This window comes from Lontra canadensis, unplaced genomic scaffold (assembly GCF_010015895.1).
Source record: "Lontra canadensis isolate GAN:19392208 unplaced genomic scaffold, GSC_riverotter_1.0 scaffold101, whole genome shotgun sequence".
Classification (NCBI taxonomy): domain Eukaryota; kingdom Metazoa; phylum Chordata; class Mammalia; order Carnivora; family Mustelidae; genus Lontra; species Lontra canadensis.
Window position 1 is genome coordinate 1,108,844 of NW_022631095.1, and position 62,132 is coordinate 1,170,975.

General features: G+C 44.8%; 1 protein-coding gene across 2 annotated transcripts; it reads right to left on the reverse strand.

Moving 5' to 3' along the window:
• Positions 1-1,716: 1,716 nt before the first annotated feature.
• On the reverse strand, positions 1,717-30,402 carry RAB11FIP1 (RAB11 family interacting protein 1). Of its 2 annotated transcripts, XM_032838098.1 has the most exons (6): positions 30,018-30,402; positions 15,811-16,253; positions 13,781-14,585; positions 10,957-12,816; positions 10,076-10,184; positions 1,717-2,660 (listed from the first exon to the last, which is right to left on the reverse strand). In XM_032838098.1, exons 1-6 carry the CDS (start codon positions 30,392-30,394, stop codon positions 2,442-2,444), a joined length of 3,813 nt encoding a protein of 1,270 aa, XP_032693989.1. In that variant the 5' UTR covers positions 30,395-30,402; the 3' UTR covers positions 1,717-2,441. The 2 variants fall into 2 exon arrangements, with proteins under 2 accessions (XP_032693989.1, XP_032693990.1); XM_032838099.1 differs by lacking the exon at positions 10,957-12,816.
• Positions 30,403-62,132: the final 31,730 nt, after the last annotated feature.

Below are 62,132 nucleotides of genomic sequence, written 5' to 3' on the forward strand. Positions count from 1 at the left end.
ATTTGCACACACCTCCCACTCAGGGTCAACGGCTCTTCCGCATGGTCAAGGGCAGGCTTTCTTGTTCCTCCATTCTGATGTGCTAACACACAGGAATAAAACAGAGAGCAGGAAACCTGTCAGAGTCCAAGGAATGAGATGATAGGAAATAGGCAAAGGATTGACAATGTTTTCAGGAGGCTGACCTCCAGCTGAAGTTCACTACGAGATGTTTGGTATTTAACCTGGTGCTTCCCTAAAGAACCGACCGCTCTTTCTGGAGGAAGCTAGGTGAGGCCAGGAAAAGAGCTGCTCCCGCTTCTCCAGAACACAGCCTCCTCCCAGCGTGCTTCCATCAGGCTGGCATTTACAGCAGCTGGAGCCAAGCCCCAACACTCCTCACGTAGGTGGGTACACGCCCTCCGACGCTCCAATTCACCAACCCCTGCTAATGGGTCAGGGAGACATAAACCCTCCCCTAGAATAGAGCCCTCACGGACAGTCATTACCTCATGCCCTCCAGGTTAGCTACTTTGAGAGGTACAGGACTGCTATGAATTGGATTTCTTTTACCCCAGCACTGGTAGAAGCCAGACACCCTTGAAGTAAATTATCCTTCATTCTCCAGAGTCCCCAAGTGGCATTTCAGAACACAGGAATTCACTCTTCTACCCAGACATCCCTCTCAAATACTGACCAAGTTACACACCCGAGGTCCGAGCAGCAGGTAGTATGTCCAGACCAAGCTCCTTTCGTGAACAGTGCAGGTCTCCACACCAGTTCCTCTAAGGAGAAATCCTTCGGAGCACCCCTGCCCCCAGTGCCCTTGGGTTATCACAGTCAAAATACATTTCTAAGTAAAACAAAACAAAACAAAACAAAAACAACCCATTGTGGAACGAATATATACACGTACGTTTTCAGAGTGGAGGCGAATATACAATTGTCTTTCCAGGCACGTAAATAACTCTCATAGCACTACAAAAATACAAGTCATCTGGGAAGTTTACAGCTTCCACACTACTGTAAGAGCATTAAATAAAGCAGCTATAGATAATCAAAAGCTGATTCATCAAGTTACAGTATCACCCTTCAGAGCGAAGTGCTCTGATGTAACTAACATTGCCGCTAACATAAGATCCCGAAAAGGGCTCTGCTGCCAACTGTCTTGCCTCTTGCCTCCATAGAACAAGAACAGACAGAGAAGAGAGCCCCGAGCTAATAACTGTTGTTGCCTCAAACCCTGCCCTCTGCACTGGCCTGTGATCTCCCGCCCCAGAGATAGGTCAAGGTTAGGTAAGATTCTGTCACAACCAGGAGGAAAAAAAATGAGCAACACAGAAACATTCTAATTCCAGTATTAGCTTCTGAACAATGAAACGACCTGAGGAGTCTGACTGGGGCTATCATTTCAGAAACATCCTAGCTTCAGAAAAATAGGTGTGCTCTTCTAGCTTTAAAAATACAGCCAACCAAACTAAGTGTTACCTTCTTGCTCTTCATAACTTTATATCAAGGGTTGGGGGTGGAGTAGGGGATCGCCAGGAAGTGTTGTGAGATCAGGGAGCCAAGCAAAGGCACTGGGGCAACAGGCCACAGGAGTCCTACTGAGATCATTCCCTACCTGGTGGAATCAAGTTAGTCAATGCTTTGGCCACCTGATCCCTTCTCAAGGCACTGATGAGGCCACTCCAGCCAGCAGGAGCCCGGCTACGGTGAGACTTTGACCAACCCCCGTTAAACGAGTGTGAAGTGACAAACTCCCTGTTCTGCCTCTCCCGTCTTCACAGGTGGGCCCTATGCACTGATCAGGAGCATACCGTAAGGCTGAAGAGTTGTGGCATTTAGAAAAGGCAGCTTGCTCCAAAATCTAGCAAGGCACACTCACAAGGCTTTCGTTCACCTCCCCCGCTTCGGTCAAATCAGTAAGACCAAGTCCAAGAAGCCCGGGAGGTTTACACGGTATCAAAACTTAGCACCTCCAGCCAAACGCCACCCTGAGCTACTCTCAAAAGCCAAGCAAGCACGTGCCTGGTCCTTCTCATTTCACCCCACACTTCACTGACGGGGCAAGGTGGCAGCGGGGGGTATGTATTTTTAAATGTCAATATCGAAGAGAGAAAATCCCAGTGTTAGATGCATGAATCACCCAGCGCCACCCGAAGCTCTGGGCCAGGAGCAGATCTTAGGACCACGTCTCCGGTCACAGCATAAAATATTTACAAGATAGTTAAAGGCACAGTGGCATTTAAAAATAAAACCCTGGGAATGTACAGTAGAAGATTCATTGTAATAATTAACCTGGCTTCAGTTGCTGGAACTGACTCTTGCCAGATAACAGGCAAGGGAGGCGGCTGGTGACTTCGAGCCTGTGTGCTGGTTATCAGGCCTACGGGGTCCTTGACCTCAGGAGCCGGTGGAAACGAACTCACAGAACAGTCTGGGTCTCCTAGGCTGACGAGTCACATCTTTCCTGCCTTTTTGCCAACCTGAGCCGGGACGCGGAGGATGTTGGGGGTTTCCTCCATGACCCTGACGAGCAGGTTGTCAATGTAGTCTTCCAGCTCTCGGACCTGAAACTCCTTCTTGCTTATCGTCTCCTTCTGCTTGAGGACCAACTGGATCAGCTCATCATGGGTCAGCTGTGCGTACGCAAAGGCGGGGTCCGAGGGGTTGTATTTCTTCAGAAGGGGAGAGAATGGGGAGAAAAAGTGGTAAAGTCAGCAAAGAAGACAAATATCGACAAGAAATCTAAAAGAGGAACATGTTATTAGCAATCAGAGTCTCCCGGGAATGTGTTTTCAGTTCAGGTGGGAAACCGGGTCATTGACAAAGTTTTCTGTAAAGGACCAGAGAGTAAATATTTGAGGCTCTGCCGGCCACATACGGCCCATGTCGACCATTCTTCTGTTGTTTCATTTGTTATTTCTGTTTTATGACTTTATAAAAATGTACAAACCGCACTTGGCTCCTAGGCTACAAACCCCTGGGTTAGACTCTGGATTTGAGGTTTCAGGAAATGTAACAACTGGAGGTCTCTGAACACTCTGAGCGGGCACAGCGAATTATGACGGGCTGAGAGACCCAAGCTAAGCTGGCCCATGAGAAAACCCTAGTGACAGAAGGTGCGGGAGATGACGCTACCCATCCCCTCCCCAGGCAGCCGCTCATCCCGGACGGCCTGCTGCTTCCTCCGTGACACTCAGGAGGAGTCCAAGGAACGCTGAGGCACTGGCCACTCAGAGACCCCACCTGAAGTCACATCATCCTCAAGACATACGCAGAATCAGAGCTAAGACCCACGACAGCGCATGGTGCAGTCAGCATACTCAGACATCAGGGCTCACCCTCGGGCACTCGGTGGCCACAGCCAGGGCTTAGCAGCCGCGCTCTTGCCAACAGCAGGAGCCCTAAGGAATGACTCCATCAGCATTTATAATCCGGGGTGACTGGAGTCCAGCTGCAAAGTGACCAGGCCCAAACCGTGAGGAAACCAAGATAAGGATTAAATGGAAAAGTACCATGTTGTACGAGCCTCCAGCTGGAGAAGCTAAGTCGAGAGCGGAATCATCACTCACTCTTTTGACAACATGATAGAAGGCCCTGCTTAGTATAGTGGCGCATCGGCTGCCTACACCCTAGCCAGATATCAGAGAGAAACCCCATCGCTCTTATCCTGGCTCGGAAGGAAAGCACAGTGCTCACAGCCCCGGTTTAGAAGCACACACCGACATCTCCATGCACACAGCAGGTGTGCACCTAACCCAGACTGCACAGAAACAGGCGAGAGGTTGGACTACTTTTTTGGGAAACCACTTCTCCCTTAATCTTTTTATTGTTTTAGTTTCTTAACTTGTTGAAGGTACACATTCCTCTGGACCTCAATCATCCCATTAGTAATTCTAAAACCATCTTCAACCAGAAAGTTGAGCGTCTGGAAAAGGACGCTAGGGACAGGTTGTACAGGGTGAATGCACTTAACATTACTGATCTGTACACTTAAAAATGCTTACGGTTCCTCGTGTACTGTTGCTGGGAAGGCGAGCTGGTGCAGCCACTGTGGAAAGCAGTATGGAGGTTCCTCAAAAAAATTAAAAACAGAATTGAGGGCGCCTGGGTGACTCAGTCAGTTAAGCATCTGCCTTCAGCTCAGGTCATGATCAGGGTCCTGGGATCCAGTCCCACATCGGGCTCTCTGCTCAGCAGGGAGTCTTCTTCTCCCTCAGCCCCTCACCCTGCTCATGCTCTCTCACTCTCTCTCTTTCAAATAAAAAAATAAAAATAAAAAAAATTTAAAAAAAACAGAATTGATCCAGTAATCCTGCTACTAGGTATTTACCCAAAGAATACAAAGAAACTAATTCAAAAAGACACATGCACCCCCTATGTTTGTTGTAGTATTATTTACAAGAGCCAAACTATGGAAGCAGCCCAGGTGTCCCTTGACTGATGAATGGATAAAGAAGTGGTAAACACACACACACACACACACACACACACACACACACACACACAGGAATATTACTCAGCCATTAAAAAAAAAAAAAGACATCTCGCTGTTTGCAACGATGTGGATGGAGCCAGAGAGTATGATGCTGAGCCAAATAAGTCAGTCAAAGACAAGTACCATATGCTTTTACTCATATGTGGAATTTAAGAAACAAACCAAATAAACAAAGAAAAAAGACAAACCAAGAAACAGACTCTTAACTGTAGGAAACACACAGATGGTTACCACAGGGGAGGTGGGTGGGGGATGCATGGAATAGGTGAAGGGGCAAAGAACATACTTATGATGAACAGAGTAACGTATATAAAATTGCTGAATCACTAAATCGTACACCTGAAACATATTAACACTATATGTTGTCTATGCTTGAATTGAAAAACTTTTTTTTAAATTTTGGAATGCTGCAGATGATAAAAGTTTTATGTGATGTTTATTTGACCCCAATTTTTTAAAAAGGAGGTGCATGTCTGTTGATGGAGTCTATCAAGGAAAAAGTACTCTTCGGGAACAATAGCCCAAGAATAATGTCCTCGAGCGTTTTTAGATTGTATCTCTATCATACAAGGATTTTATTTACTGAAAATTGAAATTGAAATTGAAATTGAAAATTGTGGAGCACATAAGGTACGGTGCAAGGCAGTTTGTGAGATCGAGAGATGAAGAAGCTGTCGGCTGGAGACAGGAGCAGCAGGGGCTCCTCGAGAGTGGAGACCAGGTCCTTACAGCGCCTCACACACAAGACTCCCCCTCTTAGGGGCGTGGGAGTCCAGAGAGCTGGACAGCCAGGAGCCCTCTGCTACACAGGGGACTGGGACAGACTGCAAAGATGGGCAGTGATACCACAACTAGACTTTGAAGACGAGTTAAAATTAATTTTCCCCCGCGGCGCCTGGGTGGCTTAGTTGGTGAGGCATCTGCCTTTGGCTCAGGTAATGATCCTGGGGTCCTGGGACTGAGGCCCATGTCGGGCTCTCTGCTCAGTGGGGAGTCTGCTTCTCCCTCTCCCTCTGTGCTCTCTCGCTCTCTCTCAAGCAAATAAATAAAATCTTTAAAAAATTAATTTTCCCCCAAAATAACAGAATTGTTTTCACTATAAGGGGAATAGTTCCTCATAATGGAAAATCTCAAATGCAGAAGAGGGAAAAAAATTATTACCTAGAGCTCCAACACATAACATTTGGGTCTCTTTCTTCTTTCTTTCTCTTTCTTTCTTTCTTTCTTTCTTTCTTTTTTTAAGATTTTATTTATTTATTTGACAGAGAACACAAGTAGGCAGAGAGGCAGGTGGGGCAGGGGGGGAAGCAGGCTCCTTGCTGAGCAGAGAGCCTGACGTGGGACTCGATTCCAGGACCCTGGGATCATGACCTGAGCTGAAAGCAGAGGTTTTAACCCACTGAGCCACCCAGGTGCCCCGGGTCTCTTATTTCTTCCTTGGTTTCTTTATGGTATGTTTTACAACTTCAAGCATCATGCAGAATATGGTTTTCAAGCATTTTAAAATTATTACTTTCTGAGCATTTCCCCATCACTAAATTTTAACAAAAATCTTTTTTTTTAAGACTATTTACTTATTTCACAGAAAGAGGGAACACAAGCAGGGAGAGTGGGAGAGGGAGAAGCAGGCTTCCTGTCGAGCAGGGAGTCTGATGCAGGGCTCAATCCCAGGAACCTGGGATCATGACCTGAGCCGAAGGCAGACACTTAATGGCTGAGCCACCCAGACACCGCCTATTTGTTTTTTGGTTGGTTTTTGTTTGTTTTTTTAGCAGAAATCATTTTTAATGGATGCTTGAAATTTCATTATATTTTACCCATCTCCTTTGTTAGATATTTAGGTTTTTTCAGTTTTCACAATTATATATAACATTTTTATTAAGATGCATGAGCATAAATCTTGGATCACATCTCTAAAATAGTTCCTTAGGATAAATGCGTGGGGTTGAAAAGGGATGTACCCTTCATACCTTGCAAACTATGAAACAGCTATTCAATTTGGATTTCATAATCCAAAGAGGAAAGTATGTGAGGCTTTGAAATCATTAGGCAATCCTACACATGTGATGACTTAAAAATTATAAAACAATCCAGCATTACAGAAAGTGAACAACAGCCATGGCGAGGAAGAGGTACAAGGAAAATAACCATTAATTCAAGAAAAAACAGTGCCCATTGTCACATATTTCCTTCCAGGATTTTCATATTGGATGTTCCCACCATAGTTGCAATAATAATGACGTATATTCAAATCCGTGTCTCACTGTTTCCGTATTAACAGGACAGATGATTTTTGGATCCAGTTGGCTGTATTATTTTTAAATGGAAGTATTAAAGCCACCTGGGTAAATAATACACTCCCTTAAGTTTCAAATAATCTAAAAGCAATGGAGGCCCTGAAACAGCAACCAAAAAACAAACAAACAAAAAAACAATAAAAAAAAAACCCCCACCCAAACAAAAACCAAAACCCATTATGGTAATGATTCAGCTAGCTTTTCATAACTTCAGCCAGGCAGTCTCTTTCCCTAACCTCTCTCGCACTCTGCCACATTCCAAAGAGTAGTTACTTTTGTAAATATTATTTACGGCTTAGTACAAGGCACCTGTTATATGGGGGGCCAACAAGAGTCTCTAAGAAACTCTCCCTCTTTGCTCAAGAGTATTTATTAGGTATGGTCCATGGCCAAGTGCTTTGTAGCAGGCAGCCAGAGGGGGCAGTGGCCGGGCTTACAAATTATGAGCAAAATAACCAGCAGTTGCCTTTGTTTTAAGGCAAGTTATTCCCTCAGTCAGGGCCAGGAGATAAGCCCCTGATTAAATGAGCTTTGAAGAATAAATAAAATGGGAGCCAAGGGTCTTGCTCACTTCCCGAGAGCTGGCTGTTTGTTTCTCTTTGGAGCCCAGCTGCATTCCACAGTACAAGGAAGAGGGGATGGGAGGCTGCTCCATGACCCTAGCTTTCATTACTGTCCCTTTTATGCTGTTCTTTTGCCTGGTTTCCTGATAAATATCGTTAAACCCCAGGAAGGTATGTGCTGCCTCTTCCCCACACCCTCAGAGGCCCACCAAGCTGAGCTGGGCAAGTTATGGAACATTTCTAGGTAAGGGCTAATTAAGACACAGCAGGCACATCTGAAAATGATGCTCACTTACCACTGGCCCCAGCACCACACAGTACAAGGGAAGAGAAGGCAAAGCGGCTAGTAGATGCGAACTTGTTCGCAGTAACCATCTGTGGCCACTGCTCAGCCTCTTTCCCTGAACCTCAGGTCCAGCTTTCAGGAAACCTTTTGCCCAGCTCCTGATGGCAGAGATGCAATGGAGCCCAGGTGATAACAAACAAACCAGTACTTTAAAAACCCTTGCAGGGAAGGTGCCTGGGTGGCTCAGTAGGTTAAGCGTCTGCCTTGAGCTCGGGTCATGATCCTGGGATCCGGTCCCTCACTGGGCTCCCTGATGAGCAGGAAGTCTGCTTCTCCCCCTCCTCCCTGCTCATGCTCTCTCTCCCACTCTCTCTCTCTCTCTCTCTCAAATAAATAAATAAATACTATCTTAAAATAAAATAAAATAAAAATGCCTACAGGAGTAAAAGAGAAGTGAGCAAGAAATTTTTATTCTAAAACCACAAAGACTACTTGATGTCTTATAGTGCACTGGACTGTAAAATGTCTCATTGAATGAAGCATCTAGATGCCCTGGACTAAAATAGAAATAAAGTTTATTTCTACTGACAGTGGTCCCCAGTAGTCAGTCAGGAAATTCCTCTCTACATATTTGAAACTCAACACAGCCTTGCCTACCAGTCCCTCTGTAAATCATTCTCCCTAGCCCACGTGATAATGAGTCAAAGACCAGAGGTTTGCCAGGAGGCAGTGTTCTAGATTCTCCTGATTTTAGAACCAGAAAGGGCAGGATGGAGATGCTCCAAAGCAGAGATCATTTGAGGGGCTGGTTTGGTTTGGCTGGTGGGCAGGAGTTTTGTTTTGTTTTCTTTTCTTTTCTTTTTAAGTTAGCCTAAGCTTTTGAAGAGAAGAGATCCTCTAATCAAGAAATACTCTTCCTGGAAATTTAGCTTAGGAAGGGGAAAAGTTCTATGCAAGAAATTGTTGACTGTAGCATTACTCATATTGAAAAACAGAAAATAACCCAAATATCCAATAATAAGGAAATGGTTAAGTAAATATGAGTATAACCATGTCAAAGAATAATTACATAGCAACAAGCAAAAAATGCTTATGATCTACTAATAAATGAAAAACAGACTGGAACAGTGTTTCCAATGAGGGCGATGGAGCTGGAAAACTACCATTTCGCCACTGCCATATTCACTGATGGATACGAAAGACTAGGAACAAAAGGGCGGTGAGGAACAGAATGCTTACATGGCCTGACATTAACTCCCCACAAACTGTATTGTATTGTAAAGGGGGAAACAGCATTGATTGTAAAGGGGGAAACAGGAATTTTATACTACAGAACCTCATGGGCACCGCCTGAAGTCAGTCATCAGAGTTAATGCTCCCACTACCGTGACAAGAGGATATAATGTGCCTCCTTCTACTATGCACCGAGAAGGACGCATGATTTGCACGGTTAATTCCTGCCAGGAATGCATGACCTCAACCAAACCAGGAGGAGAGAGCAGACAAATCCAAACAGAGGAAAATTTCTACAAAACAACTGATCTAAAGTCTTCGAGAATGTCAAGGTCTTGAGAGACGTCAAGAAGGCTGGGGAACGATTCCAGGATAAAGGAGCCTAGGGAGACATGGCAACAAAACAGCGGGAGATTCCAGATTGGATCCTGGAATGGAAAGAGAAACAGGAAAACTCACAAGACAACGGGTGAAGCTCAAGCATGGGCTACAGATGAGAAAAGAGGAGTACAAAGGACTTCAAATGTCTTGATCTTGATTAAATGTCCTTATTCTTGGGAATTACATGCTGAAGTATTTAGTGGTAAATGGGGCATGAGGTGGGCAACTTACCCTCCAATGGCTCAGACAAAAAAAAAAAAAAAAGAAGTATGTCTATACAAAGAGAGAACAGACAGGGACGGGGAGAGAGAGGGTGAAAACGATAAAGCAAATGTGGTAAAATGTCAACGACTGATGAACTGGGATGAAAGGTTAATAGCAGTCCTTTGTACTATACTCACAACTTTTTTTTAAAGTTTGCAATGATTAACAGAATAAAGTTTCAAAAAAGTGTATCTAGGCAATGATGACAAGCACAAGAATTTTACATTTTTGCCAAAAGATAAAAAAGGATACATGGGCAAATGAAAACATCTGATTAGAATGGACCAGCCAGAAAATGGACATTTTATTCTCACTAAAAAGTGGCCCCAGTGTCAGTCTTGTTGCTGGAGACCCAAGCAATTCGACAATGACTAACTCTAAGGGGAGCAGTAATAGTCCCCTGGGAAGTGTAGGGGCTTCCAAAGATTATACGAAGACATAGACGTACGTACGGTTAAGTCGTTCCTGGCCCTACCTGCTGCCCAGGAGGGTCTACATAATGGTGACTCTTGAAACGGGTTTTTTATAGACCCCTAACTAGCACACCTACTTCTTGGAGGAGACATACCTTCATCGCAGTTTCACTGATCAAGTTCTCGCTGATGATGGTGGCGGTGCCCAAGCTGGAGCCGGCAATCTTGGTGGCTGTTGTGTTCATTGGCTTCACAGGGTGAAGTCTAAAGAGAAGGGGAAAGGATCCTTAGACCTTCGGTAGTGACAAAACCGAGACACCGTCCACCTCACGGACGGCAGCCGGTGAGACAGACAAGAGGGCAGAGTGGTGATGCGCTCTCCGTACGTCCAGTCCGGCATATGCCGGAGTCCCTGCGGAAATGAGGGCGGTCAGCACGAGGCAGCCACGTGCAGGCCCACCATGCACACTGGAAAGTCAGGTGTCCTGACGTTCTCACCATACCCTTGGTCTCATTATCAACGTCAGAAGAACACTAAAGCCAGCCTCTTATTCTTGAGGCGGCTAAAGCCTAGGACCCACACCAGTGCGAGGGGTCCTACAGAGCCTCCTGTTCCTCAACAGTAAAGAAAGTGCCAGGAACAAACATGCCAGCTTCACCTCAAAGCAAGCTCTCAACACTGCTCCGTTCTACCACTCCACCTCAGCTGGTTTCTGATGCTGGGAAGATATGGGAAGACGCAGTTTCAGAGCCCCAGATCTGTGCAGAACAATTCCTAAACCATCTGTGAAGACTGTCCCAGTGTTCTCCCTACAAATGCAGGGGTGTCCTGAGGAGGAATTCCCACCCTGGGAGTTGGGGTTGGTGGGGGGGGGGAGACCCTTTGCAAACAGGCCCTACCAGCAAACTGCGTGGCATATGCCATAGGATTAGCCGTGCACTTAGAAAGCCATCCACCTCAGCAGGCAAAAGGCAAAGGGTCGGGTTATGGGTGGGCCTCACTCCCGTGGACAAAACGACCTTCCCCGACTCTCACCTGTGCTTGGCTGACCCCGTTCCCGAGCTCGGCTGAGCTGAGATAGGAAGTGTCTCTGAGGGTGAGACCCAGGCCTGAAGAAGCGGCTTCCTCTTGCCAGAACTTTCCACTTTACCAGAGGGACCCTCTGCTGTGGCCTTTTTTTGAGATTCTGCTGTACTGGTGTGGTGAGTGTCAGCGTGTGGGTAGCCAGGGAAAGAGCGTGTAACAGGAAAGTTCTCAGAAAAGGAGGGACTGGCTACAGGAGAATCCAGGGCTGGATCAGGAGGCGGGCTTGGCCTCCCATTTCCCATCAGCTTTTCCCTCTCGCCGCCGCCAGGACGTGGCAGCTGTTCATCCGACCATGAGCTCTTGCCAAGATCTGGCTTATGAATTCCTGAAGCGGCCATTGGCTCTGGAGAGGCTGCCGCGGATGTTTTGGGTGCTTTTGACCCGGGGTCATGTGGACCCTCTGCAGGCGCCGCCCAGCCATCTGCCTCGCCCCTCGGCCCCTTTTCCATCTCAGGACGGGCAGGGGACAGGCTCAAGGAGGAAGGTCCTCCTTCTGGGGCTGCCACCTGGGCTGTCTCTCCATTGTCTTCAACCTGATCCACTCTCTCATCATCTGATGCCACTTCAGGAATGGAAGGAAGGGTTAAGCCCAGATCAGCCACGACTGGAGAGTTAACCCCTGGGGTAGAGTGAAGGCCACTCAGGGGCTCGGACAATAAACCTTCGTGATCACTGGCTTTGCTCTGATTTGGGGCCATGAGTGTATCTTCTGGCTCAATCCTCAAGAGCGGAATGTCTTTCTCTGAGCCTGCTTCACTCATGGGGGCTTCTGAGCCCTTCTCCTCGCAAGATGGGCCGGGAAGGGGGCCTGCCATGGAAGCTGCCGCACCACACTGCGCTGCTGGGGACACAGCTTCCCTCTCTGCGGCCTCAGCAGACTCCCCGTCTGACGCATTTCCAGCGGCGGCTCCCTCGTGTGTCAGCTCCTGGGGATGCCTTCTGTCCTCTTCCACTGACCGGGCGGCCTGCTCTACCTCCTCTTGTGTAAAGAGCTGCTCAGAAAATGACACGTGCTTCCTGATTTTCTTTCGGCTCTCACCCACATTCTCTTCGTGTCTCCGCATCACGGACCCCAGAGGGGGAGCAGATTCTCCCATCTGAAAAGGGGGCACCGCTTCCGTCATTGCAGAAGTCATGCTGTCTTCCTGAAGGCTGGTCTCCCCAAAGGACACAGACGGACTCTCTGAGTCTGTGCTTGCCCTCATCAGATGCTTCCCCACTGGGGTTTCAATCTGGCCACTTTGGAGTGAAAGGCTGAATGTTACTTCTTGGGCCTTTTGGGATGAAGGGACAGAGTCTCGTTCTGAGGCAGGAAACCCCAGAATTTCTTCCTGGTGCCCCATTTCAGACTGCTTCACAAGAGACTTTTCTGAGTCGTTACCAACAGTGCTGTCTGGGCCTATCTCACTGGTCTTCCTCATGGGAGAATCTTCCGTCCCTTTACATGCTGGAGTGGGTAGCTTTCTGGAAAGTGACCCCGAGACACCAGAAATGGTCTTTGGAACTTGTATTAAACTCTCCCTTGGCAATTCTGCCTTAAGGGGCAAAGATGGTTCTTCCGGACTGGCCTGGCCCTTGTCTGTGGAAGGCCAGTTCTCAACCGGCGTGGATGTGGAAATGGGAGCCACTATGGGAGATGAGAAAGAGAAGACAGAGGGAGATTCAGAGGACGGTGTCTCTGCACCATGCCCCAATTTAGAAGGGACAGGTGTCTGGCCAGAACTGGAAAGAAGAGCAGAAAAGAAGACAGGAGAGTCAGGGGAAGAAGAAAGCCTGGTTGTGGGTTGAGCCTCTGGAGACACGTCCAGTCTGCAAAAAGGACAAAATAAAATCTGCATGTCAGTTGCAGATGCATCGTGAGAGGCAAGAAACACAAATAAAGTTGTTCCAAAGGGGCAAACACTTTTATGGGGGGGGGGGCAGTATCTTAAGAAGTTAAAGAAGAAACATCAATTACTTAAGGTAGGAAAGGGACACTTTTATCACCACACATCTGCCAGACAAACGGCTTGTTGCAACAGAAACAGAAAGCCCCAGGTAAAGCAACAGTCCACAGCTGCTTTTGGTGATAAACAAAAAGCATCTACAAAGTTCGAAGCAGTAAAAGATGCCCCTCGGGGCAATGGGCACCAATTCTGAAGAGGAACAGTCTGCGTGCGTGTGTGTGTGTGTGTGTGTGTGTGTGAAATCAGAGTACATAGAATCTCAAAAAAAGTCTCTCCCACCCAAGACCACAGAAATATTGTTAGTGTGACTGTGAGTCAGGCTGAAAGCAGAAAGCCCCCAGTGTTCACTCAGGCTCTCACAACAAGATGTACAATGGCCACGCAGAGAACCAGCACGCTCGGGAGCGGACCAAGGGGCCCCCGTGCCAGCACACCAATGCCAAATTGCAAGGAGGAAAGATATCTGCCTCGAAGGGAAATCCGTGATGAGGACTCTAGAAAATCACATGTTCTGCACACACCACAACCAGAATCTGGTATGCCCTGCTTGGAATGCTCGGGAGTTTGCTACAAACCAGGGCGTTCCATGGGGGCTGATCATCCTACCGACAGGGGGCAGACTGTACCTGTTGGCAGCGGGGTGGGACAGGGGCCCATCGCTGCGATCTGTGCAGGGCGGGCCAGCCAACGGGCTGGTAGAAATAACTCAGACCATTGAATGCTTGTCATACACAGGTACCACCCTGGATCCCCAGGCAAGGGCTGCTCCAGCAGCAGACCTTTCTGATCGCCACGCACAGCCCCGCATGAGGAGGGCTGAGACTCACCGAGGCTTGACGGCTTTGGTCTGCGGAGCCCGTGCAGAGCCCACGGGTGGTGCAGCTTCCGACTTGGGCTCTCGGTCGGCTTCCGGTTCTGTGACCTGCACTTCCTCAAAGGGATTCAGGGATTTACCCCGTCCAGAGACGACAGCCAGAGTGTCCTTCTCAGTTCTCTTCGGTAAGCCTTCGACAGGCCCCGGCCGGTCATCCCTTGGTCGGACCTCCGGCAGCGGCGCGCCTTCCTTCTCCTTCCCCAGGACAGTAGGCGGACTTCCGCCCTCACTGCCCTTTGCCACGTCCTTCTTTCCGGTCACCAGAGAAAGCAACGAGGACTTCTTGTTCTCCTGCTTCTTGCTCTCTTTGGTTTCTTTTGTGGCTTCTAAGCTCACGGGAGCCGCGCTCTCCCGAATATCCCCACTGCCCTGCGGCCGGTAGGACGGCAGAGACATGGTTTTCAGAGAGTCCTTGGTGGAAGACTCAGAGAACCACCGGTCGGAAGACACCGCCCCTCCATCCCCAGGCTCCTTCCAAGACCGAGGAGCCAGGTTCTCAGTGGAGGAGAACAAATGCTTCTTCCTGAAGCCCTGGGGGGACGGGGAGGAGGAGGGGGTGCTGTCCTTGGTCTCGCTCTTGGCTTCCGGCTGCTCCATGTAAACATGGTTCCCGTTGATACAGACATTAGAACGAGAAAGGATGTCATTCTTAGACCGAAGGCCGCCGAGAAAGGAGAGTCCTTCCTTCTTGGGAAGGCTGAAATTGATCTGGTTCAGCTGCTTAGCATCCGCACTGCCTGTTCTCTTGTGAGACATGACTGTGGGAAGAAAAACAAAGATTAAAAGGAAACAAGAAGTTAAACGACTGGTTCACAATCACAAGGGGGTGCCCATCTCTCGTGTCTGAATGCATTTCTGGTTCTCAGCATGGGAATGTGTTCCTGGCATCTAACAGGGGGAGGCCAGGTATAGTGCTAGAGATCCTATGAGGCATGGGGCAGCCCCTACAAATGAGGAATTATCTGGCCCCAGCTACCAACAGTGCAGAGCGGAGGTTGAGAAACCCTGCATTAAACCAATGAGAAGGGCAGGATCTGGCCAACAGTAAGGTTTGGTCATTGAAACTGAAGTTCAAATCCACAGTTAATTCACAGATAAAGGAACTAGATTCCTCAGCTTTCACTAAGGATAATTCCCATGAGGGTTTAACACATTAATAGGATCTCAATAAATACCTGATGAGTTAATAAAATGTCAGAATTACTCTAAGGTTCTATGATTTTACCCTTAATTTAAAAAAAGAAAAGAAAGAAAAGAAAAGGCCTGGATACATTCATTCTGTTAACTCCAAAAGCTTTTTAAATCTACATCAGTTACAGAGATAAAACATTCTCTTTTTGGGGCGCCTGGGTGGCTCAGTGGGTTAAAGCCTCTGCCTTTAGCTCGGGTCATGATCTCAGGGTCCTGGGGTCGAGCCCTGCATCAGGCTCTCTGCTCAGCAGGGAGCCTGCTTCCCCTCTGCTCTCTCTCTGCCTGCCTCTCTGCCTACCTGTGATATGTCTGTCAAATAAATAAATAAAATCTTTAAAAAAAATTCTTTTTTTAGTCTTTTTTTTAAAATTTTACTTATTTATTTGAGAGAGAGGGAGAGCACAAGCATGGGGAGCGGCAGAGGGAGAAGGAGAAGCAGACTCCCCAATGAGCAGGGAACCCGAGGTGGGTCCCAGGATCCTGGCATCATGACCTGAGCCAAAGGCAGAGGCTTAACCGACTGAGCCACCCAGGAGCCTGAGCCAGGCATTTTAGAAAAGGAATTTGTACATTCTTAAGAACCAGAGGGCTTAAAAAGAGAAGCCTTTCTGACCAGGACTAACCACCATCATGGCTGTCATCACCACCATCATGACCATCATGACCACCATCATCATTTCAGTAATCGAGGAACTGAATTAAAATCCTTCTTTTAAGATTTGCTTCTTCTCTCTGAGTGCAAAGAGGCTGAGAGAGAGAGAGAGCCCAAGTAAGAAGGAGGAGCAAACTTACCATCCGAGGCAGAGGGGGAGTCATCCTCATTGTCCTCATCCTCCCACCGGGACTCAAAGTCTCCAGGACGAAGCAGCACTCGGTCTGACTTTGACGTAGGCAGGACGGACATGGACTGGGAAAGTGGCGTTTTCTGCAAATTCGACTTGGAAAACAGGGTCTTGATCTTCGATTTCTTTTTCTTGTCTTTGGAAGGAGACTCATCATCACTGTCAGCGGAGGGTGTCACACTGGGAATGATGGCTGAGGCGGTATCCGACGCGCTATCCTTATGCTTCCCCTTGATCTTGTCCTTCAGTTTCCCAAATGGATTCCGAGACTTGTCTTTCATGGAGAGGTCAAACATGCTAGCTGTCATGTTGTTTCTCATAAACTGGATGTCAACCTCAATTGCTCCTCGCTCTTTATCCTTCTTTCCGGGTTTGGATTTCAAGGTATACCACCTACAAGGAGAAAGGCTGAGAGGTTATCTTTAAATCGAAGAGCCTAAAACAACATTCAGCATCTCCATTAACCAGCTTTTCTTCTCTGTTACCACCAACCTCTCACATATACACATTCTTGGGCTTTCTTCTTTGGAATAGAGAGGGTGGGGTAGGGGAATGGGGGCAGAACTTGCAGTTTCGTTTTTGAGAAGACACCCACTAGGGAGAGACAAAATCTGATTCTGTACTTAATGTACAGTCACTTAAAATCTTGATTTAATAGCTATTTCTAACAATAAAATAAGTCAAACAAATATTCCATCCAGTCATTTCCTGTGACTGGTATTTTCCGCCAGCAGGGTAAAAATGCAAAGATCACACACAAACAGTTAAGAAGGCAGAATGCAAATTTACACATACATCTCAGGAAAAAAAAAAAAAAAAGCAAGCATTTATAGAACAGTCCCTGCTGGGGAATAATAGAAAATATAAGACAGAGAAAATTTTTTTTTCCAAAACAATGAACTACGCCAGTCACAAAATGACAAACATTGTGGGACACCTGTGTGGCTCTGTCAATTAAGCAGCTGCCTTCAGCTCAGGTCATGATCCCAGGGTCCTGGGATCGAGTTCTACATCAGACTCCCCGTCCAGTGGGGAGTCTGCTTCTCCCTCTGCCTGCTGCTTCCCCTGCCTGTGCTCTCTCTCTGACAAATAAATAAATAAAATCTTTAAAAACAAATGTCATTGTATGATTCTACTTATATGAGGTATCTACAGTAGTCTGATTCATAGAGTGGGAATGGTGGTTGACAGGGGCTGGGGGTAGCAGTGAATGGAGAATTAGTATTTAATGGGTATAGTTTCAGCTGGGGAGATGAAAAAGTTCTGGCCAGGGATGGTGGTGAGGGGTGGCATAACAATGTGAATGTACTTAATACCATAGAACTATACACTAAAAAAATGATGAAAATGGTAAATTTTGTGATGTATATTTTACCACCCTAAAAAAAATTAGAAACTGAAAGGAAGCATTCTTTCCTACCTTACTAATCCAAAAAAAGAATATTTCAAACATTATCAAGTATTTCAACTGGTTGTTTGCAAACTGCTTAAAGATATGGCCAATATTCTATCAGCCCAACTCTCCTGAAAGATGATGTCAGAAAAAGGAAATCTCCCCTGGGCATTTTCCATCTGGGGAACTGCAAGAACATGAGGCTGATGAGTAGCACGACCCCTACAGAACAGAAAAGTCTGAGTGCGTGCCCAATGAGAGCCATCCCTAGGATTACCGTCAGACCGAGAAACCACATTTGGATGTTCTGTGTCGTGACCTACTTAAGAGCTGAGGGCCAGGGACGTTAAGGAAATGATAGGTTTCCTCAAACAAGCAGTTTCCTCTTTCACCCTCAGCCAGTCTGCTCGCAGGGCGGATCGCTGCCCCACTAGCTCAGCTGATTACACACTGAAAGCAAAGGGGCAGAGCGAAGCAGACACCTAACACTTAAACAGCGCCTACAGCATACCCAGCGCTGTGCACGCTTAGGGACACCCTCATCCAAGTCTCACAAGACACTGAGGCTCACAAGTGCAGTGATTTGTCCAAGGTCTTGCAGCTGGTAAAGGGCATGGGCAGATTGAGTCAGTTCTGCCTTCTTCCAAAGCCCCTACTCTTACACCAAAATTCCTGCTTTGCACTCTCTTGACTCACCTCCCCTTTGCAACATACGAGAGGAGGGTTGAAACTTAAATTCTTTTTGAGGCAAGTTTAAGCTTCTCATTTAAGAGTCCTATCAGAAGAAAAAAAGAAGTGTTCTCGGAAGAAAGGGGGAAACCCGTCATGGTTGGCCACCCATCATAAATCATAAGATTACACAGAAAGTCCAGTGTGCAAAGTCATCAAGAAGAACTTAGACTGGATTTTTAAAAAACACAGCCAACATCGGAGAAGATGAGGTGAGCTATGATTCTGGACCTTTAGGGGGAAATCTTTTATGGTTTTTAAAACCACAGGCCACAGCTGGAGGTGGGGGACAGATGCAAGGTCTTTCTACACAGCGTCACCCCCCGCCAGTCTGGTGTCTTTCCAATCTATTTTCTAAGACTTAGCCTGGAAGCGATTGCATGTTTGTCATTTAGACACCAGAGAATCATTTGTATTTTCCTCTTCGGACAGTCACGTGGCTCAGTGGTCGCCCTGGTGATGAAGAGTGGCTAGCTTTTGTAAATTCGCATTGCAGGCACCTGGAAAGGGGAAGTTGCCGAAAGCTGACTGCAGAGCTCTGATGACCACACTAGCCGCAGGCAGTTTCACCTCTCCACCCTGGGGAAACAGTGGGTCAGGCCGCCTCCCCAAGCTCTTCCCTGCAACTCAGTCCCTTAGCCTCCCAGGGGATGCAGAGACAACCTTCAGAGCAGGCAGTCGTCAGCTCCTGGGACCAGCCTGCCTCTCCAAAAGTATCAGCGCCAGTCTGTTTGTTTTGAGTGACGCCACAACCAATTCTAGAATCCTCCCTGGGGGGCCTATTATTACCTGATGCATAGGTTCAGTCCTGGGCACTAAAGTGGGATTTATTTGGGGAACCTCTAAAACCACTAGGCGGTGAGAACAGATGCTTCATCAACTGTTCCTAAAATTTATTTTTACAGGCAAACCTAAAACCAAATACCAGGTAGCCAGGAAGGGGCACAGGCCTATTGAAGGATGTGAAAAGCAGACTGAAGCACAGGTAAGCATCCCATGCAAATGTTCAGAATTTTTCAAAAATCCGTGCCGGATTTATTAAAGCTGGAAAAGAAGACAGAAATTGTTTCTTCTAATAGTATTACCCTCGTCATTAAAAATTCAAACTGTTTAAGCAAGGGTTCTTTCGGCACATGCATAATTCAATGATAAATGAAAGCCATGATTCATGAATGGCTCACCCTAAGGAATCCCAAACCAGACACCTTTATGGGTTTTGACCTTCAAGCATCAATTTGATTCTAAGTGTTTCTATCCATTTGGTTTGTTGTCGTTGTTTTTGAGTTTTAATTTGCTTTTTTATTTTAGCTCACTTAATTCTACCACCTCATAGAAGTAGTTCATAAATAATGAAGTCCCAGCATAGCCACACAGCCTGTGATGGCAGAGTGGGTGTGTTCCAGCATTATCATTCATGAAGGCCCAGAAAGCTGGAATTATCTCAGAAATCAGGGCTGGGTTCATTTTCCTAGTCCAAAGGGCAGAGTACAGGAAGAAAACCATCATCCCAAGGTAGTGAGTTTGTTTTTAAGCCCATATTCTGGAAAAAGTCCTGCAACCAATCAAGAAAATCAAGCGGTCCCTTCTATAATCAAATAATTATTTTAACTTATAATTAAAAACCCAGTTCTTCAAAAATCAAAAGGATCTCTGAATACACAGAAAGTGACAGAAGACTTATATATAAACTATATTTTAAAATAATAATAAGCATGAAGTAAAAATTCAAATTATGCAAAACAGTACAGAATGAAAACTTCAATCTTCCTACCCCTCCACACCCCTCACTCAAGTGATGGTCCTGGGCATATATAGGCAAAAATGCCTATTATCCAAATAGGTTGCCCTGCTGTTTTAGAGTTTTTTGGGTTTAGGGTTGTTTTGGGGGTTTTGAGCTTTTTGGGGGGGCGTCAAACACAAGACAAGGCAATAGCTCAAAATATAGAAAAATTCAATTATGTCTTCTATCGCCTGGATCTGCATTGTCCAATCTCCTGGGCTTTTAGGCTTTTAAACAGTCATTTTGAGAAGAGCTAAAATTATCCAACTACGGCCAATCGACTCAGCCAGTCGGCTTCAGAGCGCACCGTTTCTCACTGTAGGGCTCAAATACAAGGAAAGCTGATCACAGGGGGCCTTCCATCGGAATGTGGCAGGGTGAAGGCAGCGCAGTTTTTGCTCTTGGGAAATGGAAAGTCTCACAGCAGTGCAGACTTTCGGGATTATACTCATAAGGGACTGGCTGGTATGTGTCAAAAATAATCTTTCTGCAGTTGAAGCAAACATGTTTTTCTTTTAAAACATTCCAGAGGGCAGACACGAACAGGGAAACGATGGCTTCAAAGATACAGTTCAAACATTTTTACATAGCAGGCACTGGAAATACAAAAGGGCCAGATTCTGCCCTAAAAAGCATACCATACCCTCAAGTGGGAGCAAGAGCTCAGGCTCACCAAACATCACAAGTGTTACACTGGAACCATTGCTGCCTTTTCTGACTTTGAAACCTGAGAAAATAATTAGACATGTGAAGATATGCCTGCTAAAGGGTAAAATTTCATCCCAAATAAGGACTCGCACACAATCAGGGTTCTCCGCAAAATTAAATCCTTTGTGAACCACCTACTTAGGGGCTCCAGTAAAATGAATACTGTATTACTGTATTAGACACAGGGGGCTCCGGAAAGGGAGGGGAAGAAAGACCACTAGCTCTACAAGTGACTTCAACATTTCATGTGTGTAAATTTCAAGGGCTCCTTGTCTGTGGGTCCAGTCAGGACCCCAGGGTCAGAGGTGGGCTACCCATTTCCCTCCCCGTGCATAATCTCTACCTGACTTGTAGCGTGAGTCACCTACGTGGTAACCAAGCATTGTGACACGGGATTATGGCCTCGGTGAGGGAAGAAGCAGGAAGAACAGAACAGCACCTGCTGTGGTGTTTGACACAAAGGACACTCAACCGTTCTCAGGTGAAGAATTTTTTCAAAGCAATTCATTAGTTGGCTCCACCAGGGAATCAAAATAAGGCTGAAAATCACGTGGGGTTAGCAGCTGAGAACATCTAAAAGGTGTTCTGGAAAGGGGTGAGTCCAGATGGGTGAAATGTCTTGAAACTTTGCTTGGTAAGCCTAGAAGCAATGCAGAGCAAACAGGGACGGAAACGTTTATGACCTATAAAACATGTGTGGTGTGTACCCTACAGAGGCTAAGTAGTTTAACAAGTTTTGTGATTGCCCCTCAGTAGCTGGTCATCATTGCCTAACTCAGAATACCTAATGACTGATGGGCCAACCTTGCCTCCCCAGGTGGCCCTCTCTGCCCATTGTCAACAACTTGGAAGAATTTGGGGTCAGTCATGAGAGAGGCAAATGGCTAATTTTTTTTTACCCCAATCCCTGAAACAGTCATTCGGGCAGTGCTGAAAGGCTATCTGTAGCCACCAAACTGAATCCTAAAAGCTGGTAAGTGCCAGGCTCCAGGACAGAGAGCAGAAAAAAGCAGGTTGCAAATGCTTCGGGTCCTTTCCATATTATTTGCTCTATGGAAATTCTCTTAGAAAGTGAGCACAACAGGTTACAGAAAATTTTTTGTGAGGGCTCCTAGGTTAAGCATTTGACCCTTGATCTCAGCTCAGGTTTTGATCTCAGGGTTGTGAGATCTAGCCCCATGTTGGGCATGCTGGGCAGGGAGCCAACTTCAAAAAATAAAAGAGAAAGAAAAAGAAAAATTGTTGTTAATTTTTTAAATGAACTCACTTTCATACTAATCTGATCTTTATAACCTTTTTATGTATCATCTTGAAGCCTTTTTTCCTATACATTTTAACAATCACTAGCTGAGACACTTTAGGCAAGTTACTTAACCTCTCTGTGGCTCAGGCACCTCCTCTGAAGCAGGGCTAAAACCCCTACCTCATCCGGATATTATGAAGATAAAACCACCTAATGTATGTCAAGCGCTGAGAACAGTGCCCAGCACTTAGTAAGCATTCGCTAAGTGTTAGCTATAACCCTTACTCAGGGGTAACCAGAGCAGACGTGCAATTTTATTCATAGTGTGTTGTACATTATTGCCCCCCAGTCTTCATACCTGCCACTTCTAAGGGCTGCAAGACCTTCTTTGAAAGGCATGCACACCGTGGTTTACCCATTCAGAGAGTTCTCAGAAGGGAATTTAAGATACTAACATTTCTGACTTGCTGTACTCCTTGTTATCCGACCTTATCCATCAAATCCGAACAACAATGGTATGCATGTGTAGGGAGGAGGAAAACACTCAGTTACAGAATCAGTCTGTATGACATCATTTCTAAAATTAAGAAGTATGTAAGAGTTTAAAAAACACCAGGATCGGTATATATTTTCTGTAACTTACAGAGAGATTTACCGACCCTCAGATACAACTCTTCAGCGTGGACAAGAAATAGAGGGCTTCCAAACCTCTGTGGAGAGAGGACAGGACGGTATGACTCACTGAAGTCTCAGGATCAAGACCTGTGTTTTGTTTTATTTTATTTTATAAGCATTATTTTTTAAGAATTTAAAAAATTTTTTTAATTTATTTTTGCACGCAGGAGAGTGCACGCCCCTTTTGCACGTGCTCCCTCGTGCTCTCTCTCTCAAACAGAATCTTAAAAAGAAAAGGAAAAAAATCAAATAAACAGAATCTCTAAAAAAATTTAATAATTTAAATTTTAATTAATAAAATGATTTTTAAATTAGAAAAAATCAACATCTTTTAAACATGGACAAGTACCCCTCCCATAATCATTTCCTTGTCAATTTGTTTTTTTACTTGATCATATCTCAAAAAGCCACAAATATTAATATTCTACCATCAGATCCCATATCTCACCTCTTGCTCAATGGGTCAAAGACAATCTCCTGGCAACCACAGGGTCCTTTATCACCCGCACAAAGCGACTTTAAGAATGGGACAAAAATGAAGTGGCCTGGTTCCCCATCTCTTGACGAGGACAAGAGGAAACAAACACATCCTAGCATAAGGGACCTACCAGTCCACTCCCCCAGCACAGACAGATTGGTACTCCTTCAGTGAGATTTCCTGGCAAGGAAGCAGAGTACCAATGATTTATCTTGTAATCAAGCTAAGACCCAAGAAGGAAAGGTGAAAAAAACCCACATTTTTAAATCCTGTTTTAACAACCAAGGCTTAGTAAAAATGAAAAGGGCCACTGACATACCAGGAAAACCCCACAATAGCAGTGTTAGAGGGGGCAACACCCCAAAGAAGTATCCAGGGGCCTGGCCTGCGCTGGGGCCCTTTGCACAGGACACCCATTCTTCATGATCACAAGAGGCCCTTTCAGACCAGGCCTTCTGGAAGCCTTAATTGTTCTACCTAGCTTAGCCACCTCCTTTCTCATAAAAGAGTATTTAAAAAGTGAAGTGCATAGCAGCCACACCTCTAGAAAAATTTTTCTGGGATTCCTTATAAATGCCTCCCCTCTACTCCATACAAAGGCCAGCCTTCAGGAAAGGACACTTAATTACCACTGCCTTTTTTTCTCTCCACAGCCACATTCCTAAATGTGTCCCTTGGGGACACCCTGGAGACTAAAATCCTTGATTTTTCTCTAACAGATTATCTACAGACTTCTCCCTGCATGAAAGGAATTTCTCATCTCATTAGTAGTTAAAAGCAGCTCCTTTGCCAAAGGCATGGTTAGCAGAAGGTAACCTGCTTCTTCAGTGTTAAGAAAAGGACTGACAAACAAGCCACAGCCAAAACTAAGAACTGTTAAGAAGCAGAACTCTTGCCTTCATACCTCAGTTGCCCCTGGTCTTTAATCCACTGGGCTGAACCTAAGATTAAACCTTTCTCCACACCTTTCCAGCAAACCGCCACCAGCCCTGTGCGAACAGGGACCTCAACCAATCATCACTCACTACCCCGCTCACTCACACAGATGTTTTGAGCTCCTGCCCTGGGTCACACGGCACAGCACAAGACCAAAGTGGTCCCCGCCCAGCCAAGGGAAAAGCAGGCAAAGCCAGGCTTGGTCTCCTGAGCCTGCATGCTTTTGTGGATCGGGCCACAAGATCCGAATCAGGACACCTTCGGGGGAGCAGTTCTTGCTGCCAAGTCTCTTCCAAAACATATGATCTTGGCAGGGGACTGATTTTCTTCAAAGACCAATACAAGGATCTGGGTGTTGATGTTGTTGAATTCAAAGGCCCTGAGGCTTAGAGATCTGCAAAAAAACGCACAATCAAAGGCCACCTAAGGGGACTGCTCAGGGAGGAAGATAAGGCCTGAAATGACCTCTTATCACTTTCTCCAGTAAGCAAGGGCTTCTTAATCCCTCTGGAGCTAAGCCAGAGCTAGAGTCTCCAAGATTATAGAGCACGGACCACAGTTCTCTAGGATGTATGGCAACTAAAATTGTAGTATTTTAATCGATATCTGAGATTACTGTTAAGGGGGAAAAGAGTAAGGTCAACAAATCCGTGTTGGGGTAGGTGACATTTTAATAAGCACATGTATTGCTTTTAAAGTAATTAGAACATTTTTAAGTTAATCACTACAATTAAATGACATATCAGATACTATTTCTAAAACCTCCCTCTGATGGTAGTTACAGAAACAGAGTCTTTGTAATCAAAGGGAAGTTTAAGCAAAGTGAAAAAGACACAAGACTCCTTTGTACACTTACCTTCCCTAATGTGCAAAACATGTACATGGGTGACTTACTTGCCTCCAGAGTTTTATTTTTCACTTATGGGTTTGTTTTCCCTACTGTTATATATGAGTTTTTCCTTTGCTTAGTTCTGTATTCCTTGAAGCAGTGACTTTGTCGGCTATGTTAGAGCACACCAGGGAGATTTCATTAGCTATGTACGCTATTACAAAACAAAGACTTGGCCTGTATTAAAACTGTAAATACTTGGAGACACACACACACACCCTGGTTTCAGTGGTGCTTCCTACAGAAGACTGGAGTCACAGGTGTCACGGCCCAAAGCAGTCTTTGTAATGGTGACCTCACTCCAGTATCACGGAGGCTGCTGGGGAAAGAAATCGCCAGCACTTCCTGGTTCATCTTCAGTAGCAAACTCTCCCTACTTTATTAGTTCATTTTTATCACTTCCTCTCTCTCACCCCCACCCACACGCAACCCATCACAGATCAGGCCAACTGAACCTCCAAAATATTTCTGAAATCTACCACTTGTCTACCTCCATGGCCATCACCCTAGTGCAACCCACCACCATTGGTGGCCTCGATTAGTGCGACTGCCTCCCATTTGGCTGTCTGATTCCAGCTGAGGACCGCTTCAGATCCATTGTCCACCCAGTGGCCAGTGACTTTTTTAAAAATGTGGATCACAACACCCCTCTGCTTTTAATACTCAAGGACTTCCCACTGCTCTTAAATAAAGCCCTGCCCTCCTCTTCAGCCTCAATCTACACAATCTCTCCAACTTCTCAGGAGTTCCTGCCTCAGGGCCTTTGCATAGGCATCTCCCTCTCCCCCAGGTCCCCTTCCTCTCCTTTTCACCAGAAAAATCTCTTTGTACTTAAGGTTATAAATAGCCTCAGAGAAGCTATTTGCCATCTCCTTCTTTAAGTCATGTCTTTCCCCCTCCATTCTCTTATGACACCCTGTTCTCTTCCTCCGCAGTGCTTATCATAATACATTATTATTTATTTATGTATTCATTTGTTTAATGTCTATCTTCCCCACAAGGCTCTGAGCTTCCGAAAGTAAAGATCATGCCTGTTTGGGTCACTGTTTATACCCCAGTGCCTGGCACATAGAGGTATTAAAAAATATTTACCAAAAACATAAAAATGAGATCTTGCCATTTTCAACAACATGGATGGGCTTAGAGGGTATAGCGCTAAGTGTAGTAAAACAGAGAAAGACAAATACTGTATGATTTCATCTATATGTGGAATCTAAAAACCAAAACAAATAGCAGAAACAGACTCATCAATACAGAGAACAAAGTGGGTGGTTGCCTGGGGAGGAGGAAGTGGGGGATGAGCACAATGGGTAAAAGGCAGTGGGAGGTACAGGCTTCCAGTTATGGAATGAACAAGTCATGGGGATGAAAGGCACAGCACAAGGAACAGGCGGTAGTAATGTAATAGCATCGTACGTGACAGATGGCAGCTACACTTGTGAGTGCCGCATAAAATCACTATGTTGTGCCCCTGAAACTAATATAATATTGTGTGGCAACTCTACTTCAATTAAAACAATGTACTAAAAACATAGATTTTGGAGACCAAAAAAAAAAAAAAAAAAAAGGCAGTTGAAACTTTCCCGAAGCTAACTGAACGTCTTAGAGATGAAATCATAATCAAATAATACTATGGGGGAACTTCTTGCCTATTATCAGAACAATGACTCTCGAGTCCCCTCCCTCCTCTTAGTCACTTCACTTCATGGCTACAAGCAAGTTAGGGTTACTTCTCCCAGAGCCTGACAGAGTCTCAGTCCCCGGGCATCTCCAGTTTGGAGCTCTCAGGTTCCTACACAGGAGTGGGAGGGGACTGGGGCCCCTGAGCTGAGGAATGGTTTCCAGTAGGGCCCAATGTTATCTTTAAGGGGAATCCCAAGAAAGGATAAACTTAATCAGTATCACTGCTCCAATTTGCCAACTTGTTACAAAAAATCCTAAATGCTCTGAGGAGGCTTGACAGTACAGGCACAAACACTGACTGCTTATTATCTATCTCTCTGCTCATCTAAATCATTTGTCTGCATCCGACCCATCCAGAAAAACAACTATTGAGCCCTTATTTCTTTTTAATAACCTGGATTTCCTTTGACAACTTACTATACTTATACTTACTATATTTACAGTTTTTCAAAATCTCTAACCTTTATTAATATTCAAATCCTTTCATATGCAACCAAATTCCCTCTTGAATCTTCAAGAGGTGTAAGAAAACGACTCTCCATCACTCACTCTGTCTTCCTGGCTGAAAGACTAGGGCAGTATTAAGTTTCATGATATTAGTTACAGAGTGGCCAGCCTGAATGGCTGTTTTTTAATCTGCCCCAAACAGATTATTTCCCCACATCTTGTTGCTTTTAGTACCCCGAAAAGTTTTTTTTTAATCCCCTTAGATCAGTCTAGGATCCCAAACTACCTGGGACTAGAGAGCTGAGCAGAGAATCCCACATGTTGGTTACCTGTTTCTGCCTCACAGATTCATATCTGTTTTATGATCATGAGACTTAACTGGTTCCCATTTAACCTAGGCCCAACTTTGACCCTGGGTCTTTAACAGGTAAGGATAAGTGCAAAATCAATGCATTTCAACTGCCTCTTAAAGACAGGCGCTATAAACTCCTCCCTATCGAAAGTATCCAACCTATGCCTACCTATACCATAGGTCATTCACTGCGTGGCATTTTAAAAGATGTGTGTCATCACGCTAAATTTGAGGTCCGCAAAATCTGAGCCCCGAAAAGCATATTCTTTTGCCTCCAAATGTATGACAGATGAGGGCTTATCAAAAGAACCAAGGCAAATTCTAGCACAGTTAGCTCTTGACGTCTTGAGTTTCTGGACCCATGACAAGAGTCATACTCTACAGCAGCAACTCTTCTTTGCTCGAGATTAACACACATACCTGCACGCACGCGCGCGCGCACACACACACGCACACACAAACCCGGAGACCAAAATTTGAGCTTCTGTTTTGTTGCTGGTTTTTTATATCTAAGGTGGAGTCAAACCTTTAATAACTAGTTCAAATGACTTTTCTAACCCAACCAGTTTCTTTCTGGTAAACTTCCGCTTCTTGTTTTATATCTCACTCTCCAAATCTCAGCTATCTCAAGCGCCCAAGGAACGTACTGGGGCAGCTGAGAGGCTTGGTTTAACTAGGTTCCCCTTGGAAAGTCCCAGGAAGCGGCAGGTGGAAAGTTTACAATTTCACCTACTGCTGAGGTGGCAAAGAAGACTTCGTTTGCAATTATTGGTGGGGGGGAACCCAACACATCAACTAAGCATCACTTTCCTACAGGTTGATACTGTGCCTAAGTGGTAATCAGCCCATACCGTAGAGATGGGAGTAACCATCTAGGTTCAGGGTTACATTGGAGAGGAGGACAGAAATGAAGTTGCAGACCTCTGAACCCTTCCTAAAATAGGGAACTTAAGATTTTTGTTTCTCACAAAGCAGTAACAGAACCTTTTGAGTCTACACACAGGCCCCAGTAATCCAGGAGCCCAGAAACATCTTATAAATATCAATTAAGCCTGGCAACAAGCTCCATGTGTAAATAGGGAAATCTGGGTGTTTAGAGACGGAGCAGCCCAAAGCCTAACAGTGAGTCAGGACCACAGTGGGCACCAGACCCAGGAATCTGGAATCCTCCTCTCTGGCAGGGACACACGGTCTTTCAAGGGAATAAAATGTTCACCCGAGAAACAGACGGCAGACAGATGATAATATCCGCGCATCTTGGGACAGAACAAGACAACGGATGACCAAATGGCGCCCAGTTGAAGCTGGAAAGGAAGCCAATCCAAGGCCCCAAATGTCAGTCAAATGGAAAATCAGCATTGCTTCGGTGCCTCCTCAGCAAAGGCGCTGCTCACCTTATGGCTTGTAAGTTAATGCCAAGAGATACCCTATCCATCCTCACCTCAAGGCTCTCTGTTTTTATCTGATTTGAATTCAGAAATGCCTATTCATCTTGGGCCACATAAGTGAATCAGGTATTGCATTTGCAAGCATGCAAGCTGAAACTGGACCCAGGATGCAGAAAAGGGAGTCTGGTAACTTCAAACCCTCTGGCTTTTTCCATCCCCTCCACCAGGGACAGTTAAAATACCATTTATATCTAAAACACCCAATGTGAATTCATGTGCTTCACAAGCTGTAGGAGTTGTGGTAATATGACTGATTTGCATATGTAAGTCCAGCAAAGTAACCAATTAAGCCAAGGAGGCCAGTTTTTGGTACAGTACGTGAGCATAATCAAATGTTCCATAATCAAACACCCCATGGCAAACACCTGTGAAAGAGAACAAATAAATGGGTGACACCTTGAAGTGAACTGGGTGGTGCCCAGCTTTTCCCTGTGGGAGTGAGATACCCTAGCACACAACTCTAGACTGAGAAGCTACAGGTGAGCAGCCATCCTTTCAGAATAGGACCAGAGAGAACCCGACAAAGGCGGAGAAGAAACCATGTCTACCTCCCACTGTAGCTGGGCCAAGGGCAGACATAGGCTCTGACCAGCACTGGGAAATCCTTACTAACTTGGGGCTCAGGGGAAACAGTGTTAAAAATTTTCAGTGTGAAAGTGAACACCAAGCTGTTCTAGCAGGCTTTGGGGCCCAGGGGGGTGGGGAGAAAAAAGGGGAAGAGGGAGAGGCAGATTCTCTTCACTAACCACTAGGCAGTAGTTGAGGTGGGGGTGAAGATTCTACATCTCTGGGTGGCCTCCACCCCGCATTGTAATGCCCCAGCTCTGTCCCTGGGTGAGCCTCGAAGGCCACAGAGTGTCAGTGGGGTTCACCCTCCACCTTGATCCTCCCTGCTCCCGGACTCAGCCATCCCAGCTCAGTGTCTAGGACAGTGAAATACCCAGGAGGCTTTCCACATAAGCCAATGAGTGTTTCAAACATCCACACTACCCACATTAGGAAGAAGAATTCGTCAGCCCACATGTATTTCCAATTCATCGAAAATTCATAAAGTGCTTACTAAGTTCCGGGCGCTGAACGACGTCCCTACAGATTCAAAAACACCCCAGGTACTCCCCCACCTCCACCCCCAGCGCCGGCTTCAAAGAGCCCACGCGCTGGGAGAGCTGGGGCGGGACAACCCAAGGAGAAGTTGAACCTCGGTGAGACTATGATTATCGTCCACGGGGATCCCTGACCAAAGGCCTCTCTCCGTCCGTCCCCTTGGGACACAGCGGCGCGGTGACTGCCGCGCTCGCTCTAAAAGAATCTCAGCGACTAGCCTCACGTTCCCCGCCCCTCACTGCCCCGCTCCCCGGCCCGCCGCCCCCTGTCCTCTCCCCCGGCCCGCACTCACTGGGTTTTCCTGCGTCCCTGGTCCCGGTGCAGCTCCCGCAGGTCCACCTCGGCCCGGCCCAGGAACTTGTCGAGGCCGAGCAGCGCGCGGTGCAACACGGTGAGCTGCAAGGTGGCGGCGGCCGCGGGCGCGGCCCCGGCGGACAGCAGCGGCGGCAGTTCGAAGGTGGCCTCCTCCCGCCACACTGGCGCGCCCAGGCTGCGCTCCGACACCGAGGTGGCGTACTTCTCCTTGCCCACCTGGATCACCGCGTACGCGTCGCTCGTGCCCCCGGGGCCCTTGGCCCGCAGGCCCCGCGCCTGCAGCACCGTCACCTGCACATGCGTTGGGGACCACACGGACCCCGACCCCCCGCCCGCCGAGGCCGCCAGGGACATGGTTACGGCGCTGCCGGCGGCTTCAAAACGAGAACTCCACCGCCGCGATCGCCGGCCTCTGCGGCCCGCCCCTCGGCCCCAGCCTCTTTAAGGCTTCCGGCCACGCCCCCGCCAGGGCCCGCCTCTCCCCACCCGCGCCGCCGCGCCGGCCCCGCCCACCCCACCTGCCAGCGCCGCGCTGGCCTCTGCGGCTCAGTCTGGCGAGCACAGGGGAGCCGGAGGCAGGCGCGGCCGGAGCGGGGCGGGGCTTGGAGAATTCCGGTACGAGGGGTGTTGGTTAAGGGATGGGGTCCCCAACTGCCAAAGGTCGTACGGCCCAACCGGAACTGACCGGGGCACTGCCTGGGGAGTCAGACCTCATTCCCAGTCTGGCACCGCCAACTGGCAGGTGTGTGAGCTGGCACAGATTACTTAACATCTTTTGGTCTCGGTTCCTTCACCCATAAAATGAGATAACAATCTCCTCCTAGTGTTGCTGTAAAAACGATAATGTAGCCCGGCACACGGTGAGCTATCAGGGGTAGCTGTGAGGGCGATAATGAACGCGATCCCAAATTCACTGCTCTTTTGATTTTAGCCAGGCGGTAGTTTACTCTGGAGGTCGGAGCGTTCTGGGACGGCGCCAGGTGGGTGGGGAGGGAGGAGGACCATTTGAGGGCCTGAAAAGGGGAACGTAAGCGGGTGGGGGGCGGTCAGGAGGTGATGTGGGAGTGTCCTACTATTTTGCCCTGCCCTCGCCAAATAAGGTGAGGCTAAGAGGCTAAATTGGGGAAGGGGAATAAAGGAGGAACTGAAAATAGGATTGCCAAACCAGACTTCAGGAGAACCGAGTGCCACCCCCTCTCCATTTAGTCCCCCAGCTATCCGGAGCTGGATCCTCTTCAGTCTCTCCCTGCTCCTTAATTCTGGGCTTCCAGTCGTTCACTTCCTTATTCCAGATGTCCATGGGATTGGCAGATTCCTTTCATTCCCAAATCCTGGTGAGTTATTCACATTTACCCCATGGGTAAGCTTCCAGGAGTCCCTGTCAGGGCAGGGACCAGGTGGTGACTTATTTAACTTGTTACTTCCGTAACCCCTGGCAGAAACCTGGGTACACCGTAGGTCCCCAGGGACTGCTATGGAATTGAAAAGTGTGCAGGTTGCATCCGCCAACCATGAGCACATAGTGTATCCTTTTCCCATGGAGGAAGTTAGAAGAGGCATGATGCCTGAGGTTTGCAACTGAGGGTAGCTCCTGTGTGGGAAAGACCTGATACTCAGTATGTTATAAATATGTAATGGTGATAGAAAAGGGAAAGAAAGGAGGCATCAGACAGGTAAGTGACGGCAAGCCCTAAAAGAACTGTGCTGTTCTGGGGCCACTTCTGCTTCTTGACCATCTATTGGTGTCATTCAACCTCATGGGTCCATTCATTACCATAAAGATTTACTGAGAACTTACTTGGTGCCCATGCTAAGAGCTACGGAAAGCACAAAGCCCTCTGAACAAGATCCAGTTCCAAGGCACACCATGACAAATGCTATAAAGGAAATCCCAGGGGCACCTGGGTGGCTCAGTTAAGTGTCTGGCGTGGGCTCAGGTCACGATCCTGGGGTCCTGGGATGGAATCCCGCATGGGGCTCCCTGCTCAGTGGAGAGTCTGCTTCTCCCTCTGCCTCCTGCTCCCCTTACTTGTGCACTCTCTCTTCTTCTCTGACAAAGTCTTCAAAAAAAAAGAAAAAGAAAAAAGAGGAAGTTCTATACCAATAAAGTGCTTTGGGGATTTTGAGGTTGGAGTTATTTCTCTAAGCAGGTGGATTTTTTTGAAGGAAATGACATTGTGCTGGGCTCTGAAGCATATACCAGATTTGACAGGCAGAGAGGGGGACACGAGGTGGGGGGGAGCATTTCAGGAAGAGAGAACAGAACAGCCTAAGCAATAGTATGGGGGCCAGAAAGTAAGTTCATGGCACGTTTAGGGGTTATGAGTACCCCCTTGGGGTTGGAATGTGGACTATTTTAGGAGAGCACTGGGGTGGATGGTAGAGATAAGACAGCCCAGGTAGGTGGGCCCAGATCCCGTAGATCACGAACACCAGACTAAGGTTATACCACAGCGTTAGAATGGGGTGAGCCAGCCTTCCGAGGGTTTTGAGCAGTGGTGTGAGGAGGCTGTGTTTCACGTCGTAAGGCAGGTATGAGCAGAAGTCACCCAGCGGCCAGTATCATGGCAGGTCACAGCCAGATGCCTTCATGTTCACCTGGGGCCTGTCTACCTCTGGCCCCACTCCAGCGTGCCCCTTATCCGTACTTGCTGTCTATTTCTAGCTGGTTCTGTATTCAATAAGGCGTTGACTTCCCTCCTGGTTTTCCTACCTGTGCACTGCTCCATTACATCCCAGCTGGACAAAGTCAGAGATCTGAGGTCCAACGTGACCCCGGGAGTAAAGATTTTCAGCTCTGCTCTCTCTACTGCTCCCACACTCACATGGTTAGGGCTGCCCCACAATAAAGATAGCAAGGAATGAAACCTAGCCGGACAGACTCACAGGCTGAGAAGGACACCAAGCATCCTTCTATTCATGGAAAGGATTAGAGGACGGGGCGGGGGGGCGAAGGGGAAGGAAAAATTATGAGTACCTTGTGACCTCATGTGTTTGGGTTTCTGTCAGACACACACAGGCTTTGTGGTTAAAGCAGAGATGGTGGGTTGGGGGAGGGTAAGGCTGTCCCCCCAACCACCAGGAAAGCAAGATCAAGATCTCTCCAGACACTGGACGCTGGCAGGGGTTAACTCAGAGGTGTGGGGGCTCACTAGAGGCTGGAATTAGAAATAACCTCAGGAGCTAGAGCGAAGCCAGGAGGCAGATCCCCAGATGTACCTGGTGCTAGAGTGCCTTGGTGGCTGTTTTTTCCCCTCCTCCAGCCCGAGCACATTGTCCCTCCAACCTCACTTGCTGACCGCCCGGAAGTAAGTCTGTCTTCCCCCTAATTTTAGAGCCCCACAGTCCAGGCTGGGGGGTGTGCAGGTGCAAAGACAAGGAGCACAAGAGGGCTGGCTCTCCATGAGGTCCTGTTCCCTACCTGCCCTCAGAAGAACACACCTGGGCATCCCTCCCACCCTCTCCCACAGGCCAGGCGGTCCTGGGGCAGCTGACCCCTCACAGCTGACCCCTCACTGCATTCCGGGAGTGTTTATAGACACCTCCCACAACCAGGGTGCGGCAAGTTGACTTCTGGTTCCTCTCACCGGCCCTCCTCTAGCACTGACTGAAAGAGGAAAAGAGTTTCTGTTGGCTCTGAGCACGTGGACAAGGTGCCTGGCAGGTTGGACTGGCCAGGTTAGCCTCCTGTCCTCCTCCCAGAGCAGCAGAGCACAGCGTGCCGGGACTCCCAGACACCAGCTGTGTGGTTAGAAGACCAGCGCAGATTTGCTTTGGGAAGCAACCAGGAACAATCCTGCAGGATAAGACATTGTGTAGAGCCACGCTGGGGGTAGGAGGAAGAGCCGGCAGAAGGAGAGATGTTTACCACCCTGCCACTGCCAATCACTCCTGCCCACAGCTCCTCAGTACACCCCCAACTGCAAGAGAACTCACTCAAAAACCGCCTGGAGGGAGGGACCTGGGGGGCTCAGTCAGTTAAGCTTCTGACTCTTGGTTTCAGCTTGAGTCATGATGTCAGGGGCATGAGAGTAAGCCCTGCATCAGGCTCTGCACTCAGCACGAGTCTGCAGGTCCCTCTCCTCTGCTCCTCCCCATCCTCAAAATAAACAAACAATAAAGTAAATAAATAAACCACCTCTGGGTGCTCTGAACAGGCTAATGTACTGTCCCAAGGGAGGAGCAGAAAGAGGCTGGTAATGGTTGCTTGTCTTTCTCCTTTACCTCGGACTCTGGGGTGTGGTGACAAATGTCCACACACATGACTCATTCGCTGGAGCGCTTGTAAATAGCCTTCTGGCTTCTCCAGGTCCAGCTGCCTCAGACTCTTGCCCACTCTGCTGACCAAGGAGATCACTTTCTGGGTGCTGGCTCTGGGAGCAAGGGGCTCCTACCTCAGGGGTCAGTGAGCCAGGGGAACAAGTCCCCAACATCTGGGTCTCTTTCCATTGCTCCAGTGGATGTGGCAATGTGGAAGTTAAAACTATGGCCACACTGGAGGGCCTGGGGGGTTCCGCTGGTTATGCGTCCGACTCTTGGTTTCTGCTCAGGTCATGATCTCATGGGTTGTGGAGTCTAGCCCTGTGTAGGGCTCCATGCTCAGCAGAAAGTCTGCTGGAGATCTCTCCTCCTGCCTCTCCCCCAATGTGCATGCACATTCTCCTCTGTCTTTCCCTCAAATAAATCTAAAAACACAAAAAACAAAAACAGCTATAGCCACACTGGACAGAGGATGGTCTCAAGAGGCCAATGGCTAACATTTCCCCCTTTCCCCCTATTACTCTGTTTAACAAGACTTGCGTCATAGATAACACAAAGATATTATCTTTCCAATTTGCCGAGTCTCTCCAGAGAAAGAGCTTACTACTACAGACTGTAGAGGGAGAATATGGACCCCTATTTTCCTCCCCTTTCTCCACTAAGCCTTCCGCTGTGCCCCTCCCATTCAGAATGGCTTCTGGTTTCCTAGCTTCTTTCTTAGACTCTGATTCAGCACTTACTCCCCAGTAAGCATCTCGAAGGCAGGAAATGTGGTCCTCACCATTTCCAGCTCTCCCAGGGCCTTGCAAACAGAAGGCAGGTCAGGTTAAGTGGGAGAGACATAGACAACTCTGAAGCCTTTTAGCACCACCTGATATAAGCACCTTTCAAAACTTTATTTTTTTCTGATTATAAAAGAAAGATGTGTTCCTCATCGATCCTAGCTGTCCTTCACCTTTCCAGAACCAGTTTCATGACGTATGAGAGGAGAGCAGAAGCTCTGAGCGTTTATTCCTCCTTGAATCGTCCCATTGGAAACCACTCCTCAGGATCTTGTTCTCCTTCTGGCCTCTTCCATGTATGCCACAAGCCTCCCCTTCTCAACTGCAGGGACCTCTGAACACAGAGCCACAGAGCTGGCCAAGAGGTGGTATGAGCAGCCCCAACCCCCCTTTCTTCTCTTCCCTTTTGACACCACAGTGCACAGCATGAGGCTGATGGGTATGTTGACTTTTGACCCTAAGGAATTATAATATAAGCCTGGAAGCCTCAAGGCAAGCCCAGTGTTTGACATTTCACCAATTCTAAGGCTGAGGTGGGGTTAGGTGGGCACAACCAGAATCAGACTCCTTACGGAGAGGTCCCCTCTAAGAGGCAACCCAGGTCCAACCGGTTTCCTTAAGTACCCTCTTCTTACCTGCCCTTATAGTTCCTCTGAAAAAATCAATGCCTGACTTCAGGAAACACTATCCCTTACCTATCCTAGAATGCATAATGCTTTTCCTAGGTCTAAGCCCTTATCCTAAGCCTAATCATTCACCCTGGAGTAACATTTCCCATTGCCATCCCAACCGCCAGCCCTCCCAAGTTTGGGGGACACCTTCAGCCAGGAAAGTCAGTGACACTAAGGGCTTATAGAGGGGTCTGAGAAGGAATTACGGAACAGCACAGTCTCTGGCACCATTGGGCCCCCCCATTCAAGTTTCCATCAAAACCCGTTACACTAATATGTGTGTGTATGTGTGTGTGTGTGTGTGTGTGTGTGTGTGTGTATCCCCCAAAGAGACAGTCCTGAGAGATGGTATAGTCCCTAAACCCATAATGAGAAAGAAAATAGTGTTAATCATTCACAATTTTTAAGAAACATAGGTATTGAAATCTAATATATACAGGAAGTAAAAGAAAATGTGAAGAAGGTGAAGAGGAAAATGTGCTATAAACATCATCTGTAGAAATGTGCATAGAAATGTTTGGCGTGGTGAGTCCTCACCACCCATATCAGGAAAGAGGGCAGTATTGGCATGTGCAGAAACCATGCTTGCGTCCCTCTCGGTCACTAGGCCCCCCTTCTTTCCATTGGGTAGCAACAACCATCCCAGCTTCTGTCCCCTAGGTTAGTCTTGCTATTTTTGAACATTATCTAAATGAATTGTACACTAGGTATTTATTTGGGGTCTGGCTCCTTTCACTCAGTGTTATGAGAGTCAACAGTGGTGTCCATGTAGCAGTGATGTGTTCATCTTTACTGTTTTAGAGTCATCTATCACAATTTATTTTTCATTCTACAGCTGATAGACATTTAGGTTGCTTCTAGTTTGGGGCTAGTAGGGGGCTGAATGCTTCCCCCACAAATATATGCATGTCCTCATCCCGGGAACCTGTGAATGCTACTTGTTTAGAAATCAAGTTTATGCAGGGGCACTGGGTGGCTCAGTCAGTTAAGGGTCCGATTCCTGGTTTCGGCTCAGGTTTCTCACCAGTCATGAGATAGAACCCCATGTTGGGCTCTGTGCTCAGTGGGGAGGCTGCTTAAAGATTCTTTCCCTCTACCATGCCCTCCAGTCTCTCTCTCTCTCTCTCCCTCTCAAATGAGTATGTCTTGAAAGAAAGAGAGAGAGAGAGAGAGAGAGAGAGAAAGGAAGGAAGGAAGGAAGGAAGTTAGTTTTTGCAGATCTAATTAAAGATGTTGAGATGAGGAGCTCATCCTGGATTGTCCAAGCGGCCCTAGATCCAATGACAGGCATCCTTAAAGGGATGAGTCAGAGGTTTCACAGAAGGGGACAAGACCAAGAGAAGGAGGCAAAGGTTGGAATAATGGATCCACATGCCAATGAAAGCCCATAGCCAGCAGAAGCTGGAAGAGACAAGGAACTGAATTTCCCCCAGAGGCTCTGGAATGAGTCTAGCCCTGACACCTTGATTTCAGACTTCTGACCTCCAGAACTGACAGTGAGAGAATAAATTACTCTATTAAACCACTGAATTTGTGGTAGTTTGCTATGGCAGACACAGGAATCTAACACAGACGTATTAAGAATAACTTGCTGCACATTCTCGAATGTCTTTTTGTACGTATCCACATACATAAACACACACACCCCCTAAGAATGGGATTACTGGATCGGGTTGGGTATATGTTTAGTGCTAATAGATATTGCCAAATAATTTTTCAAAACATTTATACCAATTTATACTCCCACTTGTGATGTTTGAGAAATCCAGCTTCTCCACATTTTTGTCAACCTCGGCATTGTCAATTTTGTATTTTGCCCTTCTGGTAGATGCGTAGCAATTTTAATTTGTATTTCCCTGATGACTAGTGAGGCTGGGCACTTGTTTATTGGCCATTGGGATATTTGGTCTTTTGTGATGTGCTATGCAGGTCTTTTGTCTGTTTTTCTTTTCTATTGTCTATGTTCTTACTGATTTGTAATATTTATAGATTTGTATTACATATAATATATAATTTCTATATTTCTATTATATATATATAACATATATTTATATACATATTAAATACCTTTGTCCAAAAATGCATTGCAAATACCTTCTCCCACCCTATGGCTTGCCTTTTCACTCTCCGTGGCTTTCCTGGGTGAAAAGTACTTCAATTTAATGAAATTTAAGTTATTTGTCTTTTCTTTTGTGGTTAGTGTTTTTTGTGTCCTGTTTAAGAAAACTTTGCTGCCCCAAAGTCACAAATATACCCTCCTTTGTCATCTTCTAGAAGCTTTATTGCTTTACCTTTCACATTTAGGTTAGCAATCCATTTGGAATTAATTTGTATGAATTGTTAAAAGATAGGGGTGCCTAGGTGGCTCAGTGGGTTAAAGCCTCTGCCTTCAGCTCAGGTCATGATCCCAGGGTCCTGGGATTGAGTCCCACATCGGGCTCTCTGCTCAGCGGAGAGCCTGCTTCCCCCTCTCTCTCTGCCTGCCTCTCTACCTACTTGTGATCTTTGTCTGTCAAATAAATAAAATCTTTAAAAATTAAAAATTTTAGTTTTAAAGATTTTATTTATTTGACAGAGAGAGACACAGTGATAGAGGGAACACAAATAGTGGGAGTGGGAGAAGCAGGTTTCCCACTGAGTATATTTTTTTAAGATTTTATTTTATTTATTTGACAGAGAGAGAGATCACAAGTAGACAGAGCAGCAGAAAAGAAAATCATGACTCTCATGCGGATATAAAAATGAACAAGTTAAAAATTTATTTAACTTATTAAGAAAAACTGGCAAGGTGTTTCAACCTGTTCAAAAGTGAGTCCAAAGAACAGACACATTCATAGGTCAGGAATATTGAAATGAATATGCAAATTGAGGCAAAATAAGTCTTTCCATGAGGGTGGGAGGGATGGTGTCCCTCCACCAGACAGAATTTATTTTCATGAATTTTGCTATCAGCTATCTACAATTTACAGAGTTATAAAATAGTTGCCATAAAATCACCATCAGATAACCCAGAGGTTGTGCTGCAAAAATGCAGTTTTCCATGGAAGCATAAATTTTCCCAACATATAGTATCAGATAGGAATCAGGATTCTTTCGGTTTTTCACAAACATATCCCATAGACCCAGCACCATTTATTGAAAAACACAATTTCCCCCTACTAGCTCTTCATCATCACGGTATGTGTGGGTTTGTTTCTGATCTCTATTCTGGTCCATTTCTCTGCTGGTCTGTACTTGAGCCAATGTCACGTTGACTTATTATTTTAGCTTTCTAATACTTCTCAATATCTACTAATGTAAAGACTTTAGCTTTGTCCTTCATCCATCCAGATTTCTTGGCTATTCTTGGCCCTTTGCGTTCATTTTTTAAAGATATTTTATTTATTTGAGAGAGAGAAAGCACAAGTGGGGGGAGGGGCGGAGGCAGAGGGAGAAGCAGACTCCCCACAGAGCAAGAAGCCTAATGTAGGATTCGATCCCAGGAGCCTGAGATCATGACCCGAACCAAAGGCAGATGCTTGACTGTGACTGAGCCACCCAGGCACCCTCAACTTGTTCATTTCTAAGATACAACAAGACAAAACAAAACAACAAAAATGTGCTCAAATTTTGATTGAGATTGCATTGAATTTATAGATCAATTTGGGGGAAACTTCACTTCTTTATAATAGAATCTTTCAAACAATGAACAGGATAGATCCTTTTTAAATTTATTTTCTCTCAATATTTGTAGCTTTCTATGTAGGTCTTATATATCTTTTGTTAGATTTATTCCTAGGCATTTGAAGTTTTGGTGCTATTGTAAACAGTATCATTTCACATTTTCTTTTTTTTTTTTAAGATTTTATTTGTCAGAAAAAAAGAGTGAGCACAAGCAGGGGGAGTAGCAGGCAGAGAGAGAAGTAGGTTCCCTGCTGAGCAGGAAACCTGATGTGGGACTCGATCCCAGGGCTCTGGGATCATGACCTGAGCTGAAGGCAGACACTTAACTGACTGAGCCACCTAGGTGTCCATACATTTTCATTTTTAATAGCCAGTAATAATTTGTAAGACCTCTCTGATCCTGGGTGCCTGGCTGGCTCAGTTGGTAGAGTGTGCAACTCTTTATCTCAGGGTTGTAAGGACAAGCCTCATGTTGGATGTAGAGATTATTCAAAAATAAAATCAATGTTCAGTTCTTCTCCTTCATTTTCCCTCTCTTCTCTGACATATACGCCAGCCAGTGAGGTCCTTGGGGCCGACTAGGAAAAAGAGGGCTCCCTTGAGAATGCAAAGAGATGACCCTTTGAAAACGGACCATATTAAATTCCTAACCTAAAACCTTCATTCGCTTCAGTTTTTTTTTTTTAATACCAAGCCTGCCTTTATTTATTTATTTATTTATTTATTTATTTATTTATTTATTTTAATTTATTTATTTGACAGACAGAGATCACAAGTAGGCAGAGAGGAGGAAGCAGGCTCCCTGCTGAGCAGAGAGCCCAATGTGGGGCTCGATCCCAGGACCCTGGGATCATGACCTGAGCCAAAGGCAGAGGCTTAACCCAATGAGCCACCCAGGCGCCCCCCTTTATTTATGTATTTATTTGATATATTATTATTCATATAACATGAAATTCACCACTTAAGTGTGCTGTGCAGGGTTTTTTAGGATTGTCACTATATGGTGCAACGATCACCACCTTTTAGTTCCAGAATATTCCATCACCCAAGAAAGAAACCCCATGCCTCTGAGCTTTCAGTCCCAGCTCCTCCTCCCCAGCCGCTGGTGACCACTAACCTGCTTTCTGTCTCTATGGACTTGCCTTTTCTGGACATTTCCTATAAGTGGGATCATACAGTCTGTGGCCTTTTGGGTCTGGCTTCTTTCACTTACCCTCAGGTTTTCAAGGTTCATCTAAGTCAAGCGTGTGTCAGTACTTGATCCGTTTTTATGGCATTGTCTCTGTGCTCACATGGGAAAGGAGCAAGGATTGGTTCCTAGGAAATCTGGAAAGCAAAGACAAGTAGAAAAACATAAAACAAACAAAAAAAATTATATTCTGTCTTGGAAAAATAGGAACAGAAAAGCATGTTTCTTTGTTTTTTACAGAAGTTTTTAGTTTCTTTTTTTTTGGTTTTTTTTTTTGTTTTTTTTAGATTTCATTTATTTGAGAGAGAGGGCATAAGTAGGGGGAAGAGGGAGGGGGAGAAGCAGACTCCCCATTGAGCAAGAAGCCTGATGGGGGGGCTCAATCCTGGGACTTCAGGACCATACCCTGAGCCTAAGGCAGACACCTAACTGACTGCGCCACCCAGGCACCCCCCTGCCAAAAAAAAAATGTTTTTATAGACATACTTGTCTTTACACGCAGTTGAGATTATACTGTACACACACTTTTGTATCCTATTTTTCTCACGTTTTCTCATTTTATTGGAAAATTTCATATACTTAATTTCTAACTGTTATTCAATTTCATCATGTGAATGTATACTAGTTTTTTAACGATCTCCTTTTATTAAACATTATGCTGTAATACTTCTCATGAAAGTGTGCATAAAACACTGCCCATACTTAGATTTATTTCCTTAACATATTTGCTGATGATATATTCTGGGAAATAGGTCAAAAGCTGTGTATATTTTTAATATTCATTATTCATAATGACAAATATCACTCCCCCTCCCCCAGCAATGTATTGGAAAAGTGATTTCCCCCATCCCTCTCCAATACTGAGTATTATACACTTTTTATTTCTGTTAATTTGATAGATTAAAAGAGTGATTTTTGCATTATGCAATTATAAAATGTGTAATTTGCATTTCTTTGATATCTAGCAAGACTGAATTTTTTCATGTGTCAATCTTTATATTTTACATATGAAGTGTCTGTTCGTATCCTTTGTTCAATTTCTTCACTGGGGTCTTAGCACTTATTTACTAGATTATAAACATCCTAAGGTAATACAGACATTGACCTTTTGTATGGTTTCTGATAATCTATTTTTCCTCCATTTTATTGTTTACCTTTTAACTTGGTCATTAATTTTCCATTTTTATGTGGTCAAACATTTTCTTTTGGGGGGGGTGGGAATAATGTTTTCCATTGCCTTTAAGCTGAGAATGTCTTCCTCCCTCTGGATATGAGATAAATATTCACTTATATTTTCACATGGCCATTTTTGGCTTGAGTTTTTACTATTTTGCATGTTAACCCTTCTGGAATTTATATTGGTACATGACGTAGCTTAAAGATAAATTTTACTTTTTCCCATGAACTATTAATTACATTTTAAAAGATAATTTGTTGAATAAATTGACCCTTCCCTAATTGGATCTATAATCCTTCCTTATCATGTAATAAGTTCCTGTATTTCAAGGTCTGTTCGAAACACCTAGCCTGCCTGAGTGATTCTAACCATCTTAATATATAAGATCCTATCAGCTTACCCATTTCAGGAACTTTCAAGAAAAGAAAAGACATACATTGGAGAAGATAACCTGGATAAACACTTCTTTGCTTGATTTTATTGAATTCTGATATCACAAGAAAAGGTAGTATCTTCTAAAGGTCCATACACTCTCCCCAGCTAAACTACACTTAAACAATCCCCTAAGGCATTCATGAACTAAGGAGGACTTCACTGAAATGATAACAACCTGGGATATTTTTATCAAACATTAGTAATCTTCTGAGGATTTATATCTAATAGGAAGAAAAGAAGAATACAGGTAAATATATTCAGTGGTACTTTCCAAAAACACATGAAGAAAGAAAGGATGACTTATGTTTTAATGGTCCTTGACTAGATCCCTGACTTCATAAAGGAAGACAGACAAAAACATCTTACAAGTTGTGAAAAATTTTATGCAGAAAACAATTATATAAACAAATATAAAAATTAAACCATGACAAGTGCTACAGAGCTATCTCTTTTCAGTATTTTTCAAGTTATTTTGACTATGACTTTTCTGTCAAATACATCTGATATCAGGACCTACAGGAAATAGTACTCCAAGCTCTGAGAGTAACATCAGGAAGATGAGTAGAAATTAAGTGGGTAAAGAGGAGAAGAATGGTCCAAGAAGAGAAAGTGTGTGCAAAGGCCCTGTGGCAAGACAGAGCAAGTGATTATAGGCATTGTTAAAAAGCCTACCTGGCTGGAATCTAAAGAGCCAAGGTGATCATGATATGAAATGAGGCTACAAGAGTGATAGGATACAGACCATGTATGACCTCAGAGGCCACGGCAAGAGCACTTCTCTCAGGTTCAGATTTGGTCTGAAAAGGTCACTGGCTACAGTGGAAGGTATATAGAAATAGGGCTGAACTTGGATGAAGACTAGTCAGGAAGCGATTGCAGTAGTGCCAGTGAGAGGTTATGGCAGCCTGGACTGAACGGGAATGGTAGAGATGGAGGAAAATGAATGCAGTCCCAAGATTGCAGACAGTAATTCCACAGGATATAATCAGTACCCTTTCTGGGCCATGCACTGTTCTGGGTCACGAAGACACAGCAGAAAACAAGACAGGCCAGGTTGCTGCCCTCAGGGAGATGATGTTTTGGATCCAGGTTTCTGGCTTGCATAACTGCACGGACAATGATGCCATTGACTGAGATAGGGAATCCTGGAAGAAGGATTGGGGCTATTTTGGACACATATAGCTTTGGGTCCTTTTGAGATACCCCAAGAGGATGGCAAACAGACTGTTGGAAATTTGAGTCTGGAACTCAGAGGAGAGGTCTGACCTGGAAATATAAGTGTATTTTCTCCATTGGGCCTAGAACCAAACCAAGAGATAAGAAACACACCATGAAGGAAGGGTCTTTGTGCGTATAAAGCTGAGTAGAAGTTGTGCAAGAATTGGTCATCTCAAATGACACCATTCTTGCTTACTGGATACTTACAATACACTGAAAAATCACATTATGTGAATGGTCAGTTGCTACACATCTGTACCCATGTATATATACACCTGTGACATACCTGTACATAGGTAATTTGCTTATACTTCTGATAAGTTTTCCTGTTTGTGTTACTATTTTTTTCCTTTAGTGATCCTAAACTTCCTAAATTGTGACAATAATGATCAAATTTTATATTATATCATGTATTATATATAATACATAATATATATTATATTATATTTATATTAGTTTATATTATATCAATGCTTTGTATTAGAATTATTTAAGCCTATGCCTACTCATCACGAACTTCTGGACGATAGGACCTTGCTGAAATTTCATCGTTTGCCCTCGAGTTCTGTATTCAATGGATAAAATTAAAACTTTTTTCTCCCTCAGATTCATTCACTCATCCATTTATTAGGAGTCCAGATTTGCATCTGTGCATACCTTAAGACACTCATCACAACAGCTAAAATTGTGCACACAGCACAAATAATCATTCCTTTGTTACTTTAATTCCTGATTCTATTACCTTGCATGTTTATATATATAAACATTTATTTATTTATTTATAAAAAAAATATATATATATATATGTGAACATTCGAGGTAATAGAATCAGGAATTAAAGTAACATATACACATATTCTAGAATGTGTGTGTGTGTGTGTGTATGTGTTTACATCTACATATCTACTTCTGTTAAAGAAAGTGCCTATCACAATTATACTTCTATTCAGACGTACAAGAGGCCAATCTGGGTAGTGCAATGACAAAAGGAGTAGTCTGGGTAACAATGGGCATAAATCTCAGTTTACGTTCTTCAGCTCTGGGACCATCAGCAAGTAATTTAATCACTTCCAGCCTGAATACTGTGCACAAATGGCGATAAATGGTCTCTATGGTCTCTTACATCTCCAAGATCCTTTGAAATCCAATTTGATAGTAAAAAATGGCTTTTCAACACTCCGATGCCTCCGACTGCAAACCTTTGATTGAAATACCTCGGAGGAAGCAGTAAATGCTTCTAAGTATTGAGTATGGCTACATTCATCTTCTAAGATTGCAGGAGGGCTGGGGCGGAGGCGGGGGGGTATAGAATGTGTGACTTAAAACTGAAAGCCAACGTTGGTGCTGGAGTTATAAAGCATCATGTGGTTTGGAAGTTGCTCTAGGAAGGGGTGCTAGAAGGACCACCCTGTTGAGGAAGGGGAACACGAAGTCTTGCACTTTAACAATTGTTTCGGTTTGTACCTAGTGTAAGAATATGACAACTGGGGCACCTGAATGGCTCAGTTGATTAAGCATCTGCCTTCGGCTCAGGTCATCATCTCAGGGTCCTGGGATCAAGCCCTGCATAGGGCTCCCTGCTCAGTAGAGAGCCTACTTCTCCCTTTTATTCTCCCTCAGTGCTCTCCCTCTCTCTCTCTCAAATATATCAATAAAATCTTTTTTAAAAAGGGGAGGGCCTCAGTCATTGTCTGCCTTCTGCTCAGGTCATGATCTCAGGGTCTTGGGATTGAGCCTTGTATCATGTTCCCTGCTGGGCAGGGAGTCTGCTTCTCCCTCCCTCTCCCCCTCCCCATTGCTCATGCATGCTCTCCCTCTCTCTCTCTCTCTCAAATAAATAAATAAATAAGACCACCAGCCTGGTCAGCTTTCATATGAATGTTGAAGTCACCACATGGCGCGTAACGGAAAATAAAATATCCGGAGCTACCACTTAGATGACCTAGTTTCATGTTATTTTCTACTTATGTTTTGCTCATCTAATGGTCTTTTTCGAAGTTGTTTCAAATGGTCTGGTCTATGAGTTTAGAGCTCTGCAGGGAACATTAGGGAAAGGTCATGAGTTCACAGTAACAAATGGTTAAAGGGGCACAGCTTTCCCAGCCCTCACCCCACACTAAAGCTGGTGGGTAACAGCAGCAACCCTAGCAAGATGCCCAGGGGGAGGCACAGGGAATGCCAGGAGTCTAAGATCAAGTCTGCGGTCCTGTCGACTCTTTCCATGAGGAGACAGATCTTTTCTCTACTGTGAGTTGCGGAAGATTCTGGATGCCATGGTCACTAAGGGGTGTAGTCATTTTCTTACATTTGCACAAGGTTTAGCCAATATCAAAACATCTGACCTTTCGGAGTCGGGTTTTTCTTTCTGTTTATTTGTACCCTGCCCCGTCTCCAGAAGGATTTAAGATTGTTTACAAAATCACGTAAGTGAGGTCAAACAGCATAAATTAGAACACCCTGAGAAAGGTGAGGCAGAGAAAAACAAGGATAGGGACATGAACGCGTGGAGAGTGAAGCAGGCAAGCGTGGAGTTCCAAAGGCACACTGGGTTTTGGCATGTTGGGCTTTTAAAAAACTTGCTGAAGCTGTCAAACCAGTGTTGTGTTTGCATTCCCCAGAATCCTGTCATTGTCGGGGACAAAGCCCAGCGACACAATCAAATCCAGATTCACTGGATAGAGGGAGACCTCCAACCTCATCCAGTGCCGTAACCCAGCACAAAGCACCCGGTACCCTAATTAGTCCCCATGGATGCTTTCTGGAACCTGAGCTCACTGGATACGAGCCCCACATTTAAAACTACAATAAAGGAGAGGTTTCCCAAGGGTTTGGTCTGTTTTACGGCAGAGTCCCAGACTCCTCAGAGCAGCCTGAGCTTTCTAAAGAGTGGGGAGGGGGAATCCCAGGAGCTGGAGGAGCGGGCAAAGCCATGGAAGCTACCTTAAGCTGGGTCCAGGGTGAGTCAGCCCGGCTGATGGAGGGGTGTGAAAGAATGCCTCCGAATTTCTTTACCCCTCCCAAACTGCTGGTGGCCACCACCCAGGATTTCACCTGAGCCGCATTCCAAAGACATTTGGGATACCAGCACAGGTGGGAACTACACTAGAGAACAGATCCCAGCCCTCCCTCCTTCCGGGGCCAGCTGAGGAGCCCTGAAGAGCTTGAAAAGGAAGATTCCCATCTCCCACACCCTCCTCTGCTGCAGCCCCAGGAAAGGAGAGACTTACCAGGGTAGAGACGCCTGACTTCTCCAGTTCAAGGTTCAGGTTTCCCCTTCTCAGGCTCCCAAGTTTACTCAACAGCACCACCTGCTGTTTCCTAAGTCAGGTAACAGGCAAGGGCCGCACTGTGTGAGCCTTGCAGATAAACACTTAGGGTGAAACGCGTTTCTCCCTCACAGGGCCTGTAAGACTCTTAGAAAAGCAGGCGGAAGGCAGGACACCCCTGCAGGCCCGCTTTATGCCCTCTCCTCCACGGCCCCTGCCTCCGTCCTCCACACCAGTCCTCCCCTGTCAAAACCCACCAATTTCCCACAGCTTTCTGCTAATTCTACCACCAGCACCACCTCAACCATCCCTCTGACACCCACTTAACCATTGATAAAGCAGGGCCCTGGACCCAAAATCTGTCCCTGGCTTCAGCATTTCCTGGTGGGAAGGGGTGGCTAACTGCTTAGGGTCTGGTAGGGCGGTAGACCCCTAAATGTTCTCACGGGGTACACGCTGCCCAGTAATTTTTTTTTAAAGATTTTATTTATTTATTTGACAGACAGAAATCACAAGTAAGCAGAGAGGCAGGCAGAGAGTGGGGAGGGGAAGCAGGCTCCCTGCTGAGCGGAGAGCCGGGCATGGGGGCCATCCCAGGGATCCCAGGACCGTGTGGGATCATGACCTGAGCTGAAGGCCAAGGCTTTAACCCACTGAGCCACCCAGGCGCCCCCAGTAATTTTTTTTAAATCATGGTCAAGCACACCTAACAAAATTTACATTTTCTTTTCCTTAAAAGATTTATTTGACAGAGTGAGAGATAGATTATGAGGGAGGGGGGGAGAGGAAGAAGCAGGATTCCTGCTGAGCAGGGAGCCTGATGTGGGGCTCGATCCCAGGACCCTGGAATCATGACCTGAGCCAAAGGCAGGTGCTTCACCAACTGAGCCACCCGGGCGCCCCTGAAATTTACATTTTCAAATGTGCAGTTCAGTAGGGGCAGGAAATTCAGTGTCCACGACTCTTCGTCTTGACCGTGGTACCGTGTTCCACACCATTCTCCCCCCACCCCCACCCCTCCTGCCCCTCCCCTAACTCACGTTCTTCCTCATTGCCACATAATTTTAAAATTGATCTCTCGAATCCTCGTGGAGCTCACAAAATATACTCCATTAGTTTCGCCATCTCTCAGTTTCCCACCTGCTGTCTTTAAACACTAGTTTATTTTGTTTTCCCTTCTCCCCTCTTAAAGCAGTTTCAGTTCCTTGTTTTGACACCTCCTGACAAAGAGAAGGCAGGACAAGACAAAAGAGGTTTGTTCATTTTTCTGCCGCTGCCGCTCTGAGAGACTGGGCCCAGGAAGGAGCTAGAGAACTAGTCCCCTAGGGGGCGCTGGATCCTTGGGCTTCCCTGAGTATTGCGCACAGGTTGTATGTGCCTGCCAGGAACATATAGATATGTATATTTAGGGAGACATTCTCTACCTTTCCTCAGATTCTCAAAGAGGAAAGCTAGGAAAAGTCAGAAAAAGCTAGAAGCCACCCACCGACCACCACCCGTGGAGATTAGCGTCTGGAGCTTTCATTTTATCCAGCTCCTTCCTTGAACGATCAATGGCTGTGAACCACATGATGCCCAACAGTATCCTTGCCTTGTATGGGCCAGTGTGGGCTGAGTGAGTAAGGACATCAAAGAGTGGCAAGGACATCCCAGAAGGAAAGTTGCAGCAGAGTACTCGCAAGAAAGATTAAAGTGGAATCACAAGGGGAAGGTTATAATGTGCAGATGTTCCTGGGAAGCCAGAGAGGTAAGGAGGCTAAACAGAGGCCTTTCATACATCACATGGCCTTGGGTGGCTCCTTGAGTTCTCACCTAGTGACTTTAGTGCCTATAGGAACCTCTGGAAGATTTCTGCTGATAATAACTCTTACTGAGCACTTATTACGCTCTTAACAGACATGACCTTATTCATCCTCACCACAACCCATATAAGTGGGTATTTTAATCCTCATTTTACAGAGGAGAAAACCGAGCCTAATAGGTCATTGTTCCAAGGTCAAAGTACAGATTTGAACCCAGGTTTGCCTCACTTCTAAGCACATCCTCCTGACCACGAGGCTATCCCTTGGGGTTTTGTTTTGTTTTGTTTTTTTAATTGTAATAAAATGGAGAAAAGCTCATTTCCCTTAAGTGCAGAATACAGTCAACCTCCTCTCCACACCCTCCATGGAAATCCATTTTCATTGGGGAAATACTAAGTAAATTGCCCCCAGGTACGCCCCCAGGTGCTCCAACAACAAGAGGTACTTTTTCTTTTCTTTTTTTAAAGAGTTTATTTATTTACTTATTTGACAAAGAGAGACACAGACAGAGTAAACACAAGCAGGGGGAGTGGGAGAGGGAGAAGCAGGCTTCCCACTGAGCAGGGAGCCCAATGTGGGTCTCAATCCCACAATCCTGGGATCATGAGCTGAGCCAAAGGCAGATGCTTACAACTGAGCCACCCAGGCACCCCAAGAGGTACTTTCTAAACTGCCTTCTAAAGGCGGGACTCTGCTGAATAGAGAATATAAGCTTGGTGTCTGAACTAAGCTGCTCAAGATCATTAAGAAATTTGTGATGTGTAAAAAGGAGAGAGGAAGGGAGGAAAAGGAACCAGCTAGTAACCAGCTGGGGACTTTTCAGGGAGCAACAGGGAAGTCTAGTAGGGAATTTAATAAGTTTTCCATATGGTCTACCAAAAGCAGATAGAGACACCACACACCTCAAAAAAGAGGCCAGTATTTCTGATGAACATAGATTCAAAAATCCTCAACAAAATACTAGCAAGTGGAATTCAACAATACATTTTAAAAAAATCATACACCGTGATGGGTGGGATTTGTTCCCCAGAATCCCAAGGTAGTTTAATATTCGCAAATCAATCAGTGTGATACATCACATCAATAAGAGAAAGGATAAAAATCATATTATCATTTTTATAGACCCAGTAAAAGCATTTGCCCAAATACAACATCCATTCATGATAAAAATCCTCAACAAGGTAGGTCTAGAAAGAAAATACCTCAACATAATAAAGGCTATATATGAAAAAGCCACAGCAAACATCATACTCAATGGGAAAAACTGAGAGCTTTTCTCCCAAGGTCAGGAACAAGACAAGGATGTCCATTCTCACTACTTGAAGCCAACATAGTACCTAAGGTCCACCACTCCAGACAACATAAAGAAATAAAAGGCATCCAAACTGCTAAGGAAGAAGTAAAACTCTCACTATTTGCAGATGATATGATACTATATATAAAAAACCCTAAAGTCTTCATCAGGAAACTACTAGAACTGGTAAATGAATTTAGTAAAGTCACAGGATACAAAATCAAGGGTTCAGAAATCTGTAGCATTTCTTTTTTTCTTTTTTTTGGTAAGGAAACATTTTATAAATCTAATACAAAATATGAATGCAATACATTGGTAATTTGGCAAAAAAGCAAAAAATAAATCATGCGTGATTTAAAAAAATAAAAATAAAAAAGAGGTACCCCCAACCCTCACAAACCATGGGAAGAAACATACACATACTTCCTCTGGGGTATGACTTCAATTGAAAGATTTACTAGTTTATATTATGTTTACAATAAGATATCTCAATTTTTTTGTAGAAGAGGATTAAATTAATAAATCAATAAATGAGACACAGTAGAAAAGTATATTGAATCATTGGCTTTGTAGTGAGCTGGGTTTGAGTTTAAATCCCTGTTCCAAAAATAGCACAGTATTACTTTGGGCAAATAACCTTTTAATCCTTGTTTTCCTCATCTGTAATATGGAGCAATAATAACACAATACTATGTACAGAACTGTTTTAAGGTTAAAATGAGATAATATGTATAAACCATTTTAGATAAATCAATGGAACTAGATATACAATTACTATCACAATTATAAACTCATAAATATAAACTTCAAACAAAAAATTGCATTAAAAATCATCATATAGTTATATGTCAAGTGCAATATCCCAGGAAGCGATTTGGACATAAAGGTTTCATGTTCTTCTTTTGAACAGTATTTAAATCAGGGCAAGCAGCTCTTTCACTTTGCAAGTGAAGCAGAAGAATGTGATTCTGGAATGCCCCAAAGACAGAAAAGATGGCAAATACTAGTCCCATTATCACTTTAGCTGGGGACATTTTCAGAGATGAGAGGTACAGCTGGAAAAACACTGGTACTGCATTAGTTGACTCTCCTTCTAGAAGCTATGGCCACACATTTTCCTAGTCCCTTAGGGCCAAAAATAGATCTTAGAAGGACTCTACTTAACATTTTCTGACCCCACAGAACCTGTCCCTTTCAGAGCACATCCACCAGGGGTCTGTGAAGGTGGCTTCTACCACTTTTGAAAATGCTCTGGGTCATCAAAGCAGATTCAGAGTACACTCTTAAAAACATTAAAAAATGTATCTCACAGTATGAAAGAAAATCTAATTGTGCACAGACAAGCTTTAAAACAAAGATCTATTGAAAAATAATCAAAATATAAGAAATTACACATATTTAAAGTATGCAATTTGGTAGGTGTTGACATATATAAACACTCAGGAAATCACCAGTACAATCAATACAATGCCCTTATCTGTCACTCCTAAAAAATTTTTCTTTCTAATTCTTCCCTCCTCCTTCCCTGTTCTCCATCCCAGAAAACGGCTGTTGTGATGCTAGATTAGTAAAATAAGTAATTTAGTTTGAATTCTCTTTGTCTGATTTCTTTCACTTAACATAATTTTGAAATTCATTCATGTTGATTCATGTATCAGTGGTTCATTTTCTCCTCATGGTATTATTGCATTAATTGTAGATAATGGCACAATTTGTCCATTCACTTGTTCACGGATATTTTGGTTGCCTTTAGTAAATCTATTACATTTCTATACAACAATAATAATCCAGCAGAAAGGGAAATTAAAAAAACAATTCCATTTACAACTACATCCAAAATAATAAAATATCTAGGAAGAAACTTAACCAAAGAGGTGAAAGACCTGTAATCAGAAATCTATAAAACACACCAATGAAAGAAACTGAGGATGACACAAAGAAATGGAAAGACATCCCATGCTCATGGATTGGAAGAACAAGTATTGTTAAAATGCCCATACTACCCAAAACAACCTACAGATTTAATTTAATCCTTATCAAAACATCAACAACATTTTTCACAGAACTAGAACAAATAATCCTAACGTTTGTATGGAACAATAAAAGACTCCAACTAGCCAAAGCAATCTTGAAAAAGAAAAACAAAACCAGAGGTACCACAATTTTGGATTTCAAGTTATATTACAAAGCTGTAGTAATCAAAACAATATTGTATTGGCACAAAAACAGACACCTAGATCATTGGGACAGTATAGAAACCCAGAAACAAACCCACAATTATATGGCCAATTAATTTTCAACAAAGCAGGAAAGAATATCCAGTGGGAAAAAGACAGTCTCTTCAACAGTGTTGGGAAAACTGGATAGCTAGATGAAGAAGAGTGAAACTGGACCACTTTCTTTCACCATGAACAAAAATAAACTCAAAATATGTTAAAGATCTGAATGTGAGACCCAAAACCATAAAAATCCTATAAGAGAGCATAGTCAGTAATGTCTTGGACATCAGCTTTAGCAACATTTTTCTAGATATGTCTCTTGGAGCAAGAAAATTAAAACAAAAATAAATTACTGGGACTACACCACAATAAAAAGCTTCTGCACAGCAAAGGGAACAATCAACAAAACTAAAAGGCATCCTACAGAATGAGAGACAATATTTGCAAATGACATCTCTGATAAAGGGTTAGTATCAAAAATAAAAAGAGCTTACAGAAATCAACACCCAAAATAAATAATTCAATTTAAAAAAGGACAAAAGTCCATGAACAGGCATGTCTCCAAAGAAGGCATCCAGATGGCCAACAGACACATGAAATGATGCTCAACGTCACTCATCATTAGGGAAATGCAAATCAAAACTTCTTGAGTTATCACCTCCCACCTGTCAGAATGGCCAAAATAAAAAACCCAAGAAACAGCAAGTGTTGGCGAGGATGTGGAGAAAAAAGAACCCTCGTGCACTGTTGGTGGGATAGAAAACTGATGCAGTCACTGCGGAAAACAGTATGGAGTTTCCTCAAAAATTTAAAAATAGAACTACTCTATGATCTAGTAATCCTACTACTGGATATTTACCCCAAAAATACAAACACTAATTCAAAGAGATACCCACACCCCTATGTTTATAGCAGCATTATCAACAATAGCCAAATTAAGGAAGCAACCCAAGTGCCCATGAATAGATGAATGGGTAAAGAAGAGGCAGTATCTATAGATACACAATGAATACTATTCAGCCATAAAAGGAATAAAATAGCTAAGTGAATAATGTGCCGCTAAGTGAAATAAGTCGGAGAAGAAAAATACCCTTTGATTTCACTCCTAAGTGGAATTTAAGGAACAAAATAAGTGAGCAATTCAGGGAAGGACAAAAAGAGAGAGAGAGAGAAACCAAGAAACACACTCTGAACTATAGAGAACACACTGCTGGTTACCAGAGGGGAGGTGGGTGGGGAATGGGGAATTAAGAGCATGAAACAGGTGAAGGGGATTAAGAGTGCATTTACCATGATGAGCACCGGGTGCCGTACAGAAGTGTTCAGTCACTATATTGTACACCTGAAACTAACAAAATGTTGTATGTTAACTATATCGGAATTAAAACTTCAAAACTGGGTGGCTTGGTTAAGCGGCTGCCTTCGGCTCAGGTCATGATTCCAGGGTCCTTTCCCTCTGCCTGCTGCTCTGCTTACTTGTGCTCTCTCCACCTCTCTATCAAATAAATAAATAAAATCCTCAAAAAAAAAAAAGAAAAGAAAAGAAAAACTCAAAACTAATTTAAAAAGACATAAAGGTCTATGAACTTAAACACAAAAAGATGAAAAGGATTTTGGGTGGATCAACGATTTTTTGATTGTAAGAAAATGCTACTCAATTATATCTTGGCGTTTCAAGGCACCCCCCTAAAAAAAAGTTTTCCATATGGGGTAAATTCACTTCTCTGTCCCCATGACAGCTTCAGCTTTGTGGTATAAGATGAGTTTTGAAGAAATAGGGTGATATGCTGAATTTGATTCAAAGGGCGAATGGTGAAAAGCCAAGGCTGGGGGTGGTGGGTGGCCCACCCAGACTCAGGGTCCCATATTCATTGAGCTCCTGAGTGCTGGACCCTGTATGAGGTCCCAGGAGCACTGCCCTACAGAGGTAGCTGACTTAGGTCTCTAAGGAAATGAAGACTGGACCTGGGACCCAAACTTACATATTGACAGACTGCAGCTGCCGCGGAAGAGCAGGTTTCTGCAGAGCTGGGGAGGCTTCCCCGTCCCAGGAGGCATTTTTCCGGCTCTAGTATTCTATGGAGCAAGGAGCCAATTCATTAATAAAAGTGTGATCACAAAAAAATTTCAGAACCTGTTATGTGCCCGTCACAGGCTTGACAAGGCAAAAATGTTCCCTGCTTTATGTTGCATTATATTGTCAAAGTCGGAGAATAAAATGAAAGACACACAAAGTGTACACAAACAGGTATAAAGGGAAACAAGAAAGAGGAAATAAATATGTTCGTGGGGAGTGGAGACCTTACTTCGTAGGAGGGTTACATAGCAGCTTTTCTGAGGGGGAGACATTTCAGCTGAGAAGTGAGACCCACACGACGAGAAAGAGCTGATCTTGCCAAAAGCAGAGAAAGTGTTACCGGCATAAAAGAGAGCATGGGCAAAGGGCCTGAGACAGGAAGACCTGTTCCAAGAACTGAAAGAAGCTCGGTGTGGCTGCAGTGTGGTGAACAAGCGAGAGAAGGCGCTTAAATCTTGCATCACAGAGTACGGTGAGGGTCCCTATTCCGGGTCCAAGGAGAAGGGTAGGCGAGTACGCGGATTAGGCTGCCCAGGACCACCCTAGAGCCAGGACAGGATGGAAACCTCGAGCAAAAGCGAAGGCCTGCTGGGGGCGCTCAAGTCCGTCCTCGACCCGCACCCCTAACCCCCAGCCTTCCGCGGGTCAGCTGCGGGGCTTCCTCCGCGGTTCGCCCTCCAGTCCTTGTCCGGAAACGGGAGCCCCAGCTCTGGCTAGCCCAGGGCTCCAAGCAGGTGCCTGGGTGGAAAACGCCTTCCTCCCACCCCTGGGCTCCCGCCTACCCCGCAAGCTGGTTGTGCGCCCCAGCACCCGAGGTCTGAAGCGCGGCCAGCAGTCACGCCTTCATCCCCGCGGTCCGTGCGGTCCTGGCGGCCCTGGAGGCCGTGCCCTTGCACCGTCCCAGAACCCCATCCACGGCTTTTCTCGGGGTCACCCTGAAGCGAGGGGTCACCCCAGCCAACACACAGACACACACACACAGGGGATTTGGGCCCCGAGGCTGGAGCCATCACTGCTTCCAGAGAGTGGAGAGCGGGGTCCCAGGCTGGAAAAAGCGCCCAGCGGCGGGCTTTCCTCCTGTGCGTCCGCAGCCATCTGTTGACCAGGGCAGGCCTAGCTGCCCCACCTTCTTTGCTTTGACTACGTACGAGGTCTTGCTGAGACCCACGGCCGACGGAAAACCGGAGAAGGCAGCCCAAGAAATGCCGCGTAAAGCTCAGCGCGCGCACCCACTAACTGCTGGGCTCGGGCGCCAGCACTCATGAATAAACACGAGGGCGCACGTCCTTGGGATGCCACGGAACCTTCTGGAATTTCAGCGCCCCTACGGGGAGAACCTCGGAGTTGCCAGGTACCTTCAGAGGCGGATTCCCTTGAAGATCCAGCTCCCCCGCGGCAGGTCAGGGCTCAGCGCGGGGCGCAGATGACTGCACTTTGGATTACATCCCCTGGGGCGCTGTGCACGTACGCGCAGATGCTAGCAGCAGAGGCTAGCGTGGTCCACGTTGGCCGCCACGAGAAAAAGCGGAGTCGCAGAGTGTGTGCAGACACCGCCTCGAGTCTCCGCAGCGAACCCTGGCTACTCTGCAGTCATGGCCGCTCTCCGGGCGCTCCCAACAGCTGGTGGCGCCGCGCGTCCCTTCGCCGCGCTTTCCACGTTAGAAGAAAGGCTGTCGACCATTCCGTCCTTCCTACCTGTTCCCTTATCTCCAGGTCCTTACCAGTCCCTCTGAGCGCCAGGTTTTCCTCCCGCGCAGAGGATTTTATCTGCTCTGAGGGGACGCAGCTGTGCAGCTCCTCATTCTCCGTAGGGCGCAGGTTACCGCTGGCTCCGGGTGCGCTAAACCTGGAGGCTCCTCTCGCCCGGGACCAGTGTCCCTCTGGGCCCTGTTCTGCGGGCTTATTACCTCCTCAGAGCTAGATGCAAGAGCTCTGGGGCGGGGGGAGGGCGAGAGTGAAGGAGTGGTGGGAGCAGCCTGTGGGGGAAGGCAGCACCCTTAGCAAAGGTCAAGGTACTATGCGCGTGGATCCCTGAAACCCGTTACTAGCTATGTGGCCTGAGTTGGGCAGGTTACGGATGCTCAGCAGGACATGAGATGCTGGACGAGAAGTGCTTACAACAGTACAGCTCCGGATGAGCGTTGGACGCCCGTTAGCTAGGACAGCAGTGGTCATTATTACAGTCTGAATTCATTGGAAGAACCAGATGCATTTACAGACAAATGACTCAACCTAAGTACCCGTATTTCCAGTGTCCTACGCTGGGTTACAAAGGAAAAGAGACCAATAAGAACAAAAAGTGGGAACCTATACTTTCCCATGTTAACTCTACCGGAAAATGCACCATTATCGAAATCTTGTCTAATTTCCCACCCGCAGGCCTTTACATTCTATATTTCTCTGATTCCAAAACTTTTTTTTTCCGTTTAAAAAATCAAAATTCTGTTAGCCAATTTATAGTACATCATTAGTTTCAGATGTAGTGTTTAGTTTACCCATTTAGTATAACACCCGGTGCTCATCACATCACATGCCCTCCTTTATGCCCATCACGCAGTGACCCCATCCCCCCATTTCCCCTGCTACAACCCTCAGTTTGTTTCCTAGAGTTGAGTCTCCTGGTTTGTCTCCCTCTCTGATGACTTCCCAGTCAGTTTTGATTCCACATGAGTTTTAGAATCAGCTCCTCAATGTCTATTTTTTTATTTTTTAATATATTTTTAAAAGAATTTATTTATTTATTTGACAGACAGAGATCACGAGTAGGTAGAGAAGCAGGCGGGGCTGTTGTCTGGAAGGAAGCAGGCTCCCTGCTGAGCAGAGAGCCCAAAGTGCGGCTCCATTACAGGACCCTGAGATCATGACCTGAACTGAAGGCTGAGGCTTAACCCACTGAGCCACCCAGGTGCCCCAATATCTATTTTTTTAAAAAAGGCTGGTGGGACAGCAGTTCTGCTATAATGCTTGTTTTGAGAACTTGAATTTGTTCCAACACAATTGATATGTTAGGGAATAATTTGAACATAACTTAGGTGCAATTTCTTGTGCAAGAAGCACTAGGGAAATGCTGACAGCTGCATGCTAACTGGGAATAAGACTTTGAAGGAGCTCCAACTTGCTGGTGTTCACTGTGTTTTTTCACTGTTGGTTTTTAAGACTATGCAGAGTAGACACAGGGGATGGGAACAAGGCAAGTTAAAATCCCACAAAGCTCACAGCTCTTATCAAGAGTTTGCTGTTTTTTCTTTAATAAACACTCCCTGGGTTGCTGCAAAAAAAAACTCCCTGGGTTGATTAATTTCCAGAATTATGAAAAAATTGCTTCTGATAATTTTTGCCAGTTTCTCATTGCTCTTATGGAAGAGAGAATTCTCAGAAGTCCTTACAGCACTATTCTCATTGATGTCACTTCACTTCCTCCCCTCATGTCAACTTTCCTTCCCTGTCTTTTTTTCCTTTTTTTCTTTGTCACACTCTTTACTGCAGGATTCCCCGTCCTGATCACACCTGGTTACCCTCTTACTCCAAGCCTGCATTTAAGTAACTGAATTTTACTGGAGAAAACCATATAACCTTACTCAATGGGCATTCCACAAAAGCAGACAGTCTTACTACAATTAATACTTCCCACTCTTAAAGAGGAGAGAAATGGGTATTGATTCCTGATTTTTCAATTCCAATGCAGTATCACAGACTATATATCTCATTTTCTGCCCTCAGATGCTGATGAGATTAACTGTTTTATGCTCTGTTGAATCTTTCTTCACACTCTTGCCAATTATTTTAGTTTGTTTGCATTCTTTAATTAATGATCAGTAATAATCTTTTCAGGTTGAAAGTTTCCTTTTTAGGAAATTGCTGGCTAATGTCCTAAATCCTTTAATAAGTTGCTTGTTTATGTCTATTTTCCATCAAGGTATTTTTTTTCCAAGATTTTAGTTTTAACTGGGGGTGCATGGGTGACTCAGTTGGCTTAGGATTTAACTCTTGGTTTTGGCTCAGGTCATGGTCTCATGGGTCATGGGATGGAGCCACACGTCTGGCTCCACACTCAGCTGGGAGTCTGCTTCAAGATTCCCTCTGCCTCTTTCCCTATTCGTTCTCTCTGTCTCTCTAAAATAAATAAATAAATAATTTTTTAAAAAAGATTTTAAGTAATCTCTACACCCAACATGGGACTCCAACTCACAACCCTGAGATGAAGAGTCATATCTTCTGCAGACTGAGCCAGCCAGCCACCTCAAGGTATGCAGTCCTTTTCTTCATGTCATATATGTTGCAAATCAACAAGTTTGTGTGTGTGTGTATGTGTGTTTACTTTGGGACCAAAAGCAAATATTGGCCAGAATTGCTATTTTTTAATGATGTTTAAACAACTCAACTTATAATGTCCTATACCTCTCCATTTCCCAATGAGCGAAAAACATTCCTCATACAAAACATAAAGGAGGCTCAAAATTTACTGTGGATGATGACTGAAATGATACAGAAATATCTTAGAGCAAAAGTTTCCTAATTCTCAAAGTCTGCTTTCTAGAGAAGCCAGCCTGGTAAATGCTTGACCTAGTCTTGTAGAATTTAAGAGCCAGAAGCAATTTTAGGTGATGATATATTTCATTCTGGACAGTTTAAGGAAATTTAAGATAATTTAAGAAATTTAAGGGGCATCTGGGTGGCTTAGTCAGTGAAGCATCCAACTCTTGATTTCAGCTCAGGTCACGATCTCAGGGTTATGAGATTGAGCCTCATGTTGGGCTCTATCCTGAGCATGGAGCCTGCTTGAGATTCACTCTCTCCCTCTGTCCTTCCCCTTACCATTCTCACATGCCCTCTCTATTTCTCTCTCTTAAAAAAAAAAAAAAAAAAGGAGGAGGGGAGCCTGGGTGGCTCAGTTGTTAAGCATCTGCCTTCCACTCTGGTCATGATCCTGGGGTCCTGGGATTGGCCCCAGCATCAGGCCCGCACACCTGCCCCCTGCATCAGGCTCCCTCTCTCACTGCCCCTGCTTGTGTTGTTGCTCTCACTATCTCTCTCTCTCTCTGTGTCAAATAAATAAATAAATAAGATGTGGATAGGGTAAATGTAGATACTTGAGGCTGAAGCATTAAATTTGAGATCAACCAATTAAATACTATTTATATGCTTGGTAGACTACTGCCTAAGAAAAGTTAGGAATTCTTTTTCATATAGATATTTGATTCAAATAGATATTTGATTACCATTTTAAGCAAAATGGAAGAATAAACGATAAAACTTATATAAAAGTTGGGGCACCTAGGTGGCTCACTGGGTTAAGCCTCTGTCTTCGGCTCGGGTCATGATCCCAGGGTCCTGGGATCGAGCCCCGAATCAGGCTCTCTGCTCAGCAGGGAGCCTGCTTCCTCTTCTCTCTCTGCCTGCGTCTCTGCCTATTTGTGATCTCTATCAAATAAATAAATAAAATGTTTTTTAAAAACTTTGACAAAAGTTATCTATGAGGGAGAAGGGAGCAGCATGGAGGGTATAGTAAAAAACAAACAGACTTCTTTGAATATACCTTGTTCTATAGATATGACTTTGGACCCATGTAAGTATTTTACATAATCAAAAAAGAAAAGTAAAAATTATTCTCTAAGAGCAACAGTGAAATAAAACAAATGAATTCAACTGTAGATTGAACTGGTGGTATAACCACTCAGAGGAACTATTCTAAGTGTCTTTAAAACAAGTAATTTGGATGTATATCCCCAGTGGGATGTAGCCCAAGGACAAAACCTCTGCCAAAAAAAATATTTTTAGCTGTTTTTAGTAATCATATCAGTACTGGTATTGAAATTATGTTTGAGAAGCTACTGTGTTAATAGTGTCAGTTAAAGCAAATAAGTAATCATATTCATGTTGTCAAAAGCTGGGATTTGGGGCATGAGAGAAAGGAGATTGTAAGAAGATACAAAATTAATGGGGTCAGTAAAAACAATGAATTTCTGAATTGTGGTTGGAGTTATCAGTAAGCACTCGATATATTTTATGTTACTGAAAAGGCTTGGAAGTGATGACCAGTCAGTCCAGCAGCAACGAACACTTCAAGAGCCCAGATTATGGTTTTATAAATACTTTTTTCTGCTAAAAGTAATTACAGCTCCTTTGAGAAATGACTAATGACAGATCTGGGGCAGAAGATGTTCAAAATTTTCCTGGAACATCTTGTCATGCCAGAAAGCAGAGAAGCTATCAGAGTACTAGGGTTGTATCAAAAGATCTCAGAAACTAATTTGAATTGGGTCCTACAGGTCAAAGATGGGACATTTTAATATCAATAAGAGTATTATTTGCAGTGGAATCAAACACATAAAATAGACTTAAGCCCATACATTCATAACACTTTTTAAAATACCTTTTTAAATACCTTTTTTAAAATACCTCACCAATCACCTTTAGAGAATGCTAGTACAATAACTCATTGATTTAAACACTGGTAAACAGTGGGACAGAAACATTAATTCTGCCTTTCCTATATAAAATGCAGCTCAGATTCATCAAATCACAGTGAGAGGAAATTCCTATTTGTAAACATATTCTAGCTAAAAAATGAACAAATAATGTTAGACTGAGAATATCACCATTCTGCAGTACTAATGAATTAAGGGAGCTGGACAATGATCAATAACTACTAACATCACAGAAAAACAACTAGTATCATGTGTTTCTTGATGAAACATACCACCACCATCAAGGATGTGACCTTACTAAGATAAGGAATAATAGTAACCTGAATCTGATCAAACCTCTCATCTTAAATTCTTATTTTCAAGAAATACAGGGAGACAAAGGAATGGTTAAATTATAGTAATGGGATGGACTCAGCAAAACTCGGTCTGTGGGAAACCCTACAGGACAAAAGACCCAGTTCTTCAATTTTAAAAAATCACAAGATTAGGGGAAAAAAAAAAAAAAACCCATGGAAGAAGAAACTATACAGAATTAAAAGACAAAATATTTGTTCCAAATAGCTATATTTGTGTAATAAATCACTCCAAAACATCATGTCTTAGCAATAACAACATTTCATTTGCTCTTAGATTGGTAATAAGGAAAGGGCTCAGCAGGATGGTTTATCTCTATCTCTGCTTCATTCAGTCAGCTGGGATGGCTTGAAGGTTGGAAGCTGGAATCAACACATGTCTAACTGTTGATACTGGCTGTCAGTGGGATCTCCACTAGGACCAGGGCCAAAATACCCACACACGACTCTCAGTGAGCCTGCTTGGATTGTCCACAGATCAGTGGCTTGGGTTCCAAAACCAAGAGTCCTAGAGATTGAGAAAACCTGGAGGAATAAATTCTATCTTCATCCATCAGTGAGGAAACACAGGGACTCAAGATAAATCCATCTGTAAGCTCGCTGCACTTGCTCCATGAACTTGCTTGCAATCCTCCTCGATTATGAGACCTGTAGACAGAGGCCCCGCCTCCTAGCCTAAGAATCACAATCTATGGGAAAGCTACTATTTACCTCCCAGGCAGGAACCCATTAGTCTTGCCAGACAGGCTTTGAGTTCCAAAGCCCAACCTCATAAGGCTGATCACTTCTGCATGCCCTGTAAGAACAGTCTTCACGGAATACAAGAAAGCTTGCATTGTATTTGCCCAAATCCTTGTGCTAAACCCAGCACAGACAGAGCCCCATTCAGCACCAATGTGTGATATGTGTATAAAGTGTTGCCAATCAGGGATACCAAAACTCTGGGATCCAAAGTTTTATTGGGGGTCAATCACATAGGTATGCAGTGCCCGTGTAACTGACCTTAAGCACTCAGTCTCTGGCCCCCAGAGGTCAAACATGTCTCAAGATCTTTGGCATGCAAAGCCTCTTTTATCAAGCAGGATACTCCAAGGGCTCAGAGTTCCTTTCCCAGGAACCAGTCAAGGGCTGGTCCCAAAGACCTTTCAGTTGTATACAGTTTGAGCAAGCAAGTCCTGCTGAGTTAAGCATTTACTCATACTCATCTAACACATATGACATGTCACTTCTTATTTTTTTAAGATTTTGTTTATTTATT

Excerpts from the sequence above, each read along its gene's own strand:
- RAB11FIP1 (XM_032838098.1), bottom strand. The coding sequence starts at position 30,394 with ATGTCCCTGGCGGCCTCGGCGGGCGGGGGGTCGGGGTCCGTGTGGTCC. Across the intron at positions 14,586-15,810 it reads CTCCCCCTCTGCCTCGGATG|TCATGTCTCACAAGAGAACA; the intron begins GTAAGTTTGCTC and ends TTCTTCCCACAG. Across the intron at positions 2,661-10,075 it reads TCAGTGAAACTGCGATGAAG|AAATACAACCCCTCGGACCC; the intron begins GTATGTCTCCTC and ends CCCCTTCTGAAG.